Genomic DNA, 72,089 nt, shown 5'->3' on the forward strand with positions numbered 1-72,089 from the left:
AGGTGGTCAACTTGAGCTGAGTTGATGACATATTGCTGACTGATATGTTCTCCAGAGAGCTTCAAATTCACTTACAGCATTTTGCTAGTTGGGCACACATTTAATTTTCTTAGTGCTATATTCAATGATCTGTAGCCTTGAACTTAAATAGTGAATTTTGGGGGCACTTCATCATGTGCTTTACACAGCAGAACACAAACTACAAAAGGCAAACTCTTCAGAAAGTGCTCTTAAAATGTAATTACACAGTCCAGTATGACTTTATAATTTATATTATCCAAGTATACTTTGCTTTATCAAATAATTGTCATTTATTCTCCAAATTAAAAACAATTTATATATTTTATCATTCTATCCATCCTACAACTACCACTGGGTATAAAATAAAATGAAGGGTAGAGGAGCAAATTTAAACTGCAAATGTATTTGTAAACAATGGTACATATTTGAATTCCCCACTAAACTGCACAAATTAAAATACAGTCTCCTCCTTAAGATAGAGCCTTTAACCAAAGTCCAGATCTATTCTGTAAGGATTGTCAAGTCTAGCAATATTCTACCTGATGGAGACCATTCCAGATAGATATCCTACATAAGAGAAACTTTCTCCAGTTAGCAATAAAACAACTAAGGAATACAACTGCTTTATCCAGGCATAGGTTTTACTTAAATCATAGGAGAGGGCTTTCATTTTCAGATATTATTATGAGATAATGTTATTGAGCACAGAGAGGTTAAGCAATTTGTCTAAGAACCTGAACATAGGCAGACAAGCTCTGGGGCAGAGTACTTGCCACTGCTGAAAGCTGGTATATACTGAGAGCATATTCACGTTGATCTAGCAGTTTTGCCATCTGCTTTTTGTTTTCTTCAGCTATTGAGGTGTCATTGACAAAGTTATAATATATTTTTTCATTTTTTTAAGATTTTATTTATTTATTTGAAAGAGAGAGAGCACGAGAGGGAAGAAGGTTAGAGAGAGAAGCAGACTCCCCGCAGAGCTGGGATCCTGATGCGGAACTTGATCCTGGGACCCTGGGATCATTACCTGAGCCGAAGGCAGTTGCTTAACCAACTGAGCCACCCAGGGGTCCCAAAGTTATAATATACTTAAAGTGCACAATGTGATGAGTTGATGTTCACTATGTATCCATTGTGAAAGGATTCCTACCATTAAATTATTAACCAATCTATCACTTCAGAGAGTTACCTTTTCTTGTGTGTGAAAATACTTAAGTTCTGCTCTCAATAAACTTGAAGTATATAATACAGTGTTATTAACATAGTCGCCATGTTATACATTAGCTCCTCAGACCTTATGCATCTTATAAATGAAATTTTGTATTCTTTCACCAGCCTTTCCTACCCCCCCTTTCTTCCAGCCCATGGCAACAACATTTTACTTTCTGTTCCTATGAGTTCTACTTTTTGAACAATTTTCATATATAATTGATAATGTCTTTCTCTGTCTGGATTATTTTACTTAGGATAACACCCTCCTGTTTCATCTGGGTTGTCACAAGTGGCATAATTTTCTTCTTTATTAAGGCTGAATACACACACACACACGTATATTCTTATTCCATTCATCCACCAATGGACATTTAAGTTGTTTCCATACCTTAGCTATTGTGAAAAATGCTGGAATGAACATGGGCATACCAATGTTTCTTCAAGATACCGATTTTGTTTCTTTTGGATATATATACCCAAAAGTGAGATTGCTGGATCATATGGTAGCTCTATTTTTATTTTTATTTTTATTTATTTGACAGAGAGAGAGAGACAGCAAGAGAGGGAACACAAGCAGCAGGAGAGAGAGATTATACTTGTTGACTTTCGATTTTAATGGTAGTTTCTTTTGCTGTGCAGAAAATTTTTTAGTTCCAAGTTCCAAATTTTTTAGTCCCAATTTTTTGTTGTTTCTTTTGTTGCCTTTGTTTTGGGTGTCAAAAGAAAATATTTCCAAGTCAAGGTCAAAATTCCCTCTTAGCGGTTTTATAGTTTCAGAACCTAAATTCAAGTCTTTCATCCATGGAGTTGAATTTTGTGTATGGTGTAAGACAGTGGTCAAGTTTCATTCTTTTGCACGTAGCTGTCTAGTTTTCCCAGTACCTTTTACTGAAGAGACAGTCCTTTCCCCATTGTATATGCTTGGCTTCATTGTCAAGAATTAATTGACTGTATAGACATAGGTTATTGCGGGTTTGGTCCTTTATGTTCCATGAATCTATGCATTTGTCTTTATATCATCTATTTTAATTACCATAGCTTTGTAATATACTTCAAAATCAGGAAATGTTATGTTCCCAACTTGATTATAAATTTTTAGTAGTGCTTTGGCTATTCATACACAACTTAAGATTTTATTTGTGAAAGTACCATTGGAATTTTTATTGGAATTTCATTGAATCTGTAGATCATTTTGGATTATGTGGACATGTTAATAATATGCTTCTAATACATGAACATGGAATATCTTTCCATTTATTTGTGTCCTCTTCAATTTCTCTCACAGTCTTTCATAGTTTTTCTTATAGCTTCCTGTGTTTATATCTTTCACCCCTTCATTAAATATATTTTTAAGTATTTTATTTTTGGTATTGTTGTGAATAAGATTATGCTCTTGATTTCTCTTTCCAATAGTTTGTTGATATTGCATAGAAATGCAACGGATTTTTGTATATTGATTTTAAAGCCTGTGACTTTGAATTCATTTATTAGTTTTAAAGTTTTTGGGTAGAGTTTTTAGGGTTTTCTATGTTTAATATCATGACACTTGCAAAGAGACAATTTTGCTTCTTTCTTTTCAATTTGTATGATTTTCATCTATTCCTCTTGACTAATTGCTGTTAGGACTTCTAGTATTATGTTGAATAAAAGTGGTAAGAATGGGCATCTTTGCCTTATTTCTGATCCCAGGTGAAAAGATTTTTAGGTCTTCACCATTGAGTATGATGTTTGCTCTGAGCTTATCATATTTGACTTTTATTATTTTGAAATACGTTTCTTTTATATACAGTTTGTTGAGAGTTTTTAATCATGAAAGGATGTAAAATTTTGTTGAATGATTTTTCTGTATCTTTTGGGATAATCATATGATTTTTTTATCCTTCATTCTGTTAATGTAGTGTATCCCCCTGATTGATTTGCATATGTTGAACCATCCTTGCATCCTAGGAATAAATCCCCCTTGATTATGGTGTACATTGCTTTTAATGTAGTGTTAAATGTAGTTTCAATCACGTTTAAGGGATTCCCAGGAAGCTTCCTCCTCACAAGCTCCGTGTTGCCTCTCAAACCTTTGTGACTATCCTGGTTGCCATCTTTATCCTTAATAACTCCTGTTGGTTGAGGGTGTGTGAAGACCGACTGGTGTCCCAAAGAAGAGGATTCCAGTCAGTAGCTTGATGCGGCTGATAAGAAGCAAGACTCTCAGGCAGCATCTGGGAATGTATGCTTCAAAGCCACTGCAGGGAGAGACGGGGACAGGGGCATTTTTGCCTGCTCCCTCTGCAGGGAGCCTTCTCCTTCTGGAATTCAGCCATTGAGGTCCTGCTTAGTACAACTCATAAATGTAAGCCTCATACTTCAAGTGGCGGCTGCAAATTGGGGCACTGAATACATCAAAAAGTTCCTTCCAGGGAGAGGGTGACAATTTAGTTTTATTTTTGGAGCAAGCCAGTGGGAGAAGATGGGGTAAATACCCACCAGTTTGGGGCTCCAAAGAGAATAGCAGTCAGCATCTAGATGTATAATAATTAGAAAATGAAACCTCAGCACCCACTGGTAAAGTATGCAGTCAAAACTTCTTCCAGGGGAAGACTGGGAGATGGGGACTTTTCCTGCTTCTTATGTCCTGGGGCAATAGCCACAGAAAGTCTTGTGCACCTGTTAAAAAGTTCCTGTGTTTTCTACGGTACTGTGGGACCTACTGCAAGACCCATAGGTTTTCAGAGTTAAGTGTTTTGGAGACCCATCCTTTGGATGGAGTGTTAAAGTTGGACCATGGATATTCTCTCTAAGCCCCTTTCTCCTCAGTGAGAAGCTGGGAATTGGGAGATTCTCTCCTGATTGTACAAAGCAGTGCTAGAGGTGAGGCTTATGGCAAGTGTTTATCTGTGTTTCCTACCCATTTTAATGTAGGTGTTTTCTCTGTCATTCAGTGTGTTGGAATTATGCAACTGGTTTCTGGATTTTTCTCAAAGAGAATTGCTCCATATGTAGCTGCGTATTCAAGTATACATGGGAAAAGGGAAACTCAGGAGCCTCCTATGTCACCATCTTGGTCCAAAACAAAAATAAACATTTTGCCTTCTGCTTTTGAAGATGATTTTAATCCATCTTAATAACATATGTGGTAGCGAGTACCCTTGTTATGTCCATTTCAAGAATGTGAAATCTAAGATTTAGAAATACTAAGGTAGTTTGTGCACATAAAGGGATGAATCTGAGATTTGAAATCCCACATTCCAACAACTCTAAGGTGCAGAGATTTTTGGTTTGTTTTTGCTTTTTCTGTATCTCTGAAATCAGGATTCATTTTATGATCCCTTTTTGTCAGACATAAAGGGGTACATACTTGTCATTGCCTCCCAGTGATTAAACTTGGTCATAGTCATTCTCAGTGTCATCTCTTCAACAGTGTTATGTACGTTGTAAAAACTACAGATGTTGAGAGTAATTGTCATCTAAAATGTCTTTAAAAATGTGTGTGATTCTACGTGCAACACTGAAACAAAGAGTTGTGGTTTAGGCATTTTTTTTTTTCCAATGTGGTACAGAAAATAATGATGAATTTTACAATCAAGGCATTTGGATTTGACAAAATTGGGTGGGCAAGTTTGTATTTAAACCTTTAAAGTAGGCATAATTATGTTATTCTATGATTTTTTTACCTGAAGCTATATTATATACAACTGCTTAAATGCCACAGAAGTATACACATAGCTATATTATTTAAAACAAAGATGCATAATTAAACATAAAAATACTGCCTAAATTACTGGTGATATCAAGTATGGAGACCCTGAGAGGTGAATAAATATTTTCTTATTTGAGATAGTTTTCTCCTTGACCATTTTGATTATTTTTTAAATATATTGAAATTGAATCAAACAGTTAGTGGGTTTTGGCAATATGCAAAGACCATGACATAATCTACTTCAACTATTTCTTTGTGTAAGCATAACAAAATTCAGGAAAAAAAGGAGATATGTACTGAAGAGTTTATTCTCTCTTCTTCTCATGACCAGGGTCTACCCGGACACATACCCAGCTTTTTAAAAAATAATTTGACATTAAAAATTAAGTTAACTAGTTAATAATTCCTCTCAGCTATTATTTAGGCAGATTCTCAACAATGACAACAGAAAATACACAAATTACCAAAAAAGATTATAGATATAGTAAATAGTTGCTAATCAGAGGTAGTTTCCCTCTGGCCTCTCTGCCTAGCAGATTTCATTTACAACCTCTCTCATTTTCACATTGCTCTAATGATATCTGTCCGCTATTGATAATTAATCTAGCTAATGACATTCCTGAATATGATGCCACATCTCTGGACACTGAAGTGTGTCCAACATGCCATTAAAATCCCATTAAAGCTTTATTTACCAGTCTCAAATTAAAAATAAACATTGGTTGTACAGAAGAGAGAATAATGATCACTCTGACCTTGGGATGTTTGTTCCCTAAAACCTAAGGACTGAAGGAATGGTGAGCTGGAACACACATGTGGTGAAGGAGCTCTAATTAGCTGTCTTGGCAAAAGACGTGTAGTATATGTAATTCCTTATTTGTTATTAGTAAGTGCAATTAGGGAAGTTCTTTAAATGAGATACACTATTGCAAAAAAAAGTTTTCTGGGTTGTTATTGTTAACTTAAGTTTTTGATGAATAATAAATATAAATGACTTACTACAAACTTTATACAAAAGGGCCCTGTATGTATTTTTAGCCTCCTACCTTACCTTAAGACTAGGTTGAGTTTAGAGTAGACGGGTGCTATCCGGTGAACTACTGAAGTAACATCCCATAGATTTTCATTTTTTGAAAGCTTTAAAGCAATCTTGTAACAGAGTTCCAGTTCTGCCTCATATTAGAGGTTTATATTCAATTTCTGTGTTTAGAAACCATTGTGGTGAGCCACTGAGTGTCCCTTTGCAGGGCACCTGACCTATCTCTGTAAGAGAATTAATCCCAAGGTGAGTAATAGCCAGCTGTCATGAATTTAATGTAGATACCAAATCTTGATGCTGAAAAGGTACACAAAGTGTTTCTGAGCATAGTTCAATGGCTATGATTGAAATAAGTTCTTTTTCCATCCTTGAGGCTATATAGACAGGTCCTTGAGAAGAGATGACAGTAAGTAAGCATGCTGAACACTGATTAACTTGGGGGAAACACTGCAATCCAAGCTTTCCACTTTTGTGACTCATGAGGTCATATTACAACATAAAAGGAAAGATACTCTTCCTATCTCTTATGGAATATTATAAACCTTTTATGAATTGGGTCGTCAGTGGGTCCAGAGGAAAAGCTGCAGAAGATATTACGCAGAGTAGCCAATACTGGAGGAATCCATGTCCCTGCTGTAACCTTCGAAGGTGGTGCTGACCTGGGAACTGCTGGATATATGGAGTGTCGGAAACCCTGGTGCCCGGGAAAAGAACACTGAGGAATAATAGTAGTGCCTGGCAAAACAACTCAAATCTCCTCAAAAACCCATCTGATGAGTTCAAAGAAATGCTTGGAAGAAGGGAGACATTTGCTGGAGCTGGAATCCCTCCCTGGTCAGCAGATGATCATTGCAAACCTGCAAAATGATGACTGTCCTATTTTGACACATCGACTAGTGACATTTGGGTTATCAGATAATTGCAGGTCTTCCCTCCTCACATCCTCCAAATAACAGTATCATGGTACTCACAAATATTATACGATAGTTCAGTGAAGATACACTCTTTGTACATGCTTTGTGCATTCTCAGGGAAAGGTTTGGTTCAGATGCAGTATCTATTGGATCAAGCTGATATTTGTGTGGTATAGGCACATGGTTAGGACTTGTAGTTTTGTCTTTTGGTACATAATAAATATGAAAATAATAGTAAAAGTGGCACTTAATATGTAACATTCTTGACAAAATGCCCAGCGAGTCAGGATGTGGTCTATAAATGTTATCCCCGGGCAGTTCTGGAAGTCCTTTAAGAAGCAAAATGCTCACAATGTACACATTTTTTTTTTTTTTTTTTTTGGCCTTGGCTGCACCTTCAAGCTGTAAAAACCAGGAGGTAGAATATAAGATGTATACACTGTCCTCTAATTGGAAAGTCAGAGGGTGTCTGTAATTTTTCCTACACCAACAACCATTCTCCAATTTTCCAACACCAACAAGGTATCCAACAATTCAGTGAATTCAATTCTGACACTGACTATCTGGAATCAACACAGACCTCACAGATTCAAGACAGTCCCACAAGACTGCCCCCACTTGAGACATGAGTTGCAAGTCCCAGGAGCCACCCATACTTTTGATCGATCAATTATAACTTCTGGGGTTCCTGTACCTCCTCCTCAGATTATCTTTAAGATTTTATTTATTTATTAGAGAGAGTGAGTGCATAAGAGAGAGAAGCAGACTTCCCACTGAGCAGGGAACCCAGTGCAGAACTTGATCCCAGGACCTTGGGATCATGATCTGAGCCAAAGGCAGACACCCAACTGACTGAGCCACCCAGGTGCCCCTCCTCCTCAGTTTTGATAATTTTCTAGAATGACTCATAGAAAATCATTCTACTCAGGAAATCACTTTACTCAAGTTAACCAGTTAATTTTAAGGATACAACTCAGAAACAGCCAAATGGAAGAGGTGCATAAGACAAGGTATGGGGCAGGAGTTGCCCGGAGCTCCCGTGTTCTGTTCTGGGCATGCCACCATTAGTGTGTTCACCCACATGGAAGCTTTTCAAACCCCAACAGGTAGGGGATTTAAAAAGATTTCATTACTGGGCACCTGGGTGGCTCAGTGGGTTAAGCGGCTGCCTTCGGCTCAGGTCATGATCTCAGGGTCCTGGGATCGAGCCCCGCATTGGGCTCTCTGCTCCACAGGGAGCCTGCTTTCTCCTCTCTCTACCTGCCTCTCTGCCTACTTGTGATCTCTGTCTGTCAAATAAATAAATAAAATTAAAAAAAAAAAAAAAAGATTTCATTACATAGGTGTGGTCGATTACCTTACTGGCCACTGGTAAGTGAACTCAATCTCCAGCCCCTCTTCCCTCCCCAGAGGTGAGAAAGTGGGGCAGCAAGTCCCAGTTCTCTAACCAAGACTTGGTTTTTCTAGTGACCTGCCCCCAAACTAGAGTTATCTAGCTCCTCCCCTCCACTGCTGCCCCTGTCATTTCCACAGTTATCTCATTAACATGCAAAGGACTTTGCCAGGGATGAGGATAAAGACCAAATATTATTTTTTTTTAGTATACTGCAGAAAGGAAGAATTTAAAACAGAGGATCATAGGGGAAAGGAGGGGGAAAATAAAACAGGACGAAATCAGAGAGGGAGACAAACCATAAGAGATTCTTAATCACAGGAAACAAACTGAGGGTTGCCAGAGGGGAGGAGGGAGGGCGATCGGGTAACTGGGCGATGGATGTTAAGCAGCATCATGTGATATGATGAGCACTGACTGATGAATCACTGAACTCTACCTCTGAAGTTAATAATAGATTATATGGTAATTAATTGAATTTAAATAAAAAATTTAAAAAATAAATAAAATCTCAATTGAAAAAAAATTACACAGTGGGCAGTAATACATTGCAGCTTTCACACAGTCTCTCTGAAAGCAGTGAGAAACTATCCACTAGGCCGTAATATGTAGTAGTCTTAGACTTTGAAACTTTGCCAAGTATATTTTTAACCTTTATCACACCAAATAAGCCCAGATTACATGTGTGACACAAACAAAATCTACAGCAAAGTAGAGGTAATCCCAACAAAATACAAATCTATAGTCATGCACCATATTTCTTCTGTGGAACTCCTAAAATATATTTGAGTAGAAATACATATAGTTTCTTTTTTTAATTATATTTTCAAAAGCATGTTTACACTTCTGTGATGTTTCCTAAAAAGTGTTTCATGAAAATAGTTGGAAATTTTGACAAGTCGAATCATTAGATTGACTGGAAATAGCAAGTCATAATTTAAAAGAAATTTTAAAAAATTAAGTACAAATAAATAATCTGAAATATGACATCATCAAGCAATTAAAAAACTAAACTTATTAGGTTAATATTAGGCTTCTGGAAGTTAAAAATGGCAATAGTAAAATATGAAATATTTTCATTCATTAGGTATTGAAAGTATTTGAAAAAATTGCTTTTGACTTAAATACATGTTTACAATCCCTTACAGTCCATATATCTCAGTGATTTCTTTTTCTAGTCATCCATCCATCCATCATTTTGCTAAAGGAAGACAGTAGACAAGTGTAAATGTTTCAATACATTCTTATAAAATGCTCCCTGCATAATTCATTTTTTATTCTCAGACTCTGTTGGATCAGTTTAAAATGCCGGAAGAAATTTCTGCATGCTTCAGTAATTCTTAGCTATACAGTTGAAGTACACAAAAATAAAATTAAGTAATAAAAAACAGGGAACACCTACAATTAGAAAAGCTAACTTTAAATACCCCAAATTTTGAACTCTGAATTGGGTGAAAAGTATTTGGTTTGACAATCTCCTCATAAGACACTTGTAAATAATGTTACTTGGTTACTAAAACACTTTGGATGCAATGCATATCTCTGCCATTAAGAATTTCAGAGAAATGTCTGTCTACCTACCTACCTACCTATCTACCGTGTTCATACCATGAACATAGAAATGGAAACAAAGTAGCCAACATTTGAATTCACTGTAGCTTTGATTTCCTTGTTCAAAGTTTTACTTCTTTGTTCTCTTTGTTGATATAAAAACAGGACCTTTTTCTGGCACAAACTCTTTTCTCTCTGAATGCCATTATAATATTATTCTGTTCTTCCCCTTGCTCAGGAGGACTCAGGGAATTCACAGTCCAGGAAAAATAAGTGTCTAATTAGGTCACAGGCCTCCCCAATCTAAGCAGACAGAAGTAGCCTGAGCAGCCAGCACAACTGGGTGAAGAGAGAGGTTCTGCCTTAGGATCTGCTCCCTTTACCATTGGTTTAGGAAAATAATACATAAAATGAAAATACGAGAATTCAGGTCAGGATGATGCGATCAGTAATAATCAAGTCAGTTGAAGGAATTTAGAAAATGTGAGATGCAAGAAAAATACTTCAATACAGCTTTGCTGCAAAATTCTCTGTTTTGCAGGGCTTTAGAGGATAAAGAGAATATAGAATGGTTTTTAAAAAAAGGAGTGAAAAGTCACCATTTAACAGCAGAAAGTAAGGAGAACTATTTGGAATATTTTACAATAAAGATAAGCGTAAATTGAATTCAGATTTCAAGGCTGAGCTGAAGTTTATAGGTAGCTAAAAAATATCCGTGTTTTTATGAATGTTTGCTTCTTATGATCTAAATTAACAATATTGTCCATATGTAGAGAAAACACCATGTGCCAACGTGTTTCAGAATTATCTATTTTTTATCTTCACAAATATCCTCAGAAATTGTGGAGATTTTAATGATTAACATTTTGTAGATGGAAAAACAGTTTAACTAAATTGGTCATGATCTTTTGATATCACATGATGAGTTGTGACAGATCTGGAGCTCATATACAGATTTTCCAAATCTCAGGCCCAGACTGTTCTTGTTGTAGAACACTAGATCTAATATATTGCACACTATCATTATTCAAAAAGAAATCAGAGAAAAGCAAAATCTTGTCAAGGTCCTAAGTGACTATTTTGCTCCGTGTGTTTCATGATATAAATTAGTAGGCATGGGACTTTGGCTGATGTCCCTTAACACAGTTCTGGAACCCAGCTCTGAGTGCACTTTTTAAAAATGTTTTGCATGGAAGACTGTGGAGTTTTTGTCTTTCATTTATTAGGAGATTATATGTTCGTCTGAATATATATGTGAATATATTTCACATACACATGTGAAACTGAAATGAGATGATGTCTCTAAATTTCCTGGTAGATGAACTGCACATATTAGGTACTTACGGTTTAGGACCAGTTACGGTTGTAATTATTTTCCCTTCCACAGAAGAGTGAATGTGGTACACTTTCTCATCATCTCTTTGCTATAGTCAGATGTGACTGTGGACTCTGAGTAAGAAACTGAGGGCTTGGGAGGGAGTGGGGTGGGGGGCTGGGTGAGCCTGGTGGTGGGTATTATGGAGGGTGCGTATTGCATGGAGCACTGGGTGCGGTGCATAAACAATGAATTCTGGAACACTGAAAAGAAATAAAATAAAATGAAAAAAAAATGTAATTCACTTGAATAGCTGAAGTACTATCTCCAAATCTGTGACTCAGAGACATCTAACTTTTCTGTTAGACTATGAGAGTCAATCTAATGTTTGTTTTACTGGACATTATTTTCCAAGAAATGATGACAAGCAAAGGAATACAGATGCAACCCACTGCTAGCACCTTGAAACATGCAGCCTGGGAAAGAAATACCAAGTAGAGAAGTCCCAGAGTGCACACGGCTCTGGAGCAATCCTAAACCCACAGAGAACAGGTATAGTCCAGACATAGTTGGACAGAAGGCAGCACAGAAGCATTGTAGCAGAGAGATTGCTCATGTCTCTAACACTCTTACCATTTATAACAACATGAAGGCAGGGGAGAGCTGCTGCCTCTGGAGCTTCCTGATCCAAGAAAGGGGCAGGTTAGAAAGGAAGCCCCCTGGAGCCCAGTCCACCTTCCTGTTCCTTCCTGGGCTAACTCAGATCCATGAAGCCTCTTCTTTGCTGGGTTCCAGAAGACAAAAGAAATGAGCCTCTGGGGACATCTTTATCTCTTTCTCCATCAATGGTTAACTTCTAAGGCCATTTGAGTTCACATTTTTCATGTTGTTAAAAGGAAAGTATTTGCTAGGGAGACAGAGAATAGAGCTCATAATCCTTTTTTTTTTTTAATTTGAAGAATAATTAACGTACACTGTTGTATTAGTTTCAGGTGTACAATATAATGATTCAACATTTTTATACATTACTCAGTGCTCATCATGGTAGGTGTACTCTTAGTCCCCTTTATCTATGTCACCCATCTCCTGCCCACCTCCCCTCTGGCAACCACCAGAGTTTTGTTCTCTGTGGTTAAGAGACAGTTTTTTTGTTTGCCTCCCTTTTCTTTGGTTTTGTTCCTAAATTCCACATGTGAGGGAAATCATACGGTATTTGTCTTACTCTGACTGACTTATTTCAGTTAATATTATACCCTCATCTATCTATGTTGTCACAAATGGAAAGATCTCATCCTTTCTTATGACTGAATAATATTCCATTATACATAATATTCCATTATATATATTATATACATCTGAAGAATGGATGAGGAATATGTTGTATATATTAATATAGTGTTATTAATATATATGTGTATAACCTTAATCAGTCCAGCATACTTTAGATGAACACAGTGTTATTCTGCTACTTCATCCCTTGGGAGCCAAGGTTTTGGGGTGTTAGAAGACCTGATTTGGAGTGTTTGCCAATTTTCATGGAGTAAACCACCTGCTATAATTTCAAACTACCCACATGACGTCTCTGAATATGGCCTTGGAAAGAGCTGCCAGATGGGAGGAGCTAGCTTGACCAGACAACTGGGTGAACACATACTGGTCCAATTTTGATGGTTAAAGAGATACTGTTAGTATTTAAAGTGGGATGAAAAGTGCCAATTGAGATGGGTCTAAGAAAAAGGAGACATATAAAAACTGCAGCTCCAGTAAAGCATAAGCATCTGGAAGGTAATCAAAGAATCTTCCTCTTGATATAATCTACACCCATAGGATTCCTAGGTTGGGTCGGTGTGGGAACTCTGTATAAGAATTCGGTGATGTGTAAATTATTTTTCTTCCTGGATTTTGAATCTCAAGTGGAGTTTCACACGATAAAAAAGGACTTGGCTTCCCCTTCTCCTCCAAACTTCCCTTGATGAGACTTTTTAAAAATTTTTGATACTTAGTTTCTCTGGAATCCCAGATTTAGTAATTCTTGCAATCTCTGGTTGTTCAATTTCCTTTTGTTTTAAGCTGCCAAGTACCCTGTAATTTCTAATACTGCTAAAAAAAAAAAATCCCCATTCTTTTCCTTCCCTTACATTACCTAGAGTCAGTTTCTGTTGCTTGTCACCCCAAATATAGTGGTGGTGTTGTGATGGAATAAAATGGAAGGAAGTATGCCTCTATATCACTGACACACCTGGTACATATATAGTAATGTAGGAAATACAACGCAATCTCTCTAGAATGCCAAGCTGTTCTGGGAGCAAGAGTGTGGGCAGGAAGCTCTTCAAAGAAAACTTAGTATCTTATTTGTGTAAACTATTCTAAGGAGGCAAAACCAACAAATATCCTTTCTGGGAATAATTTTGCAGACCAGGATTAAGTTACAAATATTAGAAGACACTTGTCAAAAGTTACAAAACTAGATGAAAAAAGGGACCGTCTTCATACCCAATCTTTGTTCCGAGCTCTTTCTTTTGACCATTCTTGCACACACCTGATCACACTTTTTAAGTGTATCTGAGTTGGGCTTCCTAGTGGTAACAACAAGCTGATTTGTTCGGCACATATATGTCATGGCCCTAAAAATCAAACTCAGTTATTTTCATTTTAATTTATCTACTGTTGAGAAATCCATTTTTCTAAAAACATATGAAAGAAAATTCTGTGATCTTTGTTCTCAATGATATGTCACAAAACTTCAGCATAAATGTACATAAATATCATAAAGGAGTTAAGTTCTCTTAGACATTCATTAATTTACCCAACAATTATCTATTTATCTTATTATTATTATTATTATTGGCTAGTCACTCTTAAGAATTTGGCTAAATTTATGAACACATATTTGAGAATAGATTGTAGTAAGTATGTTTACTCTTCCCCTTTGTAAGAAAGGAGGTTGATTTTTCCTTTCCATGCTGAAATTTCTTCTGGAATACTTACTGGAGATGTCCTTAAGTCAGACAAATGAGACAAACAAGTTGTCACTGGTAAACACAGCTCCTTCCCAGATGCTCTTTCTGTGTTCAAAGCAGATTCTTTACTCATCTACTGCCCATGAGGAGGAGTTTTTCCTAATATTTCTGGCGCCCTTCCTGAGTTGAGGGGGGAGAGGCTTACCTGGTTGTGGGGGGCTTCTATTGATGGAAATGGTTGGATCCGTCTAATAAAGTTCGTGAACATGAGAAATTATTTCTCTCTCTCTTTCCTCTCCTTGCCTATATTGTGAGAGGCAGCAAATCCATTACTATGAACTGTATTTGCTCTATGAAGTCAAACTCTCACAAGTTGCCTTTTACAAAATCTGAAAAGAAGAGAAAGATGTGGAGAACTTGGAAGTCCATTTTTGCTTTCAAATAAGCCACATCTCCTATTAGCTTTCCATTAATACAAGCATTATTTTCTCTACCTGCTGATTCCTTTGTCTTATTCTCAAGTTCAGAAATTTCAATAAGGAACTAGTTATTTTTTTCCACATATTAAGAATGTTTGTTTTTGATTTCAGGGGAGTTGGGCAAAGTTGAAACTATGCAATACACCATGTTGGGTCTTAGAAACAGACAAAATCGCTGTAGTTAATTACATTAGGAGCAATGCTGAATTGTACCTTTTTGTTTTCTGTTGGCCGTGTTTGTGTGCTGTGTTTGGAAGAATCAGTATGAAAGGCTAACTTCTAATTCACAGAGTTCTGCTGATCTTTTCAGACATACAAATCAAAATGAAAAATAGACTGAAATGCATTACACAAAAGGGACGAGAAGAAAGCAGGGTATCAGCAATATTATCTCATAAAAGAAGGCATTGAAAGAAAATTAGTTGGATTCTTTATATTATTTTTTAATTTATTTCCTCTATAATAAAGTTGAAATTGTCAATGAAGCCTTAGCATAGCTGATAAAATTGAGGGAGACAATAATTGAAGAAACAAAAGAATCTGATGACCTCTGTTACTTAAGTCCATACAAATCAAAAATAATCCATAGCAATTTGCTGTTTAGTTGTTTCCTCTGTGATCATTAGTTTCCAGAGATTACAAGTGCAAAACACACTTTCAGATGTAAGCAGCATTTAAAATACAAGGCTAGTGCTCGCTTCGGCAGCACATATACTAAAATATATATATATATATATATATATATATATATATATATATACACACACACAAGGCTAGAGTTCACATTCACAATGAAATTTCAGAACAGACATGTTTGTATCTCACATTCATGAACTTTTTTTTAGGATCACGCACAAACAACTTTCTCCTCATGGCCACAGGTAATGGGGGTGAAGTTGAAAAACGTTTTAACGCCAAAATTAATTTTATACTTTCAAGCCATGTTGGTATATTAAAAGGGACATATTTTCTTTGTTTCTTTTTCTGAATAATAGTAATATTACTTTTTATTATTGTAATTATAATGAACATATCTTTACATTATTAGAAAGTTTTAAAAGACAGAAATGTATAAAAATTGTCATTGTAAGTTTATTGTTTGCTAAAGTACTTACATGTGTGATCTCAAGTTCTACTTATAAATAAGACCTCTGTTGTTGGTATAATGGTCCTGAATTTGCTAGCAAAATCATGAGCCCCACAGTTGTTTAATGACTTCCATAATTTCACACATGTTGAAGAGATCACAGCCAAGGTCAAATCAATCATATTCTCATCAGCCAAACAAAATTGTTATTTACATCTTAATGTGCTTCTTTCTGTATGGGTGGGTGTGCTCTAAATTGAGATAAGAATACATAGGGGTGTCTGGATAGGTCAGTCAGTTAAGTGTCTGACACTAGATTTTGGCTCAGGTCATGCTCTCAGGGTCGAGAGATCAAGCCCCAAGTCGGGTTCCATGCTGGGCATGAAGCCTGCTTAAGATCATCTTTCTCCATCTCTTTCTGCCCTTCCCACCACCCCCTCACCCACACAAGCATGTACACTTTCTCATAAGTAAATAAATAAATAAATTGTGTTGGGGGGGGGAGAGAGTGTATGCTGCTTACCTCTATAAATAAATACCTTCATAGACTTTATTTTTAAAAGCAGATTGAAATTTCCTGGTGGTCTGAGCTATCATTTATTTGCCCACATCTTTATTATTGGTTTTATCCTCATTTTTTCTCCTCTCTTATAAACAGTACTATGGTGAACGTCTTTCCCCTTTAGCTGGTGTTCAATTCTCTCATGTTAAGAAGATGATTGGATGGAACTGCCACCCAAAAAACAAACAAAATACTTTATCTTCTAAACAGAACAAAATACTTTAATATTTACTATAAAATGGATGATTATGGAAGATACTAAACAGCCCTCCAATACCCAACACAAAATACATAGAATGATAAACATAACCAAACTGGAAATTAAGAGAATTCCCAGAAGCTAAATTGACCTTAAATGATGAAACCAGGGAGATTAATGGGAACATATTTTAGTGACTGCCGATCCCTGGTGCCTAGCTTTTATGGACCATGAACACAGAACAAAGGAAAAAGTCAAGGCCCCTTAAAAGGCAGGAAGTTGTGACAAACATCTCCATTTAAACATCAGACCACAGAGAGATACCCTCATGTCTCACCCTATTAGAGAGTCTGTACACAATTTTCATGCTTCTGTGTTATTCAGAGAGAAGAAGGTCTTTGCTGAGTATTCTAACAAGGCACTATTCACATTGCTTGTATGGGCCAAACAGCCAGATTGATAATTGATATTTAAAATTGGTTTAGGATTGTCAGTGCTCCAAGGAACGCAGTGGAGTGGAAGACCACAGCCTCTCTGCAGGAAGTTTCTTATGGCAAGGCTCAAAGGAATGCTTGAAGAAAAATTTTCATAGACTGTGAGCTCAAAATCAAATAATATTATGTCAGAGAAAATAAAGTGCTATAGAAAGAATATTAATAATGAACAATTATACCCCTGCACAGTCTGATAGGTTGGAGTGATCAAATACAGAATATAAATTACGTATGTCTGGTATATTATAAAAAAGGGATCAAAGATGACTAAGCTCGTGAGAAAAATTGCTAAGAAATAAAATATTGTAAAAAATGGGTAGGCAGACTAGGAAAAGATCCATGTGTGGAAGTGACTCTAAAAGTAGAACATTTAGAAATGAAATTGTTGTCACTAAAATTAAGAATTCAAAGGAGAGATTTAGTAACTAATTTTGAAAAAAAAATGAAGAAATCTAATGAGTAGATTAGAATTGGCATAACAAAATACCTCTCAGATACAGTATAAAGACACAAAGAGAAGGGAAATTTGGCCGAGATCTCAAATCACAAAAGCCAGAGTCAAAGTTAAAAACACTTATATTAGAGTACCAGAAAGATAATACAGATGGAATGGGTTATGAGACGCTGGCGACTGGACTCAGAGATGGTTCCTGACCAAAGTGGAAAATATCAAATACCCCCAGAAATTTGGAATTGGAAAAGGATTCCAGTGTTGGTCTCATGTTTCTTGGAGCAATGGAAAAGTGTATTTAGAAAGTGTTGTTAGGCATTTCCTACCTGGTAAACTAAACAAACTCTTGTCTAGAGTGTGTCACTAACTAATCTAAACTTCAGTTTACTCAAATATGTAACCCGTGTAACAATCAACCTCATAATGTTTTAAAACAAATTAACAAGATGGTATATACAAGTTACTTGACATATTAAATGATACATTATAAGTAATCAGTACTTCTCAGCTACTTTTGTGGCTGTTAATTGACTTATTCTTTATTAATCCTTTTATGTTAGAGAGAATAAGTTAGAAGATGCCAAAGCAACAGAGACAGAGGGGTGTTCCTGAGTTCCTTAGAGCAATCTAGACCTTCGGATTCTGATGACAACGGATCTTGTCCTATTTTATTTTATTTTCTTAAATGCACTCAAGTGAGCTTCTGTTACCTGTCATAGATATGCTCCAAATTATAGTTATAAAGTAACATTAAAATGACTATAATTTAAACCTTTCCGAAGCACAGGCTGTACTAAGAAGGGAATTTGCAACATCTAAATGAGAACACAGGGTGCTCCAAACGAAGAAGTTTCTTCTCTGTGATTCACCGATATCAAGAGTTATTTCACAATCTGGTAGTCCAGATGACTGACTCAGAGTGACTGCGCTAACCTTCACCTGGGTCACCACACAGACAACTTCCCTGTCTTGCGTGCAGACTACGATTTAGTCTGAAATTTAGGCTGGCTGGTGGAAGCTACCCCGTACTCTTCTTGGGCTTTCTTCCCTATTCCAATTATAACTTGCTAAAAGGAGCTTTAAACTTAATATAGAACTCAACCTTTTTCTAAACAAATGACGAAGAAGCCAAAAATTATAGGATATTGACATCTTGATGGACTTGATCTATAGGAATCAGAATTGCTGATTATAAGGGTATAAGTAAGTCAGAAGGAAAGTCAGTAGTCAGGTGGGTAAAAACAAGACAGTGTCTCATTGGGAATTATAAACATTACAATACACGAGAAAAACTAAACACACTTCACATTGAAGATATTTTTCCTGCATTCACAGTGGCAAGCTTTGAAGTTTACCTTTATTGACACATAAAAAAGTTATTGTAGACTGTTATGACACATTATTTCTTGCTGCCTTTTTTTTTCTTAACGACTTTCCTAAGACAATGTTATATAAATTGCTACTAGCATAAAACACATTTTTAGCAATAGATAAAAGGATATTCCTGGCTGCAAGAAGCAGATATTTCAACACCTGCTTTGGGCAGAATACATTGAATTTTTTGCCCTCTATTGTGATTTGAGTAATGCTATCCCTGTTGTTTCTCCCTGGGGAACTAAAATGCTAATATCTTAATTTTTCAGACATCAATATTAGTTTAATGAGTGAGGCATATTTGCAAAACTCACTAACAAGTTCCAAACTGAAAACATCTTTATACAACCACAAAATCAGCAACTCAAAGCTTAAAGGATTTTTCAAACTTTACCATAACATAAATCAAGTCTTTTTGGAATCAAAGTCAAAAAAGAGAGGGACATTTTTTTCCCCTACATCGGTTGTTTTGCAATAGGCTTAAGGCCTAAGACTTCTACATGAAAAGTAATTCTATAGGATAAAATAACATTTTATTTTAAAATTTCATTGTAAAAAGTTACATTTCATTAATTAAAGAACTATTAATAAATCATACTAAGTGCTAGCTATTCAGCTAATTTCTAGAAAAATAATTCAACATCGTTGATCTCAAAGGTAGTCTTCAGAGGAATCAGCCATACCCCTCCCTGAAGAAGCACTCTAGGTAAAGTGGGAGCACTCAGGAGGATATGGAGAATGGGGTGGAGTGCGGACTTCCCTGGGCAATTAAATGTCTAAACTGGTTGAAGAGAAGTCATTCCTATGGTGTTACAGAGATCATAACTACAAAGCATCTGGGCTGAGACAGAACCTGGTGGACTCTGGGAGCTTCAAACACTTCTGCCTGGTTTGAGTGTGGACATGGAGGAGAGAGGACAGCTGAAGGCCTGCCTTGGAGCACATCACGGACCATATTAAAGAGATCAGATTTATTCTAGAAGCTACGGGGAGCTAACAAAGAAAGGCTTTAATGTAGGAAAAGGACACATTCTGACTTGTGGTGTGACCTGGCAACAATATCAAGAATATATTGGTGGGATGTGACAGATGTTACATCACCTGTGGCAACACACAAGTACCCCAACTGAAAAAAGTACAAAATGTCAATAGTGGTAGAATTTTTCTATCTGGTATAACTCAGCTCCCCAACCATGCTTAATAAATTTAACATATTGAATAATTTACAGATAATAAAATGAATATCAAACAGATATAGTGCAGAAGATTCAGATCAATAATACATGCACTTATAAATATAGATTCTTTTCAGTTCAACAATAGAATATCACTTTTGCCAAAACCTATTACTATGAAAAAGCAAAGTTAACATTCATTGGTCCAAAACCGTGTGATTAATTCTGTAGACCCTGCCTTCTTTAGTTTTGACCCCAAAACCCATGAGTAGGGGCTCTTATTCCTCTTATAATGATGAGGAAACTGAAATATATTGAGGTGTATGACTTTCCAAGTCTCCTTAGCAGATCATGGAATGAAAATGACATCTGATTAAGGACTGTGGTCTTAATCTCTATGAAATATGCTCCTTCTCCTAATTCATGTATTTGGAATTCTCTGCACACTGATACGGTGATTTCCATCCTGAGCCTGAAAGCACTAACAGCAGGTAAGACCGCCATCCACCAAATGATTTGATTCTGGCTTGTGTGAAGGTTTTAGGTCATAGATACAGATGTAGCTGCTGGTACCATTCTTGCACATTTGTGGCTTAATGACCAAGGAGGGCTGATGAGCAGCCATGGTGGCGATCACTGCTACAAGGGGAGAGGTCAGAAGGGGGACAGACTGCTGCATGAGGAGAGCAGAGGACAGAAGCACGAATACCATCCGTATTAATGCTGGTCACAATGTGAGCTCAGTGCCAGGGAGTCTGGTGAAGGAAGCACCCATGAGAGGCTAATAGCCACATCCGATCATCAAAGGGCAGATGTTAAATGTGATTCAGATGAAAAGTGGGAAGAAGTGCTGACAAGGGCGCAGCTGAGCAGACAGGCAGACACACGTGGTGGAAATTGACAGACACAAGTGTCATCTTGGAAGAGAGCAGTGCACTGGGTGGGGGACGGAGTTCTCTGACTCCTCACAATCCACCATGTTCGTTTTTAGCCGAGGGACAAGCAAGACAACATAACAAACCCTTAATCACGTTCACCAGCCCCGGTAATTGAACAAAAAGTCAAAGCAAGTGGTCTCTTCCAAAGAAAACCCATGGATTATGAGAGGTGAAAGTTACTCTGAAAATAACTTTACTGAGTGAAGAACAAAGCAACCCAATTGCTCAATGTTCATGCTTTATTTCTTCTGTCCACTTTCATTTATCTACAGATCTGCTTATACAGGGTGCCTGTCCCTGTCCCCTTGGAGCATCTGTGTTCCATTTCTAAGGAAGGTTGATGAGGCTAGCAGAAATTTCTCACAGGTGAGTGCCGAGAGGAATTCTTAATCTGTGAATGGTAGAACTCTTCCCATAGTGCTCCAATCAGTTCACCTTTTAACAAAAGATCCCTATTTCAAAGAATGCAAAAGCGGTATGTAATAGTGTGTCTGAAAGCATGAGTGTGTATTTCCCCGTGACCTTCTCCATCACCTCCAGTGGAGTGAAGCATCTTCCAACGCTACTAGCATCTCACTCAGTAATGTTGCCGTAACTTGTGCAAATCAGGCTCCAGGCAGAGAAATGTCTTCAGACGTCTAATGTGTAGTTGCAGCACCCAGTGAATATGTACCCGAGGCCAGGCATTTTAGAAACAAAAGGGCAATGACCAGCTCAGTTATTCACAACCTAACAGCCCCAGCCTAAATTACTATCCATATTCGAGAGAGCTGTACGGAGACGAGGAATACGATACCATAAAGGCGTAGCTTGTAGTGATGTCTGGCGTTAGAATAACTGTGCTTACTTTGTACAGCTAGAAGTGTAGCGCCTTTATCTGAATTAGAGAAGAGAGGAGAGGTGTAGGGCAGAAAAATAAGAATTGAACAAATACAGGAGGATAGACTACAAGAAGGTACAAAGGGGCATTCATGAAGAGTAGTGGGGCGGGGGGTTGAACGGCTCAGTCTATTAAGCTTGGGACTTCTGATTTTGGCTCAGGTTATGATCTCAGGGTTGTGAGATCGAGACCCATGTCTGGCTCCACGCGCAGATTCTCTCTCTGCCTCTGTCCCTCCCCCACCACTTTCACATGCATGTGAGCTTGCTCTCTCTCTTTCTTTCTCTCTCTGTCTCAAAAAAAAAAAAAAAAAAGAGTAGTGAAGATATACTCCTGAAACCAATACTACACTATATATTAACTAACTTGAATTTAAATTAAAAAGTGAATTAAAAAAAAAGTGTAGTGAAGGTACAGATATGGGTCTTTCACATGCAGTATGTCTGTAGAATAAACAAGGAAAGAAATACTGAAGCATGAGGAGTAAGACTTCACTGGCTATGGAGCCTCTGTCTGCCTTACCAGCTCCATTTCCTATATCCTCCCTAAAGCCTCTGATTAAATCAGATCAGTTGCCCACCTAGAATAGTGACTAGCATATGGTAAGAAGTCAACAAATGTTCATGGACTTAAAGAATGAAAGGAGCCTAAAAATCAGTCTTTCTATTCCATACTTATGTCTTCATTCCTATTTTCACCTTTAAACTGTCCTCTTTGAGTCTTGTATAGATGATGCAGGATTCCTCTTAAAATTCTCACTTCCTTTTAAGAATTTTTTGGAAACTTTAGCACAAATGATATATTTTGTGGAATTATAATTTTTGTGTTTGTTTCCATTAATGTAACCAGTTACAGACTATATTATAACATATTTTATATCATTATTTTGTGGTGTATCTATTCAGTTTTATGTAGGTATACATGTGTGTTTTTCTACATAATGTCATGGAATGTTTCTGCAGAGTCAGGAGCTCATTGCTAGACATTTTTACATCTCTTTAGTGCCTGGCATAATACTGTGTCATGATATGGATTCAATAATTATTGACAGGATTATTTAACAATCATCGAGGGAATAGGGGAAAAGACTGAAAGAAACCAGATCCTAGACTCCTTTTAACCTACGACTTCAGGAAATGAGAAAAAATGATCATTTGCAATTTTCCTTCAAGCTAGATTAGAACAGGAAAATAACTACAGATTTGCTCTGCAAAGCATCTGTGATGGCATTTCTCCATAGTAAGAAAGAACCTTTTTCCAAAACCAGTACTACAAGCAATTAAGTGAATTAAACAATAACACAAAACTTCCACATATTATTTTCACTTGAAGCATCAAAATCTGTAAAAGAGTAATGAAAACAATCTTGAAACTTGTGCTTTTGTTTATTGTTTGACACTTCCAACTCATCAGACAAAATACATACATTAAATCTATACTCACGGCGGTGAGCTTAAAAGATTATCCCAAAGAAATGAGCAAGGACATAGGAAGAGGAAAAGACAACAGAATAGATGTCTTCACAACATCTTGAAAGTCAAAAAGCAACAGATTCAGTAGAACAGGGAGAGCTGGAACATAAATTCTTTTTAATGGGGATAATTAAAAAAAAAACAAACAAAAACAAGCTGAATTGCCTCCTGGGGCATAGGAGACTCAGGCTGGACAACCCATGGAAGTCAGAGATAATCACAGACTATGGAGCTTGGTTTAAACCTTGTGGAATGGAGACATCTGGGTGGCCCAGTCCGTTAAATGTCTGCCTTCCACTTAGGTTGTGATTCCTGGGGTCCTGGGATCCAGCCTGGCATCCGACTCCCTGCTTAGTGGAGAACCTGCTTTTCCCTCTCCCCCTGCTTGGGCTCTTTCACTCTCTCTCTGTCAAATAAATAAATAAAATCCTTAAACCCTGTGTAACAGTTTTACTTCTGGTCTCTCCATGGAACCAGTATTCGTTTATGCCAATCCATTCTCTAACACCATAAGACACATGAGCTTCTCTTCCAGAGAAATTTGGTCTGTACCTGAGAATATCAGGCTGGTGGAGGGAGGCCTGGGGCCATCAGTATGATATTACAACACACTGAAGAGGATGAGCCATGATCCTCTAGGTCTGATGACACACATGGTCAGGCCACCAGCAAGTTGGCTCATTGCCTCTTCACAGTGCAGGAAACTCACCAGAACCCAAAGCCAGCCCACAGCTCACAAAAAGCTGTTAAATGCTTTGCTTTGAAATATGTTAAAAATAAGAGTGGGATTAAGATGTTTGTAAGGTAGAAGTCAAGGGTAAGAATGTAACCTGGCTCATTTTATCAAGAGTAAAGATGCTTGTCCTTTTTTTTTTGTCTTTAACTCTTCATCTTTAAACTTTGCTTTCTCTTGCTGTTTTGTTTTCTGAGGTAACACTGTCATTTCCCAACCAAAATTACAGTAACTTCAAGGTACTATCTCTTACCACTATCAGGTTTTGTTTTGATCTACTTAGAGCAAGGTCTTTTATCTGAGCATTTCAGAGCCTTTGTGTAACAGATCACCTTTGCTCCTTTCCACTGTCACCTTCATTCACTTGTTATTTTACTCATCCCTCCCCAAACTCATAAAATGCCATTTTACCAAGAGGTGTGCCCTTCAATTTCCAAATGCAAGGTTTACAGAGGTACCGATCCAGTGCTGACCTTTGAACTTTAAACATAACAAGAAGATAGTTCTGATTCTATAGAAAGGAGCGGTTTAAATTATCTTCAGCAAATATCCTCAAATACACACTTTTCTCTCTGCTTAAAGCTTCATCTGCTTTCCCTACTTCCTTACTTTCCTCAATGAAGTACATACTTAGCTTGAAAAGCACATATAAAATAAATATCTTTTGGCTTTAAAAAGAAATTAAAAGCAGCAGAGCATGGTATCATAGTCTTAAGGCTCTGTCTAGGCTTCAAAATATGTGCTGTGAAGCAGATTATTTTTACATCTAAAATGAGAACCAAGTTCATAGTACTGGATTTTCTCAGGTTTTAGGCATTTTCTTACATCTAAAGTATCATCTGCAAGTTAATACAAAATATGAAATTATTCAATATGAGACTATCTGATATTTGGTGATGTGGCAGAGTGAAGTGGTTGTTCAAACCCTCCCACAAATAATAAGAATGGGATTAATTTTGAACGCCAAGTATTTAAAGGATCTGGAAAGTATCCAAAAGATGATAGAAGCCAGAAGAGAGTTTACTCTTGAAGAGCTACAAATAGAGCAAAAACTATGAAAGTCAGAATATTAAAACAATATATTCAAATCATGAAATTTAAAAACAAACAAACAAACAACAACTGTGAACTGAGAATTCTGTACCTGGTAAACTTCAGATTAACAAAAAAGGAGAGAGTCTGGAGCCGGCAGATAGGCCCTACAGGAAATGTTAACAGTGGCGTGTGACACCAGATGGGACCTTGAATTTTAGGAAGCAATGATGAGCAAATGGTAAATATGTGGATAATATAATATTTTGTTAACCAGATGTTTACTGTGTCTTTTCTTAATTTCCCTTAAAAAGCATTATCTGTTGAAAACAAAATGTAAGATACTATTGAGAATTAATAACACATATACAGCAATAATGACACAAAGTACAAAGTAGGGTAGTAGATAGAAATATGCTACTCTAAGGTTTCTACATAGAAGTGAAATTATTAACCTTACCTAGATAGGAATAAGTTAAAGAAACATGCTTTAATTCCTCGATTTTTAAAATGTATATGCTTTAATTGCAATCTTTAATAATGATGCAAAGAAATATTGCTAGAATGCAAAAAATAGGAAAAACATGGACTATGAAAGAAATACCTGAGTAACAGAAAATAGATCAGGTAAGAAGAGAGAAACAAAAGAAGAAAGAAAGAGAGAGAAAGTAGAAAACAAAGAGCAGAATGGCCTATCAAACAACTTTTCTATTAACTATTAATAGACAAACACCTGTTATGACTTTGTTAAATTAATATTTGTTAAGTGATGCACTGCGTCCCAGACGGTGAGCCACAGTTCAACAAGGGCCCACAAGAGAGACTCAGTCGAAAAGCTGTTCCTGAGGTGTCCTGGAGAAAGTACAGGCTGTGTGTGCCTCCAGGAGCCATAAGGGAAGGTGAAGGCAGAATGCAGAGAGGCAGGACATGGGGCACATGCCTTTATTAGAGTCTGTGGGTGCAATTCCTGGGGTTCCTAGGCTAGGGCTGGATTGGTCAATTTAATCCCAAAGAGTGGAGTTTTGATTATCCCCACAGGGTCTTATTTAAGGGGCACATAAGGTCTACAGGCACTGTCAAGCAGGGGCAATTGTGAATCACAGGGGCTGTGGGAGAAATCCTACCAAGAACCTGCAAACGTAGGCTTGTGACTCCGTGGCTGCTCTCTAAGGGGCGCACTTGCCTCAGGGGCCGGCGTCAGGCTAAGGCTGTCTGGACAAACCAAATGGACCTGAACCAGCAGTACCCTGGAGTAGCAGAGCTAAACTCTTGACAATACCCAATGGAGCACAGTGATTTTTGGACTATTTAGACTATTCACAAAATCAAGAGCCAACCGTATGCTCTGTAAAAAAGACGCACGTTCAATATAAAATCCAAGAAATTCAAAGTAACAGCATGAGAAAAGGTATGCTCTGTAGGCAGAGGGGTCACATTCATCTCCGGAACAAATAGATCGAAAGACAGGAAGAGTTACTAAAAACAAACAGGAACACGTAACAGGGACAGAAGTGTCGATAAATTAGGAAAATATGGCTTAAAACACACAGTGTTTGTAGATGTGTGTGTCTGACAAACTCACTGAATTCTACCCTTTCGGATGGTACAGGTTGTTACGCAATGCTTAGACCTCATTACAATTTGTTTCAAAAATAAATGGAAGACAAAGAAAATAAGATGAAACCGTTCATCGTGAGAAGACTGGTTAATTTATTCCAGAGTCAGTTCACTCCTCATGAAAGGTGTGCTCTTCACGCGGAAGGTGTTTAAGGCCAAGAGGAATGAATGGAACCATCACGTGTGGTGTGCTGCCTGTCCAATTGGGATTTTACCAATTTCCCCGATTTCCACAAGCCTGCTGTGACATCAGTGCTCTCCCCCTCACAGAGATGAGAACACTGTTTAATAAAAATTGTTATAAGGTCTGACAAGAGAGTTCCATGTCTACGTGGCTCTGATTTGAGAAAACAAACACTGTCACATCTTATCCAGGACCTGCCTGGTGCTCACTTGAACAGTCTGTAAATGAATTAATGAAAAAGTCTTTATTTTTAGTTTTATTTTTTGATTGTGTCATCATGAGTTTTTGATGTAGTGTTCCATGATTCACTGTTTGCGTATAACACCCATGCATTATGTGCCCACCACCTAGATCATCCATCCCCCAACCCTCCCTCCCTTCTAAAACTCTCCGTTTGTTTCCCGGAGTCCATAAAAGGCTTTAAAAACCTTGTTTAGTTGCATTAGTTAAAGGTCCAGGGCAACACAAATGCATGATACATAACTTTAATTTAGAAAGCAAAGGGCAACCACTGCCCTTCATTTGTTTATTTTAACTCAGTGTTATAATCGGTTATTGCTAGCAGCATCGTGTGGGAAATGTGTAACAACTAGTTTGGTAGGATGGAAAAAGGAAAAACACTTGATAGCTTCCATGGTGTGAATGTCCTGAGCATGGCCAATTTCAAGGTATTACACAAACACCGCATTGAGAAGAAATGCACACAATCATTCTCTCCAGTTGGTGCAAACGAGCTCCAATACACCCTTGTTTTTAGCTTATTTAACAAACACGGTAGGTTGATGTTTGTAAAGTTTATTTTCTTTCACAGCTTTTTTTGTTAATAGCAAATTTCTTTGCCAGGTGTTAAAGTAAGTTTAGTTCCTGGCACTCATTAATAGAATTGAAACTCATTAGCAGGTTTGTGTTACTTACAAGAGGGAAATTTGCTGATAACAAGTTGAGTTTAGTACATCAACAATACAGGTGACTTCAGTCTTCAAAACACATCTCTTCACACAATGATACGTTTGTTAAAAGAACATTCGTTTTGGAAGGCTTCCTTGAACCACTTTCCTTTACAGCTCATTTTCTGTCCTTCAGGAAATCCTAATGCCTTTACTTCAACACACATCCCACATGTCTCACCACAGTCACTTCTACCTTCACCTTGATACAAGCTGCCCCTGGGGCATTGCACTAGCCTGCCACCTGCCATGTTTCTTGCACTCTTGCCCTCTGTCCTTTCTTCTGAGGAAAGTCACCGACGTGCTGCTTCTAACGTCTAAACCTGGTCTTGATACTGCTTAGCTCAGATGATGGTCCTGCATCACATTCATGGTCGAAAACAGTCCTAACGGTGACCTACAATAGTGCACAGCAGGCAGGTACACTGTGTGCCCGCTATCTTCAGCTCCTCATGTTTGCTCCCGCAATCACCTCCCCAGCCACTCTTCCCTCTGGTGCCCCTGACACTCTCTGCCTTAAGCAATTTCCTCTTTCGAAGCTCTTTCCTTGCACCTTTCCACCTGGGGCACATCTTCATTTCCTTTATGTCTTTGTTCAAGTCACCTGCTCAATCACATTGTCCATCTCTTTCATTTAAAACTGTACACTACTAGGGTACTTTGGTGGCTCAGTTGGTTAGACGTCTGACTCTTGATTTGGCTCAGGTGTGATCTCAGGGTCCTGGGATCCAGCTCCGTGTCTGGCTCCCTGCTCAGCATGAAATCTGCTTGAGCTTCTCTCTCTCCCTCTCCCTCTGCCCTTCCCTCTGCTCAGGTGCTCTCTGTCTTAAATAAGTAAATCTTAAGCAAAATTGTACACTGCCTCTCTATTCCTACCCCACTCTTGTTCTTGCCCTCCTCATGCTCCTTCTTTGCTAGATTTTTCTCCACAACACTTAGGGCCTTCTATTAACATAAGACTGACTCATTTGTTTTATTAACTCACTGCAATGTTACCTGAATGAGAGCAGGGATTTTGGTCTGTGTCTAATAGTAGAACAATATCTTGTCAATCATAGGCACTTAATACTATTTCTTAAATCAGTGAATTGAAATGTTCGTATTAAGTTCATCATGCTGTTAGGGACATATCTGATTTATAGTCCTTTTTATCTTTCATATTAGTGGATTGCTTTTGGGTTTAAGTAAAAATTTTCCTGAAAAGTTTAATTAAACCGTTTGGCTAGGAAGGAAAAGGTCTGCCCAAACCTTTATTGCTGGAAACGAAGAAAAAGAATTATAAAAGCTTGAGTTATTACATGCTATGAATAATTATGAAGTCCCTTTTGTATGCTTAGATATTCTCTGATAAATGTAAAGAGATTATTTAGTACGTTCTATATGATCTGTTTATTGATGTCACCAGATCTTCTAGTGTAAATACCATTTTGGTAACAAATATTGCCTGAAAACCAATACACAGGGCTGTAGGCTTGACACCTAGGATATGACAATATATAGTAATCTTTCATTTGTAACAGCATTAAGACAAGGGAGTGATCCATTGAAAATGAATTTGTTCCTCCTTCCAGGTGAGGAATGTTTTTACTTTATTGTCTATAGACAGTTATATAAGACAAGATGAGAGGAGGACTGATCAATACCATAGATTTGCACAACTAAAGGTATCTTCATTTACACGGTATTCCATGAAAAATGTCACCCCTTGGAGAACAACCTCATATACAGTGTGAATGGGGTCCTTGGGGGGACTTCTTCCTGAGTGAGGTCCTGATGGAAACAGGTTCCTTTAGAATGAGTGACAAACAGCTCTTTGTGGGTAGGGCTGAGTGAAGAGTCTTATAGTCGTGTATCAGTCAGGGTTCATCCAGAGACCCAGTAGGAGACATATATTAAGGGATGTACTGCAAGGAACTGGCCATGTGATTGTGGGATCTGGGTCGGCAAGTCTGAAAACTGCAGGGCAGCCTTCATGGAAGGTCAGGTTGAAGTTGCATTTTACAAGTAGAATTTCTTCTTCTCCTGGGAAGCCCCATTTCTCTTAAAGCCTCCCAGCTGGTGGAATCATGCCCGCCTAGATTATCTGGAATCTTTACTTAAAGCCAACTGGTTATGAACGTTACTCACAGCTAGGAAATACTTTCACAGCAGCACATACGTTAGTGTTTGGTTGATTTACTGGTGACTGTAGCCTAACCAAGTGGAAATGTGAAACTATCACAAGTATAGGCTGATCTCCAGACTGCCTTCTCTTTCTCTTTCTCTCTTTCTTCCCACCTCTGTTTTTCCTTCAGAGGCCCTAGTATTTAATGCTGCACTTTTTGAATTGTATCTTTATTTTACTGGGAACTTTATTGTCAATTTCTTGTTAAACAAGTTGTTAACTTGTTAAAAACTCTTATTATGACAGTTATATGGGATCCTGCAATAAATTCCATAAAGCCATGGCAATCGTACTTATCAATACAGGGCTTCGACTTCTCACCTCTCACTTTCTAATCCAGTGGTTGTTTCCCGTGGGTGTATTTTAGAATCATTTATAAAACTGCAGAGTTAGAGTGTTTCAGTCCCTCACCTTGGGCCCCTAAAATTTAAACTTCGGAATTGATGCCTAGGAATACATATTTTTTAACAAAATTCTCCCTGGAAAATTTGTATGTATAGTCAGTGCTGAGAACTGTTTGATATTTTTGTTGTTCATCTGTGTTCACTCCTGAATATGATGAAATAAATAGCTTAACACTCCCCGCTCGCTGCTTTACTTTTTTTTTTTTTTTTTTTTTTCTCATTTTTTGGTAAGGGTAAGAATTGTGTGCTATCTAGAGCAATCTCTTGCTTGGAATTTAACCTGAAAAATAGATGGCCAAAGCTTTTTTTTTAGAAAAATCAACAGGAAATTGTGAAACATCAGTGAACACACAACCCAGTCTTCTATAAATGCCCAGGAAAGTTGTCTATTTAATCCCCAATATTAGGTTTACGGCAATAAAATTACACTTCTTCTAGTCAATGTTATATTTCCCAGGAAGAATAATATTCAAAGGAAGAACAATATTAAAGGAAGGAGGTTTAAACTTTATGAAGTAGTGGTGAACTTCTACCCTCATTGATCTAAACCATATTGGAAATATCTCTGTTCTTCTTAAATGGTTCTCTGTTCTCTAGAGAAACAGAACCAGTAGGATATAGATATACATATATAGAGAGACGATATTGATATAGATATAAAAATATTTATTATAATAATTGGTTTGCAGATTTTTGGAGGCTGTGAAGTCCCATGATCTGCTGTCTGCACTCTGGAGAACCAGGAAACCAGTGGCATAGTTCTTGTAGGAGTCAGAAGGCCAGAGACCCAGGGGAGATGCTGGTATAATTCACAGTCCAAGGTCAAAGTCCTGAGAACAAGGGGTCTGCTGGTGTTAGTCCCAGAGTCTGAAAGTATGAGTACTAGGAGCTCTCCAAGAGTAGGAAAAGATGGACATCTCAGTTCAAGGAGAAAAGAGGAAATTCATCTTTCTTTTGCCTTTTTGTTGCCTTTTGGCTCTTAATGGATCAGATGGTGCCCACCCACGTTGGTTAGGGTGAATCTCTTTATTCAGTCCACTGAATCAAATGCTAATCTCGTCCAGAAACACCTTCACAGACATACCCCAAAATAATATTTTGCCTGCTATCTGGCATCCTTTAAGCCAGTCAAGTTGACACATAAAATTAACCACCACAATTTCCAATGCCTATCCTGTGTTTCTTGCAGTTGTATAATTGGTCCATAGCAGGGGCAGGTTTGACCTTTTCATGAAAACAACTGCAGATCAGAGCAGGAAAGGTCAGTGTGGCATGGTAGCATCATGATATGCACTAGCAAGACAACTGGATCACTTCAGGTGCTTTTCTTTTATCTTGATTTTGGAAAATTGTGTTTACTTCCATTTATGCCAGTGGTTTAAATGTATAAGGTTTTGCATTAGATTTTCTGAATTCCTATATAAAGAAATAAATGCCATGTAGCATTGTTTTCAAGTAGTGTTTATTACAGGACAAATGGTATTCACAAATAAGGCAAATTCAGGAAAAGAAGCAAGAAACTTTTTTCTTGGGGAAACTTTTTTCTGAGGGAAATGCAGTATAGTTAATGACTAGCTATTAATTAAGAGTCCCAGGGACCCACCAGGTTGCAATAGCCAAGGATTAGCCATTCTAGGAATAACTAGTTTCAAGCATTAATTTCTATTATAATCTATTTCCTCTGGTTCAAAAGTGACCATTGGTTACCACAGTAACAGAAGATAAAAGCTACTTAGTCAATTGGGTAAAGTCTTTTATAATTTTAGAGTTAGACTTTACATGCTAACTTGTTAAAGATTTAGTTACTAGTTTTCCAAAAATAGACACCAGAGACTGAAAGGGATACTATGTCTACGTTTGTTGAAAGACAAATTAGGGGCACCTGGGTGGCTCAGTGGGTTAAGCCTCTGCCTTCGGCTCAGGTCATGGCCTCAGGGTCCTGGGATGGAGCCCCGCATTAGGCTCTCTGGTCAGCAGGGAGCCTGCTTCCCCCACCCCCTCCTGCCTACCTCTCTGCCTACTTATGATCTCTGTCTGTCAAATAAATAAATAAAATCTTTAAAAAAAAAAGGAAGACAAGTTATTTTATGTATTGCTAAAAAGGACTACAAAATGCGAATTCTTATCCATGTGTAAAAGATGATGCAGCTGATGGTGTTGACTCTGAGCATAATACAGAAGGCTTGGGGGAGGGTAGCAGGGAAAACTTCCAAATGGAATAAGTCATTTTCGTGTTTCCCCACGAATTAACATACAAATTGATTCTGGTGATGACTGATATAATATTAGCTTTTTAATCATTTAAATATTTAGGATGAACAAGTCAGTAACTAATGTTGACCAATGTCATTACACAATAGAACCACAGAAGTGTATTTTGAGTGGTGTAAAGTGTCAGCTTTGGCAATGGGAAGTTGAGAAAGAACGAGGAAAATAGAAATCAAAGTAATAGGATGTATGTTTCATTCCTCAGACCGGTTCTGAATTTGCCCAATTTTGCTTTTTTAAATGTCCTTATTATATTATTGGTAATGTCAAGGCATTTGAATATATAATCCTGTCACTGATAGATTCAAGAAGAGTCCATAGTGAGGAACATTTTTATTTACTTGAAGCTTTTTTATCATCCGTGCGTGTGTGTGTGTGTGTGTGTGTGTGCAAGATGAGGGGAAAAGTTGAGAGACAGAAAGAAAAGCAGAGGCAGAGACAGAAACAGAAAAAGAATGCATTAAAGGGCAGATGGATAAGAAGGTGTAGACAACCTTGGGTAAGAAATAAATGGCTAACAATATATGAGATAAATGTTCAAAGAAGAGCTCTGCCTAGGAAACTCTGAAGGAAATAATTCTTAAGAGTCATTCTTTTTAAATACCTGCATTGCCAAGTATGAACTTAAAAATGATAGGCCACGGAATATGAATAACAGGCTTAATTTACAAAGTTAAAGTGTTTCAGTGGAACTGCTTAAATATATTTGAGGATGTCCACCATCGATAATGCACTGCCACATGTAATGAGGTTGAAAAATTAGAAACCTTCCTACAGATACCTGAGTGAAAATATACAAAATGCACATTTGCATAGATTCTAACATCTTTTCATCTCTAAAGTCCCAATGAGATATCCCTTATAGTAAAGCTAATAACAAGCACTTTTTATATGAGTGAAGCTGTGCTATCTTTAAATCTAGCTGTCACTTCATGTTCTTATTTTGTCAAATAAAATGAATCTAATTTCATTCTGGCAATCACTTCAGAGTTTTACAAAGCTGGCTGTCCTGGAGGACATTAAGACACTTCTTAAAGGATAGAGATGAAATCTAGGAGTTTTTCAAGTTATGATTTTTCCCAAACATCCTTAGTGAGCCCCAGGAATTTTCTTTATCTATTTTTAATCAATTGGATATTTTAGAATTATGTCCTTGCAAAATGAACTCAGAATATACATAAAAATAATATAGCAATAAAAAGTAGACTGCAAATGTAGAAATCATGAACATTTTAAAAGGAGCTCGGAATTAGCTTTAAGTAGTAGAAATTATATTTTATGCAAATTATTTTTTCAGTGCAGTTTCAGGAGAAAGCATCTATGTTTCAGATTGATGGTTGAGATAGGTGAGGCTCTTGGCAAAATAAGACAGCCGAAATGAATCTGGATTTACATAGTGTTTTCTCGTTTTACATCAGGTGCTAAAATAACAATCTCAAGTGCTAGCTAGAGCATGCACTATGCCTTGCGGCAGTTTTTCTAATAAGATAAAAATCTGAGGGAAGATTCATTACAGTTGAAAAAAGATGAAGTATGACAAAGTATCAGTGATGACTGGACATTATAGGGGAAAGCTGTGAGCCTTGTTGTGATCCCAGATTCAACATGAATCTCAGTGACATATTTTAATATCTTACATTACATAGTACATGAAAAACGAGTATTGATACTAAGAAGAAGAAGTAAAACTGTAAACCAGTGTTCCCATTAAAATAGAGATTAATACAAACAAGGGAAGAACATTCAGATGTTTGGAACTTTTAATTTTCACGGGATATTAATTTTCATAACACAATTCAGGGACCTTTTAAAAAGTAAATTAGATTTTATTCAACCTAGACTTTTGAATTTAAATACATTTCTATCCTTATATAAGAGGTGTCGAGGTTGTTATTCCTCTTGGAAATGTTTGCATTATATCCTAAAGAAGTAAAAGTTTAAGAACAGAGCTCAGATGGTAATCTTTCATTCGTTTGAATAGATAGACTTTGAGTTAGACTTCTGTGTGAGTCAACGAATGAGGAAATGAACATGGAATATCACTTCAAGGAGTATTACATTTGGAAGATAAAATAGAGATAAACATTTAGCTGTGACGTAAGAGACATAAGTCTCTTCAGAGTCTTAGAAGGTTGTGCATCTGAAGCATCTTGAAATGTAATTCTCATAACTCTACTTTTTCTCTGCAGAAAACAGTGCCCAGGATTCCATTAAATTATTTTTCTTCATGAACTCCATTGAATAGAAGGGTAGGGGAAGTCTTGGGAAGAACTTCCCCAATGTTTTCTTCCTTATTTGAATAAATATTGATGTTTCAAATTGATAAAGACTAAAAGTGGTTTCCATGGACTTTAAATGACAAACCAAGGGTTTGGAACTTTATTAACTAGGTAGCTGGAAATAACAAAAGGTATTTTGTGGAAAGCGCTGCCTCTGGAGAGATATACATGACCTGGAGATACATTGGCTTTGCTATTATTGAGATCACATATCTCCTGAGTGAGAATAAGACCCTTGATTAATATGTTGGCATAGGAATGAAATAGAGGTTAGAGATCCAATATTAGATGGAATAGCCTGACTGAGTTGAACAAATTATTAAATTGAGAGCCATATATTTCTATATCCTTGTATATCTATCTATCTATCTATCTATCATCTTTCTATCATCTTCCTATCTATCAAATAAGCCTGGGTACTCAGAGAAGGTAGAAAAGACAAGGTCTGTTTAACATGTTGACTTAGAGGCATTAATGTTGTATCTTGGTGAAGACAACTGTTGAAAGTTTGGGATTTGGGAAATGCAGTATCAGAAGAAAATGAACTGAAGTTCTTTCTTTTCCAGACATTTTCATACAGGTCATTATGTGAATGGAACCGTTGTGATTATGGTTCTAATTCCGATGCTACCATCAGACAGAAGATACAGCAGTGTTGGTGATATTCCAGTGTTGTTCTTTGGATAAGGTTATAATCATGATCCTTCTTGATCCTTCCTTGTAAAGTGAATTCACTGTTGGTCCTTAGTGGGGTCATTCTTTTTCCATTCAGGAGTCTTTTGACTAATATGGACTGGATTTACATGGTGTTACCGTGGTACCGTGGGTGCATGCTAGCTAGTTACAACAAGGTGTTTCTCTATTTTAGTGGGTGCATTATTCTGGAACTCTACGAATAATTTATTTATTTACAAGGACTCTTAGTGCCTGTTCTATGCTAACAGCTATCTAGAGACTGGAGCAGAGGGATTAATAAAATTCTATTCACTTTGAGAAACATGAATCTTAATAGGAATCAAAAAGAAATCAGGGTTGATCATAAGAAATGTCACAAATGTGAAAGCAATGAGTTAATAAAAATACATACTTACCTACGTAAATATACTTGTGTAAATATAGTAGCATAAATGTAGAGTGCTGTAATAGTGAGGTTGCATGTTGGTTATAGTTTGTTAAAAATGCATCAAAGGAAAGTATAGGGAGAAAACAAAACTTTCTGACACTACCACCCTCCAGTGGCTGCCCCATTTCTGTGTTCTCCTTCACAACAAACTCTTCCAAACTCTTGTCAATATCTTGTAATAAGTCTCAACTTACTCTAGTATGGATTTTTTCCCACTGAACTTCACTCCAAGAGTTGACATGAAGGTTTATCTTGCCATATTCAGTGGTTGACTTTCTTTCCTCATCTTACTTATCAGGAAATTTGGAAGAAGAAAGCATTATCCTCTTGGAAATACTTTATTCTCTAGATTTATTGATACCACATTTTCATGGTATTTCTCCTTCTTTATGGACTACTCTTTTTTTTTTCTTTTTTCCTGAATTCTTGTCTTTTGCCCTAATCTGTACAGAAGAGCACTCATATCCTAGGTCTTTTCTTATCTCTAACTACAACCCTTCCTTGGCTGATCTAATCAAGTCAAATGGCTTTAAATGTCCTTTCCTGACAAAATATTCCTATGTATTTGCCTCTGTTCCAAACTCTCTCCTTAACTCCATACTGACTCACTTATCCAACTGCACATTCAATATCACACTTTAATGACCAACAGGTGTATCAAAATTAATATGCATAAACAAAGCTATTCTTCTTCCTTTAACATTATCTCCACCCATCATTCCCATTTTTGTAAATGATTCCACTTATCCATCTGCTCAAGTCAGGACACTAGAAAGGATGGATGATGATGATGATGATGATTATTATTATTTTTACTTTTTCCATTACATCTCACATGCAACCTCAGAAAACTGTGCCATTTCTACTTCCAATATAAATCCCATGTCAGAGATCTGCTCATCATCTTCAAAGATACAACCCTGGGCCCCACCATCATGTCTTGGCTACATCATTTCACAGCCTCCCAAATTGTAGCTTTTCTTCACTCTCACCCCATTTGCCAGGCACATTCTATTCATTCTTTAAATGACATGCAAGTGAGATTTCTAATGGCTTCCAATTACACTTTGAACAAAACCCAAAACGCTTGCAATGACCCAAAAAGCCCATGTGATCTGGCCCTTCCCTGTATCTCTGACCTGAACCCATGTAACCCATTCACCTCTTCCTAGTTCCTGACATTCTGACCTTTCCCCCTCACCCCATCCCTTGAACATGACTGATGTATTGCTATGTAAGGGATTTTGAACTCGCTGGTCCTTCTTTCACCTCCAAAAACCACTTCCCTTCGATCTTGCTAAGAATACATTCTTTTCATCAATTAGATCTCTGTTCAAGTTTTCCGCTTTAGGAAACTTTCTCTTAACCACACTACAGTAGTTCTTTACACATATAGCACTGGCCATTATTTCATTATTGTGCTTTATTTCTTTATAGTTGGTATTAGATCTAAAATTTATTTATTTATACATAGTTTAACTTTCCCACTAGAATATAAATCTATGAAGCCAAACACTTTTTTTTTTGAACTGCTGTATCTGTTGCACCTAGGAGAGTGCTAACACGTACTGCATCTTCAGTAATCACTTGTTGAATAAAAGATTAGATGAATGTGATGAATCCACTTATTCAAAGTGCCAAGAGATGTAAGAATGTGCCCTACTGAATCATGTCTGATGTCAGTCTACTTTAGTCTTCAGTAGTGTTCATTGATGTGGGAGGTTTGTCTGCCTTTTAATCATCATCCTTTTACTGCTGACATATATAGGTTCACATTTTAATTTACTTTCATTTCTCTAAAATGACATACTATAACATTATAATGCAGCATGGAGAAATTTCTAACTTATTATTTTTTTCTTTTTTACTAGAGAATGAATAGTGAATTAACAGAAATGAGAAAGAGGGCAGTTTTCCATGCATGACCCAATATGGTTTTGGAGATTCAGAATACAATATTCTGTATTTCACATCCTAACCTTTTCTGGACTTGCACCAGCTTCGTCAGGGATGACTTCATGCAAAATGTATTTTGCTACATATTTTGAGCTGAACATTTCAAAAATCTTCAGTGCACTCTAAAATTAGTATTTATTCAGCAGGATAAAAAGGAAATACTTGCTTCAAGTCTATCCCTTACCAACCTGTTTGGATTTGGGTTAGGAAAGCTAGAATCAATCATTGCAGTAAAACCTTCAGAAAAGATTTCTTTTCTCATTGCCTCTCTGGCCATTACTAAATGGATAAACATGTGCCTGGGTGGCAGGTGACACAGGGGAACTAGCAGACCTTAAATTCAGTTTCATTTTGCTTCTGTACATTTTTTTTTTTTAATGTCACAAGGGCCCACAATTTTACTTTTCCGTCCTTTTAAAAACTTCAGCTTAACAAACCACTCACTCTCAGAAGATTTGTCCTGAAGAAACTGGACTAATATTTCTTTATTTTTTAAAATTTTTAATTTTTATTTATTTATTTTTAAAGGTTTTATTTATTTATTTGAGAGAGAGAGAGCACAAGGAAAGGAAGTGGCAGACAGAGGGAGAAGTAGGTTGCCAGCTGAGCAAGGTGTGGGGCTTGATCCCAGGATCCTGGGATCATGACCTGAGCTGAAGGCAGATGCTTAACTGACTGAGTCATCCAGGCAGCGTTATCACCCAAAAGTGATATTTCTTTAAAAGAAAATGTATGGATTTCCTGCAACCAACTATTTATTTTATCTTTTCCTGCTTTCCTTTCTTCATTCCTTTTTTTAATTAAGTTTTCAATTTTAATTCTAGTTTAATTAACATACAATGTTATATTAGTTTCAGACTTATAATACAAGGTTTCAATAATTCTATACATTACTCAGTGCTCATCATGATAAGTGTACTCTTCTCATTGTTCTATATGCATATATATTGTAGATAGCCTGATATGGCTAAATTTTAATGGGAAAAAATATGTGGAATTTCCATTCAAAAAGTACAAAGGCAAAATACAACTTAGGATCAAAATCATTGTTGAAAAATTATAGAGTTTGTCATTAAATAAACATATTTCTAAATACAGAAAGAATGGTGTGGATACACTATCTTAATTAAGATTTTAATTACAAATAATCATTTTTTACTGTAATGCTATAAAATTATACCTTTGTTTGAAATAATCATGGCAGCAGAAAATATGAAATCTTATTTTACTAGTTCTTTTAAAATAACAATGCAGATAGGCAATATTTCTGTTTTCAATACATTTCTCTCTCTCTATCATTTTTTAATAAAAGTGGTTATCATCCTGGGGAATAGAAGGTTTTATAATATGCTTATATCCCCATACCAGCTTACCAGTTTCCATGTTCATAATCATTTATTTAAGTTCTACATATATTTCAGACTTGTTAAACAACAAAATTCAACCGAGTAACTTTAAAGATCAAATTGGCTTTATTCAGTGATTTATAAATCAGGCAGCATCCCATCTGGCAATAGAAAGGATCTCCAACAGCTACGGAAAAAGAAAGTCTCTTAAAGGGAGAGAAGTGGTAGTACAAGGAAGTCAATAACAAGAACAAGGATTATTTAGGGAAAAGTCACCTTCCTTTGGGAATTAAAGGGGGCTCCCAAACAGATGACATCACTAGTGCTGACCAGAAAATTCCAGACTGACCAGTAAGTTTGCATTCCTGGAGAAGTTTGAAACTGCAGTTAGTTAAGGTATTAAGTCTTGGTTTGCTGATGTGTGGGTTAGCAAAAGTGACCCCATTTTGGGCCTTCTGTCTCCTTTTTAGGAGACAAAATATAACCAAAGACATAAATGCAAAACATTGTTGGATCTTCATTTTTTGTGTTTTAATTTTTATATGACATTTAAAAAGATGTTCGTCAAATATTCCCTTACTAGGTAGATATACCATTAATGGACAGATTTAACTTTATTTCATAACTCTATTTTCTAAAACCAAGATCTACTATTTCCTGTCCTGCTATTCTCATCCTAATCTTGGATGAATCTGTTCAGGCTTATGAAAACTTGGAATATTTTAGGCAAAATTTAGTTACCGCTAAATAATGGTATCATTGTAATGAAAAATATTTTTTTTTCTTAATAAAATAAAAATAAATTAGAATGAACAAAACTAAGTTGAATGGTGCTGCGGGAAAGAGATCGGAAATGCTTTGGCTGAAAAAAAAGGAGAATATTTTCATTCTAACTTTTTTTTTTTTTTTTTAAATAAGAAAACAAAAAGTACTTTATGTCATAGGGGGGAAAACCCTGTCACTTAATAGTAAAGTACTACAAGAACGCCTCTTTTATTTTTCTATCCAATATGAAAATTTCATACTAGAAACAGATTTGTAGAAAGTCACAAATTTGCTTTAGGGATAAAAAAAGGACATAATATCAAAGAGTCTTTAAGAAATGTTACATTTTCTTTGATCCTTGTTAAAGTGTCTTTTAATAGGATGGAATATAGAAAACCAGACTCTGTGAGAATATTCATGAAGATGTAAAAATACCTGCTGGTCACACACAGCAAAAAAAGAATAAAATATTTGGCAAGATTTAGTACACTGCACTCTAGCCTGAAAACCAAGCCTAGGCAATTGTTCAGCTGTATGTGTATGTGTGTGTTTGTGTGTGTGTGTGCTTGCCTCCTCACGTTTACAACAACTATGAAATAAGTGGAGAATCTTAAATTAGAATTTGAAAGAAATTATCTAATTGTGGAGGTAATAATAAATAGTTGTAAATAGTTGAGTACCTCTGAAACACTTACGTAGATAATATCCTATTTTTCACATTGAAAGCTAAGAAAATTGCCTTGCTATGAATATTGGTGAGGAGAAGAGTTTTGTTATTAGTATTGAATTTGATAGAGTCTCTCATATATAAACTTATTTCAGTGTAGCAATTTCATCATCAAAACTAATTATTTCTTAAAATTTTATTTTATCTTTTTATTAAATTTATTAATGCCATGGATATTTTTGTATCATTTTTTTCAATTGATTTTTGAAATAAGTTCCTCTATTTTTCCTCTGAATGTTATGACATATATGATAGATTTCATATATGTGTATTTTTATATAAATAAATATGCATTATATATGTATTTTAATATAAATATATCTATAAAATATACATGTATTTTTATGTAAGTATATATGTCTTTTTACATAAATATATATAAAATATATAAAAATGCATTACCATATGTATTTGGATCTGTAGATGGAGTCAGATTTCTGAACCAGGTTTTATGTCACCAGTTAATACATGATCAAGTAATAGAATCAAATGTGAAGTCTCTAAATGGGAGAGATTTAAATCCTTTATTCTCAAATCAGGACTCCAATAGCCTGAGAATTGAGGTTTTCTCCTAAGATTTAGTAGCTAACTACATAGAATGAAAGTAGCTGACAATAATATAAGTAATAACACTTCCTTCTTTTCCTAAACTATAAAATGGTCTTTTAACATTAACACCCCAATTCCCTTTGGATATGCTGGAAGAAACAGAGAAGATCCTTTCTTCTCCACATGACAGGTCTGAGTTCAAGGAGAAGAACAGTTGTGGGGACTCAGACAGAGCCAGTCAATTGCTTTAAGGACTCTCCCTCTCTCTCTCTCTTTAAAAGATTTTATCTATTATTTGAGAAAGAGAGAGGAAAAAAAAATGCACAAGTACGGGGAGGGGCGGAGGGAGGGAGAGGGAGAAACAGACTCCCTGCTGAGGAAGGAGCCACACTGGGGGAGGGGAACCTCCATCTTGGGACCCTGGGATCATTACCCGAGCTGAAGGCAGACACTTAACCAACTGAGCCACGAAAGCACCTCTGAGGGCTTTTTTTCTATCCATTAATAAATTACAGAGGGTTTTCCCAGAGGACCTCCAGCCACTCGTGTGCCTTCAACGAAGCATTCCCCCAGCTGCCCTGTGCGGCAGTCGTTAGTCACTACAGTGGTGAGCATTTCGGGGAATATTAATACTGTGCCTCTTCACACAAGTGACTCCAATTTCTACAAGCTCTCTCTCTTGCTGTCAGCTCTGGGGACTCGATTTCAACTGGAAATGACAACTGGTCATCTTGCTTCGTGCTTTGACCTGTAAACAGTATTTATATGGCCACGGTTTGGGAATGGATATATTTATAGTTGATGGGTATTATGCTGATTGGCATATATGTCCTAGCTCACTTACTCGTTGTGCAACACTGTGGAGAAGATGCTCTTACATTCTGCATTTCAGAGATGGGAAACTGAAGCTCAGAACATTATGTAACTTAACCCCAAATAGCAGAGTTTTTTGTCAGTTACGGGATTTAAACCAGGAAGTCTGGCCCTGGAACTGGCTATTACGTAGCCCAGTTAGTTAGAAAAAAACATATATTGTTTACTGATGCGTCTTAGAGTCCAGGAACTGAGAACTGATACGATGGAAATATCGCAGACCCAGCTGAGAAGAGTGCGTTAAGAAGCTGTAAAGCTGGGGCTCTTGGGTGGCTCAGTGGGTTAAAGCCTCTGCCTTAGGCTCAGGTCATGATCTCAGGAGATTGGGATCCAGCCCTGCATCAGGCTCTCTGCTCAGCAGCGGGCCTGCTTCCCCCACTCTCTCTCTGCCTATTTGTGATCTCTGTCTGTCAAATGAATAAAATAAAATCTTTTTTTTTTAAATAAGTTATAAAGTTAGGGTGATTTCCATAGATTAACTGCAGGTCTAGGGTGAGATTCTGTGATACTTATGTATTTATATTATGATTCAAGTCCCACAGAATCTGGAATAAATAAATTCCAGTTACCCCCAAGATTCCTGTGTGTGTGTGTGTGTGTGTGTGTGTGTGTGTTTATCCTGTATATCAAGAACATATATCAAGTATATCAAGGATTCCTGGTCACAGTCTTGAAGAACTTTCAACGACTGCTTGCTTTGACAAATTCAGAGTAAAATCCCCAAATGAATCTAATATTGCTTAGTAGTAATAGTTATTCGTAAATGACGAGTAACTATGTATTATCTGTGGGTAAATCCTTCCAAGTATGATTTTCTTTCTGTTTGACTTATTTTATTAAACACATGAATATGAATGACACTGTTGAAGTATGTTACTTCTTTCAATGGAGTTGCATATGTTTATAAAAGAATAACCAGGGTAGATGAAAATTTTGATTGGAAATATTTATATTCTAGTATTTACTGCAAGGAGGTCTATAGTAAAGATCATCCCATTTCCCCTTGGTCATGCTGCCAAAGGAGGCTAGCAGAAAATACCTTAGTGAGGTATTCTGGCATTAGGAGACAAAGCAAGAGTCTTTGAAAACTTTGTATTTCAGAATAAAACCCCGTCTGTAGCCTAGAAGGTGACATTGCACTTTCTTTTTATTCTGAAAGTTTACACATGCACACACACACACACACACACACGCACGCACGAACGCACACTGGTGCTCTCTGCATTTGTCTTCCTAGACCTGTACTGCTATACCAACAGTAGTACACTAGAGGGCAGTGCAGCTATTATCATTCTGCCATGCCAGGTTTGGCTCACTTTTCCTGATGCTGTTACAGAATATAGAAAGCATACATTCGTTTGAAATAAACTGCATGCATTTGCTTTAAAAGCACTTAGCTTGTACCTGATGGTTAATAGATGTGAATTGCTTGGAGCCCCGATGCACACAGAGCAGTGAACGTAATGAATTTGGCAGACTTTTTTTAAAGAAAGGGGGAAGGGTAGGCAAATATGAACTGAATTCTTTCATTTGCTTTGATACCTTAAGGGAAAAAAATCAGAAATAATGAAGGGTCGTTATGAACAAGCTGGTAGGTATAAGTATTAGTTTACATTTAAATGAAAATAGATCAGGAGAGAAGAAAGGATATGTTTCAAATAGTTTCCAGCATCTCCTTTGAAATGCAAAAGAGCAATTTGTATTTATACTAATTTAGGTGGAGGTCTCTGATTCGCTGGGTCCTTCTTCAAGATTTGTTTCTATTTACCTTGGCAATGGACATTTAGAACAGGAGTTGGAGGCCATGCAAGACTTACCGAATGTGAGGCCTACAAGGTTTGATACCAGCCCTTGAGGGGGAAAAAGAGCTAGGGTGACTTGAACACCCTTCAGGAAGGAGAAGCGGGCAGAGCAATACTTTAGGACATTATTCCATTTCACTGGCAAAACTTAAAAGAATAAATTTATAAACATAAGGCACCAGAAATAAAAACATCCCCTCGTTCTATTTCCTGCAGTGACAAGAGATATATATTCTAGATTGTAGACAGAGCTGCCTTGGAGATAAATTGTCTGATTTCAGCATCTCAGCAGTGGATAATAGATTCCCCTCAGAACCACATAATTAAAAAATGACATTTCTGCTACTTTGTGCCAACCCTGTACAGCTTCGGCCCCTGGCTTCCGGGCCTGGGAGCCCTGCAGGGTACAACCAAACAAATTTTGCATTATTCAGTGGGACAATGTAAGGTCTTGTTAGCAAAATAAGTTCCTTCTAGGGAGACCAGAGGACATTATCATATTCTTCTCTACAAATTCCTCATTCTGCTTTCCTTCTTCTTCTTCTTTTTAATCCTGCCAACAAGGAAAGGGTATGAACGATGAGATTAGGACATCCACTTATTACAAGTTAGCAAGATGAAAGACAGCATATGTGACTAGTGGAATAAATTAAGAGCCAAATTTTAGCACTTCCCCCCCACCCCCCTCCAAGCAAAGATTCAAGAGTCAGCCAAAGATAAGGCCAAGTGCGATGAGAAAGATATGCAAATCAAAATGATTTTGAGGTCCATATCCTCAGGTGTCTTTTGGATGAGAGGGTTAATCCTTACATGGATTTTTTTCCCCAGGAGTTTCTTGAAGGGTAATTGGCTACAGTCTGAACAACTCTTCTTTATGGGCCTGTCAGTTCACTGTAGATTTCTGAAAAAGTGTGTGTGCTAGACAAGCCTCCAATTAACAGTTACTAGAATGTAAATGGATTTCCAAATGTCATATAGCTTGTCATTAGGGAAACCAGGACCAGGAATGGATTTCTTGATTCTTACTTGAGGTGTTTAAATAACTACTAATGTCCTGCAGGTGTCTTCATTTCAAATAACAAAAGCACGAATAAGAATATTCTTTTTTTTAAAACATGATATAAGACTCCTTAAATATCTATAGTTCAATAAATTTAAATTTTGGAATCCAAACCCCCAATTCTGAAATTTTTGTAATCCTTCACACAGGGTATCAACCCTAGTATCACAACATATTGCCCTGTGACCCCGAGGATTTCACAACACCTCTCTGAAATTCAGTGTTCCTTTGAGTAAAAGCAAGTTATGCAGACAGGACAGCCTTTGTTATGCCCCAATAATGGGTCCGTGATTAAAGGAGCAAGACTCAATACAAAGCGAAGGTCGAGCAAAGCTTTATTACGCGTCAAGCATCAAAAATCAAACTGACCGGCCAGGGCCTCGACTTTTAAAGAGAGGGTAACCCTTCTCTGTTTCCCAGACTAGCTTTTAAGGGCAAAGGCCATGCTGTTGGGCCTGGCCACGCACAGGAGGCCAATGAGATTGTAACACACAGGAAACTCCACAGTGATACTAGGTGACCAATTGAATTACAATTTACCCTAGTAAACATTTGAATTAGCTTATCACACCTTGGTTAGGATTAGCACCAAAAGGCTCCCAAAGCACGGGGCCCATACTTCTTGGTAACTAGGGAGACAGTATGCATCCCTCCACTGACCAGATATCTCCACCTGGCCTGACCCACCCTTGTATCTGGACTTTGTTACCTGGAGCTGGTTTCCGAGACTTGTTTTTAAGTAAATCCCCTGGGGGAAGGGGAACAGGGACAGTTTAAGGGTTAAAAAATGGAATGGAATCCTCTGGTTAAATAGGTCCTTAGACCTTTATCTCAGACTTACAAAGAACATGTAAAATGTTGTGTGTACTATCAACTGCTGAAAAAAAAAAAAAAAGCAAAAGAAGATGACTACAGATTTTAGTCAATGTATGTAGCGCCTTAGAAAATCACCATGGCTAGCTAGGGGCTCAGAATACGGTCTATGAACATGATATCCCAGGGACTGCCATTTTTCTCACAGTTATGAATTAGGGAGTTTGGAACAGTGATAGTAATCATATGCCCTTCTTAGAGAGAGGTCCTGAGGGTTATGGAAATGGGTGGGTTTCATTTTGGCCCAGTAGTTGGTGTGTAGTAAGCTCTCACGAAATACACAGTCAAAAGGGAAAAAAAAAAAAAAAAATGCTTGTCCCCGTCACTTAAAATCCATCAGTATTCATGACTTTTGCTCAATATATTGTCGATTTAGAAAACAGACTGTCAGGTTTCAGATTTGACTGCACTTATTAGCTGTGTAACTTGGGCATTGATTAAACTCTCTGTACCACTCTTGGTCTTTCTTTCCCCCCTGGTATATAGCAGTATATTTATTACAAACTTTGGGAAGGTAGACTGCTCATCAAAAGTATACAGATCTATTTACTAGTTCATATGTTTTAAGAACTAGGGAATAGGATATTCTATTGAAGCATAAGGGATGGAAAAAAATAGTGATTAAATACATTTGCTTTAGATGAATAAGGTTCCATGTGCCCACAGGGATGAGAGAGGTGTAAGATAATCTTGCTGTCTTCTTGAACTAATGGGCATTGTGCCTACTATTAGTTGAATGTGTCTGTCTCCCAAATTCGTAGGTTGAAATCCTAATGCCCCAGTGACAGCATTAGGACATGGGGCTTTTGGGGGGTATCCTTAGGGCCTGAGGGTGCAGCCTTCACAAATAGGATTTATGCTTTTATAAAAGAGACCCTGAGAAATCCTTTCCTCTTTCACCATGTGAGAACACAGTGAAAAGTTTGTGACTTGAAAGAAGGCCTTTACCCAACCATGCTGGCACCTGAATATCAGACTTTTAAATTCCAGAACTGGAAGAAAAAAATTCCTGTTGTTTATAAGGCCCTCAGTCTGTGGTGCTTAGTTACAGCAGCCTGAAAGACTGAAACAATTAGTATATTAAATGCTTTAAGAGAAGGTTGTGTGAACAGGTGTTGGTTATGTTTCTTAAAATTTTCATCAAAATTTTAGAAAAGAAGGGAGCCTGGGTAGCTCAGTGGGTTAAGCTTCTGCCTTTGGCTCTGGTCGTGATCTCAGGGTCCTAGGATCCAGGCCCTCATCAGGCTCTCTGCTCAGCAGGGAGCCTGCTTCCCCCTCTCTCTGCCTGCCTCTCTGCCTACTTGTGACCTCTCTCTCTCTCTGTCAAATAAATAAATAAAATAAAAAAAAAATTTAAAAAAGTTGTGAGTCTTTGTACTTAGTTACAATGACCTTGATTCATATTTAAAGTATTTAGATTGATGGTCCAGGAAAAATGGTATAAAAAATAGAAATAAAGAAAAATGGTCTGATTATCTTCTATTGCATTTACTACCATATGAAAATACATAGGTACAAAGTTATTGCATTTCTAATTGCAAACTACTGGATACAACCTAAATACTTATACATAGCACAGCACATAAATGAAATAGAGGTGTACAGATAATTGAGTACAATAGAACTGTAAAATGGAGGTAGAGTTCCATGATCAAATATGGAGTAATTTCAGGAATATATTGTTAAATGAATAAAGCAAAGTGCAACAAATTGTCTAGAATATACTTCATGTATAAAAGATAGAAATATAATACATTATATAGGTGTATTCTTATTTGTAGAAAAGAAAATGGAAGTGATAACCAGAAACTATTAAAACCAGTCACTGACAGGGAGGAAGTGAAGGCAGAATGGAGATATGAGGGAAGAGAAATGGAATAATACAGACATGGGATGTACTTTCAAGAAGGTTCTGAGAACAGGGATGCCTGGATGGTTCAGTTGGTTAAACGTCTGCCTTCAGGGGCATCTGGGTGGCTCAGTTGGTTAAGTGACTGCCTTCACCTCAGGTCATGGTCCTGGAGTCCCAGGACTGAGTCCCTACATTGAACTCCCTCCAGGGAGTCTGCTTCTCCCTCTGCCTGCTGCTCCCCCTGCTTGTGCTCTCTCTATTTCTAACAAATAAATAAAATCTTAAAAAAAAAAAAAAAGTTCTGAAAATATGGTTTGAGGTAATGTTTCACATACTCCAGATATAGACAAAATTTTTAAAACTGTAAGTGTCCTTTTCATTTTGTTAATTATTTCATTTACTGCACAGAACCTTTTAGTTTAATGTAGTCCCACTTGTTGATTTTTGCCTCTGTTGCTTCTGTTTCGTTGTCATGCTGAAAAAAATCCTTACCAAGACCAATGTCAAAGAGGTTCTTCCCTGTGTTTTCCTCTAGTTTTGTGGTGTCAGATCTTATGCTCTTTGGAGTAGAATTGTAATAGAGTAAGGTAAAGGAAATGGGAGGAATAGAAAATCGTCTTTGGACAAACAACACAGTACAATAGCCAAAGGCAAAGAACATCAACAATAACTAAAATAAGTGAGCAAAATTTTGATGAATAGGATATTTGCATGGCTGCAGTGTAATTGCCTAAAGAAGAAAGTCTACATAAGTATTAAGGTTATTAAAGACAGAGAGAGAAAGAGAGGTAGAAAGAGAAACTCAGACTGAAAGAGATTAAGGAGACATGTCAATTATATGCAATGTGTGGTCTTGGATTGGACAGGGAAAAAAAAGAAAACATTCCTGTGACAACTCATGAAATTCAAATCAGCTCTGTAGATGAGTTAATGGGAGTATATCAATGTTAATTTTCCATTTTTGATAATGTACCATGGTTATGTAACATGTTGACTTCAGAGGAAGCTAAGTAAATAAAATACTGAAAATCTATTATTTTGTAACTTTTCTATAAATCTAAAATTATTTTCAAGTAGAAAATTAAAAAATATTCTGAGGATACAGGCACTTCGATATTTAGAGCATAGTTTAAAACTTTAAAAAAGGGAAAATCATTAAGGAACAATCTTTACGTTATAAGCGAGAGATTTTTAACCTATATTTGGAAAAATAATCTAAGTTTTGGCAATAATATGATTATCTAATTTAGTTAATTGTGAGACCAGTGTAGTGGGATGCATGCCTTGTCTCAACTTTACAGGAGAGGTGGTAATGTTCTCCGCATTTTAAGAAGGGTCAATTAGCAACCAGAGGGTTAAATCATTTGTCCAAACCAGAGTCCAAGTTTGTTCTTTATTCAAGAAAAGAAAATTTTATTTATTGAGTGCATAATAAGATTGCCACTTTGCATACATTATGTCTAAGCCTTGTAATGCCACTGCAACAACTAATGCCCTTATTCAAGAATTAGGAAACTAAATTCAGAGAAGCTACATATGACTACAGGGAGCTTAAAGGAGCATATTTGTGGTTCTGCTTCTGTTATGTATAAGCTTCACTACTACCTTCATCTGAGTCCACATGACTGGTTAAAAATCTATATTCTCCCCCTTATCACCTTGAGTCTACACCTAAAAGGGGTTGAGAGAAATTTTACTTTGTTAGGTAATTTTTATTAAAATGAAAACATAAACAAGAGATGTCTGTGTAGTCACGATTACATGAATAATATGTTTTGTTTTTTAATTCTGTAAAGTAAATGGAGGTGAATCGTATGATTCCAACAAGGCTGAGGAAACACGCACACACACGCACACACACATACACACTTATACACACTCACATACACATGACTGATCTAAGACAGCTAAACAAAGGTTAAAAACCCCAAACTCTACTCCTCATTTCTTTGTAAATTCCCTTCCACCCATTACTAGGTGTATGTTCTAGTGCCAAGCAGTGTTCTGATCTTAAAACAATGGCTAATTTATGTAACGAGACGAACCTGAGCCTCGAGCTCTACTCAGTTTAGGGAGTCAAACTTTTGCCCTTTTCTGGGCACTTGTGTTCTTGTTTGGCCAGGAATTCATCCGCGTGTAGGAATAAGGAGAGACTTCTCCGAAGGACAGAGAGGAGCAGACAGAAAAGCTTAGACAAGTACCACAGCTTCAATAATCAGTGTGAAAGGGGATTCAGGGTAGAGCACTGGGTTTGATTTCCCCTAGCGGCACCCTCAAAGGAAGAGGAATCACATCCGGGACCAGGTGTGGAAGGATTAAAGGTAGGAAACAACGTTAGGAAAAGATTAATAATTGTTTTTACTCTGTAAGTGCAAAATAACAGAGAAGGGAGAATCTTCCTTGCAATTGCTTCTTCCGCTGAGGCTCGGAGCCTGCTCTGCATGTCAACATCTTCGTCTCCAGAGTTTCGGAAGCACCTGGCTGTGCCTAGTGGAAGGTCTTCAGTGCAAGTGCCAGAGCCTGCTGGGTAGAAACCTCACCTGACTGGGGACTGTAGAGACCCCTCCAAGAACTACTGCCTATGGTTATCAGAGGAAGAGGAAGGGAGAGTCAACATGTAGAGAGGTAATTCGACTTCCCGCGTACAGGAGACGCAACCTCTTGGGATTCTTCTGAAAAAACTTGAGGGAAACTGCATGAAGAATTTCTGTGAGAATCCTTCAACTAACTTGCGGGGGGAAATCCAACAGAATAAGTTTTATTATCCTTAATGCAGTCACCCTCACTGTGACCTAGGAAAAAAAGAGATACTAAATATTGAGTTGCTACCATTTTATTTAGAAAGAAATAAATATTCCTGAAAGTATTTGCTTTTTAAAAGCAAACAAAATTATTCCTTCCATGAGTTATGGTCTACTAAATGGTTTTTAAAAATGACCCCTGAAATAGCTAATGGCCTGAACCAAAATTAAATTCTAAGAGTAGTTCTGAGAGGGGCATAGAAGTTTGACCAGGCAAATCATTCATGGCCCAAATCCGATCGAGGCTCTGTCATCTTCCATGTGCAGCTTCTAAAACTGCCCTGAAGGTTGCCCCCTTCCTGATAGCCAAGGAAAAAAAGGGAATGGGGGGGCACACAGGAGGGAGGATTTTATAGGCCAGACCCTTCAGCTTGCCTCCCGTGATGAGAAAACCTTCCTGGTGTCATATTGCCTGCTGGAGAGCTGGTGAATGGCATGTGTGAGTCTGAGAAGTAGAGAAAACAGGTTTTGGCAAAGAGCCAGCAGTCTCTGTCACACTCAATGGGCATTCTTTGAATTTGTTTTTTTAACAAATTCCTCTAAGCCTTGTGAGGGATGAACCCTTAATACAGGCTGGCAAATAATACATCCTTGCTGAATCAATAAATGAGTCACATCGTCTAAAATAAACTTAATTTTTTAAGTGATTAGTAAAATGCCTACATGGAAGTTAACCATTACATTTCATTATACAGAGAAATTATTTAGTTAAGACTCACTTCATTTGACCATTCAATACTTTAATTCGGTGTACATTTATGAAAAGTCTATGATTGGTTCCTATTTTAGACATAAGGAATCCAGCAGTGAGAAATATCATCCCGTTCCCTGATCTAACAGAGAACATGTACTAGTGGTGAAGGTAGTGGATGAACAAATGAGTAGTGACATATGTCCATTCATTCTATAAATGATAAGAGGACTGATTATGTTTAAGGCATTGTGCTAAGTGCTAGAGGTATGAATGAATATAAGATACAAAACTATTTTCCTTCAGAGACCTTTGATTCTAGTCAGGGAAAGGAACTATAAACAGACTAAATGAGAAAATAAAGTATATTAGGAAGCCATCTGTAGTGTGGTGGGAATCCTAGGGCAAGAGGAACCCAGCAGGCTCATTTAAAGTGAGGTGAGGGACAATAATGGTGGTGGAATCTCTGAGTGGAGGAGCTACAAAAAGCTAGAAGTGAGCCAGGCTATGGCTAGGGGACCCATGGGCAGCGGCAGAGCTACAGATCTCCACAACTCAGCCCATAGCCAAATGGGAGGAAGCTATGCTGGCCACCTATATCTTGAGCATCTTTACATGACTTGAAAGTAGAAATGGGTTATTAAATCCTGAACTGGAGTGATAACAGAAAGGATACCTTATTCACAAGATGATCATAAGAGGGCCAAAAGATGAGGAGGCCTATAATAGAGTTTCATTTCTCAGAAGAAGAGAGTGCAGAAGCTGATATTACAAATGGGTGGTTTGGAGCAACATTCTGTCCTCAGATGAGTGACAAGTCATGACGAGAAACTACCTGAAAAGAAAACAAATTATAGGTAGAGAGGTTTTGGAATGGTGGCCCATGTAATGGTATCTATCCTTCTCCTCCTTCTGAAGTGGACATCAAAGAAATAAGTTCATTAGAGATAGTCAAAGGGATATTCATGGTGAGAAGGAAGTGGGAGCTACCCAGACTTTGATCTAGGCACCTAGGCCTTTCCCAGGCACCCATTAAGCCAACAGGGTTAATGATGAGGAGGTAAGTGCAACCAAATTCAATGTTGACATTTTTGACCTGAGTACCAGTGCCACTAGACTACCCTTACTGCCAAGTCCTACAGTAGCAGCTTGTAATCGAGGCCCTTTTCCACATGCCTCCATGACACCAACCATCTCATATCTAGTTTATGGAAATATTGGCTGAGACAGTCCTCCATGGGTTTCTTGAATTCTTACTTGTTTCTCTAGGTATGACAAGAATGACAAGCCTTGGGACACTTGGGTGGCTCAGTAATTAGGTGTCTGCCTTTGGCTCAGGTCACAGGCCCTGCGTTGGGCTCCCTGCTCCTCAGGAGCCCTGCATTGCCCTCTCCCACTTCCCCTGCTTGTGTTCCCTCTCTCACTGTGTCTCTCTCTGTCAAATAAATAAACAAAACCTTAAAAAAACAAATGCCAGGTCTTCAATGCCCTTAACCTGGGACATTTCTCAGAGGGTTGTTTTTTAGAAACTAATCTTGAAAGATGAGGTAACGTCTGCTTCAGGGACCTGAGAGCAACCTTGCCTACTGCTTGTTATAAAAGCAGTGGATTATCCTAAGTCAGAGTCCCTTGGCAACAATGAAAATCCACTGCCTCTGTAGCATCTCTCTGGCCCCCTCCACATCATGGGACCTAGGGGCAATGGAAACAACACAAACCAGGCATTTTGTATCTTCTGACAGCATCCATGAAATAGTACAAGCTAACTTCTTAGCTTGTAAATAGGGATAAAATCAAATCCTATAGAAATCGGCTGGAGGAATTCACTTTTAAAGAAGTTGTGTTTGATATGTTTACCAAACAACCAAGTAAAGATGTCTAGTACATATGGGGATATACAGTTTTGGGGTTCATAGGAGAGGTCCAGGCTAACATTGGGAAGTCATTGGGATACATGGGTATTTAAAGCCTTGAGACTTAATGAGTCTACCAAGAGAGTGAATATAATTAGACTGAGACCTGAAACACTTCATGTTGATATAACAACAAATGCAATAAATGCCATGGACTGAGTGCTATTTTTTTTGCTGTGTCAAGAAAATGACACCAACTTCTCAGAGAGAGGTGGGAGAACATTTGCTTTGGAGCATGACAGTCCCACCTCTGAATCTCATCTCATGCTGCTTAACCCCTAACATTATTGGATATATTAGGTTTTTGAACACACCTACAACTTTTCCTGGCATGTACCTTCTACTTATTCACATTCTTGGGCTTGAAATACTCTTCTCATCTCACTTCTAATAATTAAGTCCTTCTACCCTTTCAGATTTCTACTACCACATTGTCTCTTTAGTGAGGCTGATTCCAACCACTTCACACCAGTTATGTTTTACCAAAATGCACATTCATTTTGTGTATTACAACTTATATGCTTATTATATGTTTAACATTTTATATTATTTTATGTCTGGCTACACATTTACTTATGTACTGGCAATGTCCTGTAATGCTCCATAAAGATGTGGATATCAGTAGTCTACTCTGCCACAATCCCAACATGGATCCAGTGCCTAGTGTTTGGAAATAGCTCAGTAAATATTTGGAGAATAGATCCAGGACTTGTATAAATGTCAACCCTGTAATTCATCTGAGCTTCTATTCACTCATCTGTAGAATTATATCAATTATATAGTTGTGTGAACTCATTAATCTTGTTTATATATACTGTCCAACCCACAGTAGGTCCTTAATAAATAAAACAAATTCATCAGTCAGTATTGGAAGACTATATCGGAAAAAATACACTGAAGAAAAACATCATTTATTCAAAGAGAGAATTCTCTCTGCTCAGGAAGAGAAATGAATGGTTAGACTAGTCTATGAGTGAATAAAAAGCACGTACATAAAAAAAGACTAATAGATTGAAACTTCAAAGACTGGGAGACTGGAAAAAATCCAAAATGGAGCTAAAGAAACTAGAACCAAAATGAGTAAAGATCTAAGCAACAAAATGAAAAGAACATTGTACAAGAAATGTCCATAAATCTAAGGAATGTTTCTGGTTCAGAGGGAGCAAGAGATCAGCAAAGAAGAAGATAGGTAGTGAGGAATGACCAAGATTGTTCTTTGATAGAAGCAGCTGAGCTGTCATAAAATCAAAAATAATACTTTTTCTTCAGGATAATAAAAGAGAGTGATGGGGAAGAGATTCAGAAAACACAGGTACACCTTCCAGAAGTGTTAGGCGTTGACTTTGAAAACTATAAATCTTGGATCTAAATAACTGATTAAAAATTAAATGTTAAGTGACCTTGACTGAACTCTAGAAAACTTGAGATTTCATAAGAAAGAATTAAAAATGTTGTAGTGTGTAGTTTAGGAGAGGCCTCTTAAAAATATTCATGAATAAAGTAAACTTTTATTCTTAAATAGATAGTGCTTGGGAACCCTAATATGCATAAATATGTGTTTGCGTACATGAACATATGCATAAACACATAATAAAAGGGATAAAATGAGGAAAATAAACCAAGACTATTTTTAAAAGAATAGCAACAAGGTTCAGTTACACTTACTAACTGCAAAGGAGAAATTTAATTATTCTTGTTATAATTTTATTGTAATAACTTATTTATGATTATTATAAACCATTCTTTGTATGAATGCTATAAATATATGCACAAATATCTGAACTCCTCTGGAGGTCAAAGGTGGCTGACTCAGGCTAAAACTCTGGGACCTTGGATTGGGTTCCATAATGAGCAAGGACAGGACCCCAAATGACAGAATAGAAAGAAGTTTATTGGAAAATTCTCATTATGGAGTGGAAATTGAATGCCATATGAGGTTTCAGAATCAAGGGTCTTGGTGAGGGGTGGCATGGGTGAAATGCAGCAGTGAGAGGAAAATAGAGCTGGGAGGTAAAGGCTGAAAACATTTCTTTAGTCATCAATGGATTAAATGGTCAATATACTATCCTAGCTTGGGATGGGGAGGGAGCTGTTAAGAGTGACATGGTGACCAGGAAAATAACTATGAAGACTTTGCAATGACTTGACTTCAGTTGCCAAGTTGGCTTTGACCAATGCTATTGAGTTTGTGTAGCCCAAAATTCCTCTGTTGAACTCGTAATCACCAATGGGATGGCATTTAGAGATGGAGACTTTGGGAAGTAAATAGATTGTGAGGGTGGGGCCTTCAAGATAAGATCAGTGTCTTTATAAGAGGAGACAAGAGAAGGCTTGCTTCTGCTCCTTTCTCCTTACCATGTGAAGCTACAGGAGAAGAGGACCATCTGCAGACCAGGAGCAGGGTCTTCACTAGGAGCAATGCCAGCCAATACCTTGGTCTAGGACTTCCCAGTCTCCAGAACTAAGAGATAAATTTCTGTTGTTGAAGTCATCCATTCAATGGTATTTTGTTATAGCATCCTGATTTGAGGAAGAAACCTGCTACTCTAATAAAGTAAGTGACTGAACTTTGAAGCAAATACTTCAGATTAGTATAATCTGAGGGGACTAATTTTCCTAGTACTGGGTCCCTAAGACTCCTACCATCAGTTCCCTAAGGCTACTGACCTTCTGAACATCAAAAAATAATTTTCAACATGTGCCTCATTTGCAAGGTAACAGTTTTGTCACTTTGACATTTCCTCTCCTCATTCCCAGATAATAATCTATTAGTAATATCATGGCATGATATGCAATAGTATTCTGAGATAGCTTTAGTGGATACTTTTTTATTCTTTGTGATGTTGACCTTCCTTGTTCACACACCGTTTCTTACAATAATCAGGTACCAGATCAGGGGTTGGCCAAGACCTGGAAACCAAATTTGGCCCACCAGCATTTTTTGAAAATAATGTTTTATTGGAACATAACACACCCATTCTTTTTTGTATGGTTTTTGGCTGCTTTTGTGATGTTGATCTGTCATGACCAGAGTTCCCAGATAAAGTCTCTACAGTGGGACCCCATATTCTGTAACACCATGTCTGTTGGGGGGGAGTCTGCTCACAGTTCCCTGGAAAATTTCCTGTAAGATTTCCTTTCAAAACTTCATGATGCCTCTTCCTATATTTCATAACCATATGAATATTTTTAAAAATACACTTTCTAAAGTTACCCAAAAAGTTTCACAGGTATTTGAAGAAAGACCACAGGCACAGGATTAGTCATTTTTGCCTTCTGGAGTAATTTTGTCAGCCTTCAGTCTAGAAACTGGAATTTTGTTTTCACACAGAGTACAGAACATGCTCTAGTTCATCCTCATTATTATTATTATTATTTTAAGATTTATTTACTTGTAGGAGAGAGAGAGAGAGAGAGAGAGCTGGTTTGAGAGAGAGTGAGAGGAGGGGCAGAAGGAGAGGGAGAAGGAGAGAGAATCTCAAGCAGATTCTCTGCTGAGTGCGGAGTCTGACCTGGGGCTCAATCTCAAGATCCTGAGATCATGACCTGAGCCAAAATCAAGAGCTGGACACACAACAGACTCAGCCACCCAGGCACCACTCATCATAACTATTCTTAAACAGAAATGTGAAAATAGCTTTTGGTTCCCTCAATCACTAATTATCTTCCATTCTTCCATTCTGTCATTTTATTTAGCTATACATCTTTGGAGCATTATAATGACTTTTAATTCCTTCAGAATAAAGCCGAAACTGCTATATTAGGCATTAGGGGCTTTGTCTTGTGTGTCCCTAATTCATCTGTCCTGATTTGTCCTTACCACCTTTCTGCACCCACACTTTGCTCTTGTTGTACATCATGGAGGCTTTCTTGTGCCCCCAAGATTTTTCACCTTATTCTGTTTCCTCTGCTCCATAAACCTTGTGCGTCTCCCCATACGCAGTACCCATTCATCATTCATTTCTTTATTCTCTCCCATTCATCAAATATTTATTGAGCACCTGCTCTGTTTTGGGTTCTGTTCAAAACATGGGAGGAAAGGAATAAATAAATATTCAAAGTCTCAAGGAACTAATAATCCAGAGGGAACTTCAACTACATACGGATTTAATTGCAATGCAGCATCAGACATAAATTAAGAAAAAGAAACCTATATTTTTGAAAGAAAAAAGCAAATATGCATTACAATACTTTGTAAGAAATATGCTTGTGCAGGATCCAAGTGAGGCCTGGATTCTGTCAAAAGTGGCACCAAAAAACTGACATCACATCAAAATTGTCTACATGTATAAATCTGACTTTCTTTGAATTCCTACCATCATTTCCTACCCTTCATTTATAACATATATATATATATTTTTTTTTTTTTTTTTTCTTGGATGTTAGCTGACATCCCCCAAATTGGTAACTTCATATGTTACCTCAACATCGTATTCACTGGGCATGCTCTTCTTGGGTAAACTCTTTCCTTTTCCTTCAGAATTCCTAATCTGTAAGATCACATACTTCTTCTGAGTCCCATAAACTTGCATGCAGACACACACATGCACATGCACACGGTTTAAAACTCACTTATTCTGAGAACCTTGCCTAGTCTGTTACACACATTCATAGATTTCTAACCTTTTCACAATATTGATCACAATTTAATCAGGTACTATATTAGTAATTTAATAATTTACATGAATCACATCCCCAATCCCACTAGACTACAGCCATTTATAGGTGCATGATGAGTAAACCATTGTACTACTCTACTAGTATATCACCTAGCCTCTGACACAAGGTAAATATTCAGTAAATATATTTTATTTTTGTTGTTCTTGTTGTTTTTATGGTTTTTAAGTAAGCTCTACACCCAGTGTGGGGCTTGAACTCATGACCCTGAATTCAAGTGATGACTGCTTTACCAACTGAACTAGCCAGGTGCCCCCCAAAATTTCTTGAATGGAAAAAAAAAGACATTGGTCTTATTACTTTCCGTGATTTGATGAAGCTACTATTATAAAAACCTTGCATTTCACCATTTCGTCCTGATTTTTAGAAACTTAAATCTCTCATTCTCCACTTCCAATCTATTTGATACAGAGAAGTCAAATTACATCACTTGAACCACTGCTCAAAATCACCTTATTAACTCAAAAATGTTCAAGAATTCCACATTGACAAAAGAATGATATCCAGTCTCTTGAGACTGGTAAAAAAATATATATATATATATATATATATTTTTTTTTTTTTTTCATGGAACTTTTTTTTAATCCTCCATTTTTTAGCCATCTTTAAAGTTAGATCTATACATAAAACTGAGTACTAGTAAATGGAAATTGAGCTGTAGTAATGTGCCTCCCACTCAGGACTGGTTCATGACAAAGTCCAACACTTGATTCTCCATGATCTTCTCTCTGTTGGCTGGATGTCAAAACCTAGGACAATCTTGGAAGATTTATGTGAAAAATGGCAGAACCTCCATCAGACGGTATGGTTCCAAGTGTTGTAGCAGAGAGACTGGCTACAATTCTGACACATCTATCAGTTAAACTTTACGTGAGTCAGAAGTGTATTTCTATTTGGTTAAGTCATTGAGATTTTAAGGCTTACTGGTTATATACTGACTTATATTTTAGAACTATTTCCCTCTAGTCAGAGTGAATTTATACCTCTTTATCTTTCCCTTTATAAAGATATACCTTGCACAATACATTGCACATCTCACAGAAATGGGGCCTTGTAGACCTATTCAGCACATCATCCCTCCTTGAAGTCAGAGACAATTGAAAAAATCATGATCGAAACTGAGTCAATTCTAAATAAGATTAAAAAAAAAAAAAAGAAACAGAGGATTGTTAGTGACAGGAACTCAAGTTGAAAGATGACCACAGGTGCCATTTTGAGATAGTCCTAATGGACCAAGGAGAAGAAGTTGGAGGATATGAATATGAATACGCAGAGGAGAAAATTGAAAGATGACACAAGGAGAAACAGAGATGAGCACTCCTTTTCCCTTAAACAGAAGCAGAGGAAAGAGTGACTGCTTGTCTTCTAAACGATGTTCATGTTCTTGTTCCAGGTTCTGGTGAAATCCAAACACACTGCTGGCAATGGCTTTGATGTGGGACCAGGTATTCTTCCACTAAGTTTTCCCTTTTTATATACGCCATTCAGGTGGCTTCCACTGCACTCTGTCAAATGTCCTTTTGTTAACGCAGTACTCCAAACTTTCAGTCTATGCACTTGTGCCTCACTGATTTCTTCCATAAAAGTCTCCCCTGCTGACTTTCCACACTTTCCAATTTAACTTATTCTTCATGATCTCCCTGATATTTTTTAGGACAATTTAAAACTAAAAGGAAAGGTCCGTTCTGTATCCTCTAAGTTCCTGAAACACATTTTTTGCTAGAAAAGGGATAAAACAAATGCTTAAATTCTTCAAATGCTCTATGTAAAGATGAGAAGATTTGAATATTAATTCTTTAAAATCTAAGAAAAAAATATTTTACAGTCCAGAGAGGTGATAAAAGTATGAGCATGCTTTGACTTCTATTAAAATACAGGCAATATGAAAACATGAATAAACATTTCATCAAAAGCATGCATAATGATATTTAAAATGTTTCAAATACAAGTCATAAAGGCAGCTTCATCTTAGTACATGTGTAGTTTTCATCTTGGGATTGTCTTCTTGAAAAGAACCATTATGGTAAGAAAAAGTCCTTGATGGGGAGCCTGGATGGCTCTGTCAGTTAAGCCTTCAGCTCACGTCATGATCTCAGGGTCCTGGGATTGAGCCCTGCACTGGTCTCCTCACTCAGCAGAAAGTCTGCTCGTCCTTCTGCCCCTGCCCCCACTCCCTTATACTCTCTCTCCATTTCAAATAAATTAATAAAATCTTTAAAAAAATACTGTCTTCTTTAAAAGAACCATTGTGATTAGAAAAAGTCCTTTGAACTTGTTTCCGGACTGTAAGTTTTATACCTTCTGTCTTCTAGTCTTATGCTTGTATATCTTATCATTTTCCTAGATCATATTCTGGATGGAAAACAGTCTGATATTCAGAGATCTTTAAATTCATTGGATTATGTGATAAATGCTTTTAATCATCGATCTTACCATCTATTGCCTTCTCATTTTCACCATCATCAGTACCGTGAATTAAGTTAGTACTTTACACTGGTCACTGGCTGATGCTTTCCCTGTATCCGTTCAGTCGGTCTTTACAACCAGAAGACAAGGCAAGTATTTTACTGAGGAGGAAATTAAGTCTCAGAGATGTTCACTCTCAGACTGTGGGTTATATTATAGCCGATAAATGGTTGTTTTGGGGTTTCAGGTTAGTGCAGTCCAAAACTCTCTTTCTCAACATTTACTCTTTCAATTAAGAGGACAGAGAGGCAAACCAACTTTGAGGAGCAGTGAGGAGGCAGTCCAGGAAGCCATCGCAGAGGCTGACATGCGTTCTGGTTTTGGGAAAGTGGTGATTGGGATGTAGGATAGGAAAAATAATTTTCTTCTACTCTTGTGAGTTCTTAGTTGAGACTTCTGTAATGAAAGACATATTAACACGAGAAAAACAAACGGAGAGTTTATTCACATAAATATTTCATATATACATGGAAGTCACTCAGGGAAAATGAGTAACCCCTGGGGTTGGTATCGAATGCAGGATTAAATACTATTGTAATAGGGGAAGAGAAGCAGGGGGGTAGACTTTTTAAGGGAGATTAAGTGATTTTTAAGAAAGAGGAAGAACAGGTGGTCTTTGATGCCCTTAGGAAAACAGATTGAGAGTTATGACGGTTCATGACAAAGTGGGTCTGGTATGGTGTCAACTTCTAGTTTTTTTCTCCTGTGATGAGCCAGTCTTCCCTGGCAAACTAAGCTCCTGGGGGGAAGATTTAGACAGTTGAGTTTCTGTGGGAGGATTTGTCTTTAGGCTGAGAAGGGTAACTCAGAGAAAGCCTCTTCTTACGTTGGCTGTTTCCCAAGTGCTTACATCTGAAAATAATATGCCAAAGTGGCATAGTTTGGGGTGGCATATCTCCAATCCTTCAGAGGCATGCTCAGATGGTAGAAAGGTGAGGCCACACAGAATATCACAGTGATTTAACATAGTGTTTAGTGGGACCTCCCTTGGAAACTACCTCCTGGAAGGCATTAAATTAAAGAAATTTAGGTTGAGAAATCCAAGTGATACTCTTCATTGGCAGGAGGGTGAGGCAGAATTCGAAGGACACAGGCTGCCTTGAACCTACTGTCTCATCACCAAACCCTGTACCTGAATTGAAAGCATTTTGTGTTTAACTTTATTAACCCATGATAGGTAGGAAAATGTGTTTCTATCTGCTGTGGTAACACTTAATGCCATACACTGCTTCCTTCTGTAGGAATCACCGGCTTAATCATTTGGAGATGCTCGTATTAGTAAGAGGATTTGACTGGGTTCAGAGATGGTGGAGTTTTCTATGCAGAGCAACGTCAACATGACCATCTGGAATTCCATTCTCGTGGCTTTTGTTATATTTCTGCCACAGTATGTCTAGGCCTTGAGAAGCCTTAAATTTCCTCAGCAGATTGGAGCCAAACCCAGCAACAATTTAGGACTGTAGAACATTCACACTGACTCCATTTCCTTTCTTTTAAAACAATTTTTTTTTCTTACCTTTCTGAGGTTACTATTGCTTTTATTTTTTAAGGGGGAAGTAAATTCCTGAAACCCTGAGTCTAATTGCTGACTATAAAGTAACTATGGTTTGCTTCTCCCTCCACAGCAAGAGAGAATGGCCAAATGTATAATGTAGAGGGCCAAGGGAGGGCTTGGGCAGTGAGAAGGTGGGTTGCTGCTGACCCCAAAGATGCAGGAAGCCGGCCATGACCTTACAGCTTTCTGGACCAGGCAAACATCTTTGTTCAGTGAGATTTTTGCTGAGATGACATTCCTGCAAACCAAATGGGTTCGGGTTGCCTGGAAAGTAATGGGATCATTGAGAAGCCAGAAAAATAAAGGCTTTTAATGGAGTAAGAGTTACAAATGCCTGATGGCATATGGAATAAATTGTGAAGAAGTAATCATGAGACTAGAAGCCACAGATTTAATAAGACTCCATTTGCACCATACATACAAACAGAATTAGAAATAAACCCTATACGTTGGCATGGGCAAGCTAGCGCAAGAACATTTACCTTAAATACTTTTATTTATTTGTTCATTTTTTACAAAAGAAAGAATAAATGGTACTCTCTGCACTTAACTTGTAAACCAGTGCATGCCATAAAAATGAGTATAATGCTTGAGAAATCATTTTTAAGATTTTTTTTCCTTTCTCCTTTCCCCTTTTAAATATGTCACTCATCCAATGAAGCTGTATTTTAAAAGTTTGCTTTATCATCAGGAGAACTCATGCCTCATAGCTTAATGTAACTTTTTAAATCTCTTTTTGTAGCATTGGAGCAGTGGAGAACTAGCAACATTTGAAAGCTGGAATATTTCTGTTTGTGAATTTAATTTAATTTAATGTTTCACTCAGCATGGTGCATATAGAGAGTGATACATTTAATTTCCAGCTCTCAAACATTTTCACTATATTCTTGTGTTTGGATTTCTTAAGCTCTGGGTATAATACTATTTGAACTTCTTTTCAATGCAAAAAAGTGTGGTGAGGGTGTTCCATGTGAATCCCCCAATTACAAACAAAATATTCAAGTCTAAATCTAAATTTACTGCTATTTTCAATTTTCCATTTCTATAAAATAAAATGGAATTTAATATAAAACTGGTTACTTAAAGACCATATTTAAAAACTCCATAGTCTGTACTCCAAGCAGTAAAAACTAATGCAGTTTGAAATTAAATTATTTTACTCTCCATTGGTGGCAATTATATTAAAGATTGAAACAAATAGTTTTTGGTATCATTAGTGTGCATAGTTTTCCCATTCTCCTCTTCCAATCTTGGAATTTGGGTCACTTAAAAAAATTACCAAGTAATATTTTGCACATGAAATTAATATATATTTTATATTTTTGCATTATGAACAATTAATGAACTCCTGTGTCTACATTCTTCATTTAAACTACTCCTGCTTTTTCTAATCACATGAGCCTGACTCTTTTCCAGGACTAAGCACTATCCTGAATATCATGTTATATTTTTATTCTGTTTTATAATCAGTTTTACCACACATGTATGTAGTCTCAATATCTTGCTTATCTTTATTTTAAAAATTCATTAAAAAATGTTGTATATCACAGATAGTCATTCATAATTGACCTGATTTGTCCCACTTGTTTCTAGAATCCATTCTGTCATGTGTTAGGGCAGGATGTTTGTTTTCAGTGCTATATATATTGCTTTGAATGGACAATCTAAAATTTATTTATCCATTGTCCTGATGATTAACATTTGTGTTGCTTTCATCTTTTGTTTTATTTTGCCTATTAAAAATTCTACTACTATAAATCATATTTTGTATGTTTCTTGATTCGTGAAATGGCTTTCAAACTTTACTGATAGTGATCCACAGCTAGAAAAGTTTCACATTGTGGCCAGAAGAACATCAAGGAAAATGGTGCAGAGCATGGGCTATCATCTTACTTGCAAGCTAATAAACTAACCTGTTATTATTTCATGGATGCTGGCAGGAGACACAGAACTCTCAAGTCAGAGACAAAGAACCTCATTACTCATGGCAAAAGCAGTAGCCTGAGCCTCATGCTTTCTGGCATCAATTTCTCATACCTCAAAGTCCCACAGGTGTGACACAAAGGGTTCGTGATGGATGCCTGAACGTGCAGTGGGCTGTGTTATGGGAGAGAAACACAGCTTGGGTGATCTTCCGCTTACATAGTAAGTCTGCACTTTGTCTGGGGGGAGACATTACCTCACCCCTCATGCCTGTTCACTGCAAATACCACCCTGAGTAGTGGCCGGGACCAAGACTGGGAGGAGCTTTATGTAACTGGTGCACCTAGTGGCAATGGGCAGGGCCACCAAGGCCCATGGTGGATTGCCTCTTCCAATACTATGCGTGTGACTGAAGCCCTTACACTTAACATGTTAGCTGAATATTGATCTTTTCTATTCTATTTCATTTTCAAAAATGCTCTGTATGACCCACCAACATAATTGCACAACTGAATATGTAGCAATGGTCAATTTTAAAAATAAACACACGTAAATCGTTCTGCTAAGCTACCTGTCTGAGAGTATACTTGCTGGATTATACTTAGCCTTAAAATAGAATGTGAATTTTTTTGTAAAGTAATCTGACAGTTCTTTATCACTCTCTTCTTCAGTGTGGGAATGTTCCCCTGCTATATATCTTCACCACCTCTCAGTTTTGTCAGACATTTTATTTTTTGATAAATAAGTGATTAGACTCTATCTAATTTGGCTATAATTTGCATTTGGATTATTATTAATGAAAAATGATAGTAATGATTAATAATTACCAAGCTTTGTCATACATATATAGGTCATATGTGTTTCTTCTTCTGTTAAGTGCTCATTCCATGAATTTAGGCCGTTTAAAATTTAAATTTGAACCAGTTTGGGGGCACCTGGGTGGCTCAGTGGGTTAAAGCCTCTGCCTTCGCTCAGGTCATGATCCCAGGACCCAGGGATCAAGCCCCGCATCAGGCTCTCTGCTTGGCAGGGAGCCTGCTTTCCTTCCTCTCTCTCTTCCTGCCTCTCTGCCTACTTGTGATCTCCGTCTGTCAAACAAATAAATAAAATCTTTAAAAACAAACAAGCAAACAAACAAACAAACAAAAAACAGCTTGGGCTGTGTATACTGTCAAGATCTTCTGACTGTTTGAAGTTCAGGGTTTTTTTTTTTCTCAATTTGTGTGTTTTTTTTTTAATATATAGTAGTTCTTTTAATATTGTAATGTTTTCTATGTTTAATTTATAGTTTATAATTTTTGTCACATACAAGAATCATTCTAGACCTTTAGCCATAAAGATATTAGCATAAATCTTTTTCAAGGATTTTAAATGCTTTCAATATTTAAGTCCCCAATATATCTGAACTGATCAAATCATCCAAATATCTATAAAAAACTGTAACAAAAGAAGAGACAAACCTATACTGAGTGAATTACAAGATATTGTTGAGGAAGAATGTATATGATCTAAAAAAATGAAATATTCATGGAATAGAAGACTTAGGATCCAAAGAAACCAATGATCTCCAAATTCATCTGTAAGTTTACTGAAATCCCAAGGAAAAGAAAAATCCTAATTCTTGTGGAATTCTTTTGTTGAAATTTAAAAGCTGACAGTAAAATTCATACAAACACTCAAAGGGCCAAGAACAGCCAATGCAATCTTGAAGAAAAATAATAAAGTAAGAGGACTATAAGTCCCAGATATAAAGACTCATTTCAAAGCCACTGTAATTAAGTCAGCGTGTTATTGGTGCAAGATTAGTCAAACCATTCTAGAGAGTAGAATAGGACTTAGAAACAGACTCAGATATATATATATATAGAGAGAGATAGATAGATATAGATATAGATATACACACACACACACACACACACATAGATAGATAGATAGACAGATACTTGATTTACAGTGAAGGTAGCACAGCAGAAGGATGAAAAAAAGAAGGTAATTTCAATAAAATGTACTTTATCAGCTGGATATAAAAAGAGAGAGACAAAGTATTAACACTAACTTCAGGTGGATTTTATATTTTAAAGTAAAAGTTAAAGTTAAAAAATAAATCTTTCAGATGGCAGTATAAAGAATATGTTCATTACAGAGGGGTATACAAAGATGACAATGATTACACAGAAATATCCCTAATTATGAAGAAAGAATTGACAAACATTATTTGGAAATTAAGAGACTATGTTTATCACTTCAAGGGAAGTGAAATGACCAGCCATAGAGGGGATATTTGCAGTGCCTGTGACTGATAAAAGATTCATCTCAAGAATATATAAAAACAAATTCCTATCTATTAGTAAGGAAGAGAAAACCTGATTAGAAAAAATAACCAAAAGAATTAAACAGGAACTTCACAAAAGAGGATATTGAATTGGACATAAATACTTAAAAATATATTCAATCTTATTAGTCATCTAGGAATTTCAAATTAAAAGTGCTATTACATATGACTAGACAGCTTATAAATAGAGTGAAAATACTTGAAAATACTCTTTGTTGGTGAGGGCATGGAGCATTTTCTTGAGTAGATCTGAGTGGACAGCTTTTCTTGCCCATCACCTTCTATAATCTTCATACTATATAAAATTCAAATCATAAGTGGAATAATCTATGGTAAATTTATAATATGTGAATGAATTCAACCAATATCCTTTATCTATTCTCCTGATGCAATCATCAACTTCTCTCCCTTTCCCACATTTCTTGGGGATGATTTTTCATCTCTATGTCTGGTACAATTTCAAACTCAGACTTAACATCCTGGCATCTTTATGAATCTTCCTCAGATTACATTAAATCATAAAATCCCATATTTCTGTGTACTCTTCCAGCTCCTAGGATATACTTTTTTGGTATAACTCATGGTCACATTCTAATAGCTATATTCTATTATTATTTTTTGTGTGTAAATTTTGTCAAATCAAAGTAAATGTTACTTTCTTTTTATTTCCCTTATGTCACCTATAGGGCCTTGCGTAAAACTGAGCTTAAAAAATATGTTGAACATAAACTCAAAATGATGTCACATAACTAATTTCCAGACCAATTACATTTTTCTCCTGTGATGGTTCAACAATCCAAAATTATTGGGCTCTTCAGTGGAGTCAGAACAATTTGTCTGAAGCCCAGAAATACCTGTCTTAATCAAGAGTTCTTACAGGTGGTTTAGAAACCATTCCTTGCTTTGCAGATGTTATTTATCACAGAGTTTCCTCTTAACACCTGCAATGTTGAGCATTTGGTATTAGCGGAGTTGTGGAAGTGAAATTATTAGGGTGTCCTTAAAGTCCTTTTCCATAAATGAATGATTTATTGGGGCAATGAAAGAAAGGAATAAGTTTGCCTGCTCAATATAGCCCGTCATTTTTGATGAATGTGACTCACCTTTCTGTAAGAAGTCCAATTTAGCACTGGTACCATTTCTTGAATTTTATAGAGAAGGAATTGTAAAACATCCTAGAAATGTAGCCATAGAAGGAACAAATGGATGTGGAAAGTTCAAAATCTGAACTACAGTGGATACAACAAAAAGTCAATACTGTCCAATGTCTGGACACCCACAGGAATTTTGTCTTTTTTTTGTCTTTTTCCTCTTGTAGCCATATTTGCTTGGGATTGACTACTGGGTGGTACCATTTCACTTCATTACTTCTGTTGTGTTTAGATCAAAGTGTGGCTTCAATGGTTTGCTGGACTAGCTTGCCATAGCTCATCAGTGCATTATATACATTTCTATTTGACTCCATGTTGAGTGCCATTATGTTAATAGCTTGAAATTGGCCACGGTGAGAGTATTTACACTCTGAAATATGATAAACCTACCAATCAAGCCTTCCACCCTTCCAGAGTTGTACTTGTTGAGGATTTCTCAGCACACCACTACATGGCCACCTTCACCAGCATGAACTACAGATGCTTCTCCATTTTTCCCCAAAGCGTCTATGACAACTTTGTCAATCTAATACTGTGTTTATCTAATAAACAAATAAGTGCTTTCACATTTACACCTTTGGTTGGCTATCACGAACTAAGGACCAAATGGAATAAAATACACCAAGGAGAGGAATTGATACATACATGTTCTCAGGTAATCTATTTTTTTTTTTAAAGATTTTAGAGAGAGAGTGAGCGTGCATGAGAGAGATTGAGAGAAGGGGTAGGGGAGAGGGAGAAGCAGACTCCTCTAGGAGCAGGGAGCCTGACGTGGGCTTGGATCCCAGCATCCTGGGAACATGACCTGAACCCAAAGCAGATGTTTAACCGACTGAGCCACCCAGGTGCCCAGATTCAAAGTATTTTTAAATTAATTCCTCTTTGAGGTGCCTGGCTGGCTCAGTTGGAAAAGCATACAACTCTTGATCTCAGTGTCATGAGTTCAAGCCTCACATTGGGTGTGGAGATTATTAATTACTTAATTAATTAATTAACCAACAGCGCCCCCCAGGCGCCCCAATTTAAATAAATAAAAACTTAAAAAATGTTTCTAAACTCCTCTTTTACAAGATAAACTTACCATCAACTGTAGGAAGAATGAAATATAGAGAAATTCCAGGAAACCTGAACTTGATTTGAATTTCATTTCTTATGCTTATAATGGAAGAGATCTTGAAGAGATTATTTCATTTCTCTGAGCTTCAGGTAGTTGGTTCATCAGTGACCTTGACACTGATGATACCAACATTTTAAGACTATTGTGGCTACATGGTGTCCAAATTACAGGAAATACACACATATGAGTGCATAAACGTCAAAGAAAATGCCTGAATCCATTAAGTCTCCACCTTTCTCATAGCATAGACCTCACCCCTTTGTACTGTTGCAAAGTGTGGGGTTCCATAAATCCTATATCAGCCCAGCCTGTTGGTATTGTATTGAAGGAATTACCCCTCTTCTGGAATCTCAGCTATGCCACTAAATAGTTTAAAAAATTGTGTGACTCTGGGCATTACACTTAAGCCATATAAGCTTTGATCAACTCATCTGTAAAACAAGGATAATGAAATTTACATACTGTTTTATAAAAATTAAATTAAAAAAATGCTTTTAACATCATCATCCCAGAGGATGTCACCTGTTGTTAACTAAGCAATCATTAATTTGTTTTGTTATTATTACAATTATTGATATTATCATTTTTGCTACAACTATCACTTTCATTATCACCAGTTTGTGATGTTATGTCTTCAGTGCATAGTTCTTTGAAAAAATATGAATAAGGTCCCCTGGGTGGCTCAGTCCATTAAATGTCCAACTCTTAATGTTAGCTTGGGTCTTCCTTTTTTTTTTTTGTTTTGTTTTTTAAAGATTTATTTATTTATTTTTAGAAAGAGAGAGTGTGCAGGTACAGGGGAGGGGGAGAAGGTGAGGGAGAGAGAATCTTAAGCAAACTCCACACTGAGTGACGAGTCCCTCGCAGGGCTTGATCTCACAACCCTAAGATCACCATCCTGAGATCAGGACCTGAGTGGAAACCAAGAGTCTGGACTCAAGCAACTGTGCTACCCAGGAGCCCCCTCAGCTCTGGTTTTGATCTCAGGGTCATGAGTTCAAACTCCCTCTGGGCTCCATGCTGGGTGTGGAGCCTACTTAAAAAAAAAAAAAAAATATATATATATATATATATCTCAATATGTCTATATATGTGAATAAAGCTAACAGAATGATGTATCTCCCTTTCACAAAGGGAGCTTTAGTCAAGTGATACAGATGTCAGAGGAGGCCCACTTGTCATAGAACTGGCCCAGAATCTATCACCATGTGGTTGAGTGATATTGGGACACTCAACCCTTCTAACTCCACCCTTCATTTCTAAGTAAACTGTAGGAAACACATGTTAAGGTCCTCTTTCAATGGATACTACTCCAGGAGTTTTATAAAATGAAATATGATATGACTTGCTTGAAGCTGTTAGGAAAAAAACAGAGTCCTGGGAACTGATGTGGATATGGTACCTTATCTGTCCATCAGGACTTCCTGTTTATCATCTGCTTCAAGATTTTTTGAGGGGCTGAAGTAACAAGAGAGGTTGTGAAGGCTGATACATACTTTGAGGAATTTGGTAACGGGGCTTTTTGTATGGGAGGGGAGAGGGCCTAAAATGCTTCTCCCAATCATCAATATTATCTGACTCCTCAATTGATCTCATTCTCATAACTCTTGCTGAATTTTCTTCCTGTGAAAACAATGTATCTTCCTTACCCCTGACTTCTTTTCTTTCCCACAGCACTTAAACTCCTAATACCCAAAAGTTCAAAGTTTCTTTCTTTCCAAAGTTTTCAAAATTTTCTTCCCAAATATGCCAAGATCATACCCTATGCATCCTTTTTTTTTTTTTTTTTTAAGATTGTATTCATTTATGAGAGAGAGATAGAGCAAGCACAAGCAGGGGGAGCAGCAGCCAGAGGGAAAAGCAGCCTCCCCATTGAGCAAGTAGCCTGATGTGGGGCTCGAGCCCACGGCTCTGAGATCATGACCTGAGCTGAAGGCAGACGCTTAACCAACTGAGCCACTCAGGCATCCCATACCCCATGTATCTTATACATTATCTCTCCTAGTAGCCTTCTATCACAGAAATTATGTTCTCAACTTTTAAGTGAGAGGAGGGGATATGACTTGCTCATGACCATCAGCTTTTTACTGGTACAGGAGAGACTTTTATAAAGATTGATTTGTTTAAAAGCACCTGCGTTTTCCACTACCGTTCACTAGCCCCAAAGGCAAGGTTGGATAAAATTAGAGGATCCAGGCAACAATTCTAAATAACTCAGTTGACTCTCTAAAGGGTTGTAATTAAAGTTTTTTTCTTCTGAAAACTCTTTGTGAAGTAAAGAAAAAAGCTTACCTTGGACAGCTGGAGCTGATAAAGAGAGCCCCAAGAGAGAAAAATCCAGACAAAAGAGACTCTTGGGCAAGGCAGGGTCTGGAAGAAGTAGGTGAAACGAATATCATTCCTAAAAAGAAAGAAAAAAATAACTTTTTTGAGGTTTGGAGCATTATTTCTCTCTTTGCTGGGTGAAGGATCCTTAGTTTCATCTGACAGTCAAGAATTATTTATTCTTAGGGAGAAAGTTGGTCTTCTAATTTCCAATTCCCTACTTGAAGTTACTGCATTGACTGATTCCCAAATCCAGATGTTATGACAGAAGAATGGAAAAGAAGCCATATGTAATAACGTCTCTAAGACCCGCTTAAGACCTTTGTGGGGGGGGGCAGATAAGCAAAACTGCCTTTTTTCTAATTTTGTTTTGTGGGTCATGCTTTGGCGGTAATGCTAGTTCCCCCCTCTGGGTGGGGCTCTTCGTGAAGAAAGGAAGCAGCTTACTTCACTGGAAATGGATTATTGTGCCATATATTATCAGTTCTCTTTATTCTTTCTTTTTACTGAAGCATCTGTTTAGCTTTACTTATTAAAGTGACTGCAATACATTTAGAGGAAAATTATTAATTTAAATATGTACCTAGTTAATCTGCTTCCTGATTTGCTCTGGTTTGCTCTGCAGACCTGAGATACAGAAAGAAAGACTAAGTAAGAGGTTTCTACTTGGTGGAAGTAAGTAGCTTGTTTCCCAAATAAATTTATTTTTGGCTCCCCCTGTGCTATGTCCCTCTTGATTTCTGGCCTGGAGGGATTAGAATTGAGTATCATAATATTTACTACAAAATGAATTTTATAAAATAAGATTTTATAAAAATATATAAAATTATATAAAAATAAAAGTAGATTATCACTGGAATGAAAATTAGATCAACCTCTTGGTTTAGCATTTCTAAATGGAGAGGGAGGACATAATAGTAGTTACTCCTGTATACTCTGCAGTCAGATCTGGTTTTGAATCCTCTTATACCTACAGCATTGGACAAGTCATAGATCCAGTCTAAACCATAGGCTTCTTGTCTGGAAACTGGTGATAAAATTAGTCCTCACAATAATCCACAATAACCCTTACAATTCTAAGTGTATCTGAATGAAGCTCTGAATTTCCAATGTAATTATGCATATCTTAGCACTGGGAACTTAGTTAAGTACCTTGTACAAAGCACATGTGAAATAGTTTCTTGTCATTGTTCTTCCTCGTTTATCCCTTACTCTCCTTCCTTCTCTTCTTTCTCTTCCCACTTCTTTGTCCTTTAACACATGCCATCTTCCTCACCTCATTATACTGGATTTTTAAAATAGTATATAGAGCATAAAGTTATAATTTATATTTTTTCTATTGTTGCTAATACTATTGAACTAAGAGTCTAGGGCTCA

This window comes from Lontra canadensis, unplaced genomic scaffold (genome assembly GCF_010015895.1).
Source record: "Lontra canadensis isolate GAN:19392208 unplaced genomic scaffold, GSC_riverotter_1.0 scaffold64, whole genome shotgun sequence".
Lineage (NCBI taxonomy): Eukaryota > Metazoa > Chordata > Mammalia > Carnivora > Mustelidae > Lontra > Lontra canadensis.